We start from the raw sequence: 72,089 nt of genomic DNA, 5'->3' as shown, positions 1-72,089 counted from the left end.
TTGAACTTGCTTTCTGAATGTTACACAAATTGCACACCTTCCCATCCCAGGGTTAGGTTAATGTGGGTTGAAGAAATTAAGGCCAAACGTTAGACGAGGCTCAAAATGGTTTGTGAAGAAATGGAGTGTATGTTCGAATGGTTAATGGAAAGAATGGGTTTCAAAGGTGCCTCAAATCATTGGTATACCTTGTGTTAAGTTCGGAAATTGATTTTTTTTTTTTTTTTGAAAATGATCGAGATGTAAAGAATACTTAATTTATTGATGAAAATGGTGAATAAGCTAACAAAATTATCAAATTATAGAAAGGAAAATCCGTTCTAGACATGAATTAGGGAAAGGGAAACTTATAAAAAGAAGAAATCATGAACTCTCGCGCGAAGGGCTCGCCATGAGCCTTATCTTCATTACTACTTGTCACATCTTACCACCTGGAGGGACGAGAAGTTTGTTGGCATCTACTATGTCTTGAATGGCATCCTTCAAATTCCAGCATTGTTTGGTAGAGTGACCCCTTCCTTGATGGTACTTGCAATAAGCATTGGGATTCCATTGGGGGCTCCTTTCTTCAGGTTTTGGCTCTAGAAATGGCCCAATAGGTATGATCAATCCTTGACCATAGAGGGGATCAAAGACCGCATCATAACTCATCCCTAAAGGAGTGTAAGTTCTCCTTTTCTTGGGCTATGGAGCATCAAAAGCTAACACTTCATTGAGATCAACTTGGCTTATATTGTTGGCTGGTAGTATTTTCGTGCTTAGAAGACGAAGAAGAAGGAAGGTCGTTCTTCTTGTTTTTCCAAGTGTTATTATTGTTACTACCAACAGTCTTTATTAATGTCGATGTCGTATACAGCTTCAAAAGTGTTCAGTGGAAGAAATTTGAGACGTTCCCTATACTTGTGAGTCGGATTTTAGATGAAAAGACAAACTATCTCTCTTTCTTTGGGAGGATCTACCAAGAGTGAAGTTGTTTCCCTCCACCTGTTCAGATAAGCGGTGAAGCCTTCATTCTCTTTCTGTTTGAGAATGGAGAGTTCACGTTTTGAAGTTTTGGTTTGAATGTTACACTTGTAACAATTCATGAAACTGTTAGTGACATCTTAACAAGTTGCAGTACGCTTGACATCTAGGGAATAAAACCATTGTTTGTAAGCATGCTCTTAGGAGAGAGGGAACATAGTAGGGAAGAGTGTTACGTCCAATCCTTTAAGAGTCATGGTTGCAGAGAACGCCTTCAAAATGGAACATTGGATTGTCAGTAGGCTTGAACTTTGGAATATCAGCAGTGGAGGACTTTTCAAGGAGCCTGTCTTTCACATCCAAAGGAGTGGGAGGCTATTCTACATAAGTAAAATCCTCAGAAATCTTACTCATCTGTTCCTTCAATTTGTTAAGGGTAGAAACAGTGACCTTGTTTTGTTCCATGGTAGTGACCTCAGTGGTAAGGGTTTTCATCATTAAAGACATTGCCTCGATGGATTTGATGTTCTCAATATCTTCCTTAGTGGCCATTGGAACAAAATGAAAGTAGTTTGAAGGTAAACGCCTATTAGATCTAAGAGATTGTTGCGGTAATGACTCGAACCATATTAATCTACCCCTACTCCTTAACCAAGTACTGAAATAAAACAATTCACTTATTTTTTTGACTCATTTCTCAAGATAGTAAATGAAGGGGGGAAAATGGACATTTGAAAACATGTGAGAAAAAAAAAAACTCCACTCGTTTTTTTATGATGACGAAAAAAAGGGTACATGAACTTAGTATACGATCATGCACAACATGGTGCATGACTTGAGTCGAAAAATAAAGAAAGTGTGTGGACTATACTTGACCATCAGTGATTAAGTGATGTTATAAGATTTGTGGTATGATCGTATGGCTAGACATATGAACAGTAACCAAAATCACTGACGTGAGGACCAAATTAGCACGAAAGACTAAAAAAAAGTAACCAGACTTATTCCTTAGGCACCGTGACACGGTAAACTGTACCTTGTCGTGGTACAACCTGCCGTGACATGGCACTAACTGTTGTGACACGACATTTCTACCGTGGCGCGGTGATCAATTCTAGGTGTTTTTGTGTTTTTTTTAGTTTTATTTTATTTTAGTGTTTGCTCTAATTACTAAGTGAGTACGGTCCATTGGCATTAGTAAGTCATAAAATAAACCACCATAGAAAAAGAAAAATCATTAAGGTTAAGATCAAAATGATCACGTATATGGCACGTATGCACAATGATGCAAATAAAAGTTCGCAACCTAAGGTCAAGTTCTATGTCCAACTATGTTCAGGTTTATTTGGTGTCCAAAGGGTACCATTGTTAAGAGTTTGGACGCGTTAGCAAGGCAGCCTCCCTTGAGGGTGTATGCCAACGGGCGGCTCCGCGAGTCCGTGATAAAATCAAAATCGATTCCATAGTTTGGGTGGATTTAATAACTCGGATGAACCCTTATTACCATGAGCGTTTTTGGGTCAATAGAGCTTAAATCCCCCTGGGCTAAGATGTATGTAGAACACACACGCACGTTTTTTAAAAAAAATCGAAGGAAGTTGACTGTGATAAGAGAAATAAAGCCACTGTAAAGATTTCTGGACTCTCGAGAAGGCTAGAATGTACCGTGTCACGGTGAAAAACACTGTGTGACGGTGCACTTTGCCGCTCAACACGGCAGGATCTGCCGTGGCGCGGCAGTCAGGTTATCTGACTGGTGCCTTTTTTTTCTTCATTCACGATAGGTTATCCAATTTTTCCAACAGAACAGACCTGAAATACGACGCTAAAACTTCTATGCATATGCAAAGATGCCAATTTAATCACAGGAATAGTTTCAAGAATCTTTCAAGTCTCATCCACTCATCTTAATTAAATACCGATCACTGAAATCGATAAATAACTAAGAATCCTCCCCAGTGGAGTTGCCAAATTGTAGGCGTGGTTTGAAGTGCGCGTACATTAAGCATGTGTGAATATGCTTGGCACTCATAAGAAGTGGGAATTGACATATACGATTAGGGACAACGATTAGGGACAAGGAAAGTAGGGAGCCGCCTACAAGTTTTTAAGGAACTTGTAAACCGTTCACAGATCATTTAAGGCAACCACAAGTAAAGGGACAACGATAGGCAACGACAATTGACCCATAAAGGTTACACCCCATTTATAATCCATGAGATTACTAACTTCATATGGTTTGGAACAACGAAAGGAGGATCGGGGATGATAGTATAAAGTGAGTCATGGAGTCACATTCTCCTGTATTGGCCTCTACTCGATTCTTATAGCGAAAAGTGATTCCTGCTATCTCAAAGGCATGCAAACATAAATTCAATTTGCTCCAAACTATTTTAGTCTAAATTGGTTGAATATTAATGCAGCATATAATTCTAAAATATTGTGATCACTTCAATGAACAACAAGATTAAAAAGGAACCTAAACCGGTTGTCTAAATTATCTTATTAGGTGTGATTTTCAATTACATATTCCCTTTAAACATGCAATATGGTGATCATAAATAATAATAGAATAAGCATTAATATTGGAAGCAATTCAACAATAATAACGTTATTCAAATCAAATAATTATAAAACTAATCATGATACTAGCAATATTAAAATAAAATAAGTAATTAAATTAATTAATTACTCACATTCCGCGCGTTCCTTTAAATTTCTACATCATGAATAAATTGTAAGTAACTTCAATAAAAATATAAATCAAATGGAAATTAAATTAAATTAAAAAGTAGAGTTGATTTGGTCCAAACCCTCAGTTATTTGTACCTTTATCGCCTTGGTTTAAGGACGGAACCTCAGGTCAAGTATGGACTCCTTGGATTGTTTAAGGAAGAAATGATGTAATTATGAATATATGTTTTAGGATTAGAGTGTGAGAGAGAGAAGTGAATGATTTTTGGTGATAATGAGAGGAAGAGAGAATGATTTGGTGCCCTGAACTGCAGAAATGAGGGGTATTGATAGGGAAAATGAGTAGAGGGAACACACGGAACCATGAAAAGATAAAACCCTAATTTTAGGGTGCCGTGACATGGCAGAATATGTCGTGATGCGACAAAATATTCTATGTTGTGGAAAAATAATTCCCCCGAAAAGATAAAATGCGTGTAGGTTTTAAGCGGAGAAGACATGGGAAAATCCCGTGACACGGAACATGTACCGTGACACGGCACAAGGCACCGCGACGCGGCAATGTCCACCGTGGCACGGTACAGTACACCGTGTCACGGTAAAAAAGCGCGTGAAAAAAAATCGGAAATGACATGGAAAAGCACTGTGTCACGGTACTAGCTACCGTGCCACGTCAGAAATTGCCGCAATGCAGCAATTTTGCTATTGCGTGGCAATTCCAGTTTTTTTTTACGCATTTTTAAAACTATGATAAATTTTGATATGTATCTCAAAATAAGGCATATATATATATATCATTGGAAATATTATCAAGTCTACTTTCTAACTCAATTGGAATCAGGTCAAAATCATTTGTATATTTTAAGATATGGGAGTTTTAGTGAAAAAGTGTTGGTTTTGGGCCGATTTTAGTGTTTTGCTCATCTCTTCTTCGTTTCAAATAATAATTGGGCTTATGATATATTTTTGGAAATCTTATTGAAAGGCCTATCCAACCAAATAATAATTGGATCAAAATTATAGGGACAAAAAATTAGTTTCTCTCAGTTTTGTTTTGTGGACACGAAAAGTGGAAAGTAAGCTATAATTTAGGAAAATGGGCCTAGAATTGAGTTGGTTTACCAATTGTATTGAATGGGATAATGATTTAAGAACTCCAAAGATAAGATACTCAACCCGGCCAATAATGACGGTGAAAGGTTGTTCATCATCGGCTTTGGTTTTGGGGAGATTTTTTTAGGTGTCTACAAACGGTCATCAATATTTTATCACCTTCATGGACGACTATAGTAGATATGGATATGTCTACCTTATGTCGAACAAATCTGAATCATTTAAGAAATTCAAGTTGAAAATCTGCTTGGCAAGAAAATCAAAGCCCTACGATCGGATCGAGGAGGTGAATACTTGAGTTAAGAATTCGATGACCATCTGAAAGAACATGGTATACTTTCAGAATTTACACCTCCAAGAACTCCACAATGGAACGGAGTATCCGAAAGGAGAAATCAAAACTTTCTAGACATGGTACGATCAACAATGGGTCTTAGTGATCTTCCTATCTCTTTTTAGGGACACGCTCTTCTAAAAACGACACTAACACTGAATCGTGCTCCGTCAAAAGTTGTAAAGACTCCATATGAATTATGGATGAAGAAAACTCCTTGGTTGTCTTTTTCTCAAGATCTGGGGTTGCAAAGCATATGTTAAAATATTAAATTTTAACAATCTTCAACCTAAATCTGACAAGGTCTTCTTTGTGGACTACCCAAAAGAAACCAAAGGGTATTACTTCTACAACAAATCTGATAACAAAGTGTATGTTGCTCGTGATGGTGTCTTTTTGGAGAAGGAACATCTTTCCAAAATGACAAGTGGGAGGAACATCAAACTTGATGAAGTTCGAGAGGACGAGCAACAAAATCAAATTGACAGTCAAAGTGCTCAAATAACATCTGTTGGCGATAGTCAAAATATGCAAAGCCAAACTTACAATGCAAATACTCAATCCATTACCCTACTATATGTATGTTATAGAGGCCAAAGTCTCAACCTGATAGATATCTTGGTGTCGTATTAACCAAGAATCATAACATCCTAGTAGTGGATGGAGACGAACCGACAACCTACAAACAAGCTATGGAGAGCACTGACTCTGCTAAATGACATGAAGCCACGAGACCTGAAAGGGACTCCATGTTTGAAAATCAAGTATGGGACTTGGTTGATTTACCTGAGGGTTACATACCTATCGGATGTAAATGGATTTTCAAATTGAAAACCGACAAAGATGGAAATGTATTCATTTACAAAGCTAGACTGGTAGAAAAAGGTTACAGAAAAATTCACGGTGTTGATTATGACGAAACCTTTTATCCTGTCACAATGTTTAAGTCCGTCCGGATCATCTGAGCAATTTTTGCATATTACAATTATGAAATATGGAAGATAGACGTCAAAACCACCTTCCTCAATGGAATTTTGGAAGAAACTGTGTATATGACACAGCCTGAAGGTTTTTTCGACTAAAACAATATTGTGAAGGTTTGCAAGCTTAAAAAGTCCATTTATGGGTTAGAGCAAGCAAGCAAAAGTTGGAATCTGCGATTCGATGAAGCCATCAATAAGTTTGGTTTTATCAAGAATCTAGATGAATCTTATGTTTACAAGAAGGTCAGTGGGAGTGACATAGTCTTCCTAGTCTTATATATCGATGACATATTGCTCATTGGAAACAGCATTCCAATGCTAGAGTGCGTAAAGACCTAGCTTGGAAAGTGTTTTTCAATTAAAGACTTGGGAGAGGCACATTACATATTGGGCATCAAAATCTATAGGGATAGATCTAAAAGGATGATTAGATTGAGCCAAAGTTCTTACATTGATAAAGTATTGGCACAATTTAACATGGAGGAGGCCAAGAGAGGTCACCTACCTATGTCAGAGGGCATAAACCTAAGCAAGAAGCAGTGTTCAAAGGCACCTGATGAGCAAGAAAGGATAAATCTGATTCCATATGCTTCTCTTATTAGATCGATCATGTATACCATGATATGTACTAGGCCAGATGTATCGTACTCCTTGAGTGCTACGAGCTGATACCAATTGGACCCAGGAGAGGCGTATTAGACTGCGACCAAGAATAGTACCTGAAAAGGAACAAGGATAAATTCTTGGTATATAGTGGCTCAGGTGAATTAGTTGTTGAAGGTTACATCAACGCAAGCTTCCAAACAGATAGAGACAATTTTAAATCGCATTCAGGATGCGTATTATGTGTAAATGGAGGAGCATTTATTTGGAAGATGCTAAGCAAATCACAACTGCAGATTCTACAACTAAAGCCGAATACTTAGCAGCTGCTGAAGCGGCTAAGGAGGCAGTTTGGATTCGTAAGTTCGTTGGTGAACTTGATGTTGTACCCTCCATCAATTGTCCAATAGCCCTCTATTGTGATAATAATGGAGCTATTGATCAAGCTAGAGAGCCAAGGGAACATCACAAGGTCAAACATGTCAAGCAGCAATTTTACATGATAAGGGAATGGAAGTCAGAGGGTGAAATAAGAATTTGTAAAGTTAGAACAGACGACAATGTAGTCGATCCACCCACTAAACCTTTGCCTCAAGAGAAACATAACAATCACGTTTAGATAATGGGAATTTTGAACATTTTAATGTAAAACACTATGATGAACCATTCAAATTTCGGAGTAACTTAATTTCATGCAATTTATCACCCCGTTTCTATTTAATTGTGGTTTAGGATTAAATATTAAGTCCATTGAATTTTAGTAATATTCAAAATAGGGTATCAAGACCAGTCTTCGATAAAGAAACACCTATTAGGCTAGTGAACATTGAATATTTTAATCGAAAATTATCTTTGTTTAGGGAAAAAATACCCTAGACATGGAGACCAATAAGAGAAGGCCACGTGTCAAGTTCAGGCTGGCCCAAGTGGCCCAATAGCCACCTAACACGTGTCCCCTTCAGATAGCTTCTGAAATGGCGGTCTTTAAGAGCCCAAATCCCAAGAAGCGTCGTAATTTAGCATAGGCCACTAAAATCTAAGTCAAGTGACCAAGATAGGGGCACACCTACCAACGACCCTATAAATAGGGAGATATTTCCCCATTTTAGGGACACATTCAATCATTTATTACACCTACTTTATCTCTCATCAGAGAAACACCTGAGCTTGGAATCTAGGCAGATACCCACCTAAATTTCCGTACTCTTTATTCTCTTTCAGGTTACTAATTTGATCTTCGGAGGCGGAGCTCCAACAACCGGAGTCTCCACTATTTTGCCGGTGCAGCTCAAGTCGGACCAATCTTTGTGACATAACTCTCCCGAGGGACAAAAACACCCAAAACATTTGGCGCCGTCTGTGGGGAGAGTACCTCAAGGATGGTTCAAGAGTCAGTACCACCTCTTGAGCGTCCGGTAGACCAACCGGAAGTCTTTACTGACCAAGAGGACGATGATCCTCAGGTCGAAACCTATATATCCAGTGATGGCTCTCTGATAACCAAGCGCATCCGGCCCAAGGACATTCTGGAGCGGGGTGCCAGCCAGGCGGTTACAAATCGACCCCTTGGACAACCGGAAGGGGAAACCCATACGGCCGGTGGATCTGCTCCAGTCACTCGAGACGAACTCATGAAATTCATGACTGATCACCAAGATCTGGGTTGGCCCAAGTAGAGGTCAGTCGGCAAGGAAGACTCCTCTAGAGAAGAGGAAGTCAGTCATAGATAGGCAGCCAACTCCGCATCCAAAGGAAAAGGCAGCTGGGACCATTGACTGGTCCAAGATTCTTTTGCCTAAGAGGAATACCAACAATACCCGCCGGAGTGAACAGCCGGTGGGAAATAAAAAATCAACTCTTGATGCCCGAGAGATCATCACCCACAAGAGGAATCAACAGTTGTCTAAGTCAGCTTCTACTTCAAGCTTTCTAGACAACTTTAAGATTACATCTGCAGGGAATGTGCAATCCTTGAATGAGAGTCATATAGGCGGTAATACCGTCCATTCAGGCCCTCAGATGATTGGGAATGCACCGTACGTACCGCCTATGGTCTACGGCCCATATTCTCCTCATTTCATGCAGTCGGCCTTCTTCGGGGGTCAGGCGGCATACAACAATGTCCAGCCACTAGACTGGCAGCTTCGTCTGCTCCACCTAGGTGATTAACCTTCTACATTCACCCGGGAAATAACCAAGGCGGCATAGCCGACCAAAGTTAAAAATGTGTTGGTAGGTACTTATGATAGTACCTCCAACTCGGAAGATCACCTCATGGCTTACACCAACCTCATGTATTTACAAGGGTTGGATGATGCCACTTGGTGTCGATCTTTTCCGGCTACATTGAAGGGAATTTCCCAACAATGGTTTGGCAACTTGCCAGCCAGTTCCATCGATAGTTTCAAGAAGCTTGCCTTCTTGTTTGCTTCCAACTTCTCAATGAACATCCCTGCGAAGAAAACAAGTCTTGACTTGAGCACCATTAAGCAGTGAGAGAGAGAAGGAATACGCTCCTACGTCAAGCGGTTCAATCTGACCAGAATTCAGATTCAAGGACTGTCTGACGAAGTAGCTTTTACAGACTTATTTAAGGGTCTGAGAGACGGATAAACCTTTAAGTTCGACCTTGTCAAAAAAGGGGCTTTTACCTTGCAGGTGGCCCTGAGGGAGGCAGAAAGCTTTATTCAAGAAACCGACCTCTGCTCGCTTGGAAGCCATTTGGACTCCAAGAAGTCTGACAGGAAAAAAGACAGCCAGCGTGCTCAGTCGGCGAAGAGTAAAGATGAGACCAAGAAGAGAAAAGAAGTATGGGCGGTGAGTGACCCTGACCAGCCGTCCCAGAAGAAAAAAGAAAGAATTTAAATCGTACGTCCCCAAGTACGAGTTTTATAAGGACTGCAACTCCATCCTCATGGAGATCAAGGACTGGCTGTCTCTAGAGAAGCCGAATCCAATGAAAAGTTCCATTCAATCAAGGAACAAAAATAAATTATGCCAATACCATGAGGAAGTTGGTCATAACACCAACGAGTGCTTCAGCCTTCAACGGGCGTTGGACCGTCTAGCTAAGACGCCCCACCCTGCTAATAGTTCGGAGTAATAAGAAGAACATGGGGCAGTCATCTAAGACCCAGCCTGCTAGTAGTTCAGACACCGATAAGGAGCCGGTCTACACCATAGCAGGCGGGTTCTCATGCGATGGCCCTACCATCAGGGGCACCAAGTGCCATCTTCGAAAGATGGACAATGATGATGATGGTGAGTAGGCGTCATCTAGATCCTCCTTCCCAGATGTTCTGAATACTGAGAAGGACATGGGCACTGTCTGCCATCCGTATGACGATCCGGTCGTCATTGATTGTAAGGTCGCCAACCAGCTAGTTAGACAAATCCTTATTGACACTGGCAGCTGGTTAGACATCATTAGTCTCCGATGCCTGCAAAAGCTGAAATACAATCTCAGCAGCATGCATTCGGTTACCCACCCCTTGGTTGGTTTTGGAGGTGGGATGGTTTACCTAGTCGGTAGGATTGACCTACCTATCCGACTAGGTGAAAAAGGAAAAGGATGACACCTAGTCGTCAAATTCTTGGTCGTTGAGGAACTGACTGCCTATAACATCATCCTAGGCTGTCCAACCCTTAACGAAGCCAAGGCTGGAATCATCCCTTCACTCATGCTCATTAAGTATGAGAGGGATGATGGCTCTGTTGGTTCCTTGAATGGGGACTAAAAGACGGCCCGGGAATGCTACCTCTCAGCCGTCAAAGATATTGTGGCCCCATACGGCCAAGGGCAGGAACCAATAGACCTTAACAATGTCAATGATGCCAGCCCAGCCCCACCAGCAGCCGGGAAGAAAAGAAAGGCTCATCAGCTGGTGGAGGTGAAGAAAGAGAAAAAATAGCAATCACTGACCGGGGAACGGTCAGATGAGCTCCGTCCCTAACCTGCTAGAAAACATATTGATTTACCTCTGGACGACAGCCGTCCAGAGCATACTGTTAAGGTTGGGACGGCTGCTTATGCTAAGCTGGGTGCAGATCTACACCTATTGCTGAATATGCTTCTATGCTTTACACCATGCTTAGCTTTGTGTTTCTACAAGTTTGGGAGAACTACTAGTTACTCCCCACAGATTATGGAACCTAAATGTTATTTGCAGGTGAAGAATAGAGTTTGTTGAGTCTGGGCTGATAGTAGAGTGTTTAGTTCGTCCCCTAGTAGTTTTATCGGCTATCTTTTGATGTTTTTAACTCTCTTGATGAGATAGACGAATTTGAGGTTATTCTACCTCGTTGAAAGTTTTATTTGATCATTTGGGATTTCTTTATTTCTTTATTTTTATTATTTTTATTTTAGTTATTTATTTATTTTGTTTAGTTTTTAGTAACCCTTAGAGTGACATTCCGTCTTGACGTTATTTCCGCTAATGTCTCGCCTTCTATTTTAGACGGGGTGTTACAGTCCGTGTCGGATGCTATAGACACGGTCACCTAGCCTGAGATGGCCTGCTATGGTGACCAGTGCTTTGGCTGCTACGAAGCGGCCATCCAAGCAGGACTACGATTCCCTCTCCATCCGGTCGTGGAGAGGATCTTGGACGGATACCAGCTGGGTATTTGGCAACTAGCCCCCAATTCTTGGGTTAACATTCTAGGCTACGTTGCCGCCTGTGAGATGTTGGAGGTGGAGCCCAGCTTCGAGGCGTTTGCTCACATGCACTATTTGAGCAGGACTCCAAATTCAAGCGGGATCGGCTGGTTTACTCTAACCAGCCATACCCGTTATATGATGACCCTGGGGTAGAAGAATAAATGGAAGGACTGGAGGACAAAGTTTTATACAGTCTCTTCCCTAGATTTCCCAAAAAACAAGCAGTACAACCGCTGGACTCAATATCCGCCCCTCCTAGCTGGGAAGAAAACCCTTCCGCCTGTTCCCAGGCGGGCACAGGAGGAGATTTTTTATCAGGGCCTTTTTATTATGGCTGTCCGAATGAATAACGAGACGGGGGTCAAGGAAATTACCCTCCAAAGTTACATTTCCCGATTTGAGTGGCTCTCGGACGATACGTACTTGGCCACCTGTGGTCTTAGTACAAAGAAGCCAAGAGGTAGCTGGCCGCTTGAATTTATTAGCTTTGTTACCCACATTGTTTCTTTCATTTCATTTCTAAACCTTGTTGTTTGGTGCAGACATAGAAATGGCAAAGCCTGCCCCCTCTTCTCAGCCTTCTATTGCACGAACCTCAAACGAGCGGATGAGCAGCCGCCAAGCGGCACTCCTCAGGTAACAAGCTGTTTAACCTTGAAATTTTTTCAATGAATTACTTCTTGTAATTTATCGTTCTTTGCAGCGTGGCTCATCAAAGCCTGCCCCCTTTTCTCAGCCGGATCCCAAACTGCGCAAGCAGTCGGCAGGCGACATTTCCCAGAGTCGTAGGAAACACGTTGCCACTAAGCCAAAGAAGGGAACGGGCGCCTCTTCCCCTACTCACACTCGATTCAAGCCGGACGCTCAACAAAGAGTGTCGAAGAGTGGCAAGAAGCCACTCACCAATGCTGTCGGCGCGATAGCGAAGCCGCAGGGGGAGAAGGAGGTAATTCATCCAACCATCCGGTCATACTTTTCAAAAAAAAGCAATTGTCTTCAAGAATCTTAACTTATTGTGTCTATATTGGCAGATGCTCCAGCGAGGCCAACTGTCCTTCAGATGGCCAAGCGAATGCTTAGGAAGCTTGATCTTGAGGATAAGGCGACCGTCTAAGGAGTCGGCACCCTTGACCTTGACGCCATACTGGCGCTTCTTTGCGAGGTAAGACTTTATCTTATGAATTGATTGATGTTTTTTGCCGACTGGTTTCTGATGAATTCTTTTGCTTTTGGACGACTGCAATCTATGCTGCGCGTGAGTGGTCTTAAAGGGCTACTCAACGAAAAGACCAAAGAGGTAAAGGCAGCGAACGCTCGGGCCGCCTCTACCCTAGGCAAAGCTCAGCTTGAGATTTCTCAAAATGAGATTCAGACACTTGATATGTTGTATTCCCAGGCGTTGACAAATATACAAGTTCAGCATAACTTGGATGCGGCGAGGCAGCGGGTGAAGTAACTCCACGACGAGGTCAAAGGCCTTAAAGAGAAGCTGGAGCCCCTCTAAGAGGCGGAAACCAAGGCGACTAACTTTGGGGAGACGGCCGAAAGACTCCGAGGGCGGCTGCAAAACCAAGAGAACCAACTCCGGACCAAGTATAGGACCTTGATGGAGGAGGAGAAACAGGCCCTAATCAAACAAATGATGGAAGACAACGAAGCCATCATGCATGTGGCCTGGGCAGCTTTGCAGCCGTCAACCGATTATCAGACTTGGAAGATCCAGTTTGATAAGGCCAATGACGAGTTCAATACCCGACTCCTTAGGGAAGCTCAAGAGGCGGCCAAGTGGGAGGCGGCTTCCAAGGATGCCCCGGAGGAGTCCAGCACATTAGGCGACTCGTCTTATGGGGATGAGGAGGATGATCAGGGGGAGAATGAGGATACAAAGGAGCATGCGCCGGAGGACAGGGCGGATGCCGATGCAAAGAAGCTCCCCTGATCTTTAAGCTTAAGTTCTTTTTCTGCGGTCGATGTCATTTGGTTTCAGTTGCATGAATTGATTGACTTAGAAATTTTTATACTTTAAAGAGTATGAATGGTTTATGATTCAATCAATCACTATGGTGATTTCCCCAAACCAAGCGACAGACGGCCATATGCAGCATGTAAGTTCTTGAATGCATCCGGCCAAAGGCCTCGAGTAGTATAGAAAAACTACCAAGTCTTTTGACTTAGCATATTCATTGAAAACGAATTGGTCCGCCTGCCTTGCCCCATAGCAAGGACAATCGGTAAAGTAGCCTCTAAACATGAAAAGTAGCCGTCTTCCGTCTGTGCTAGAACAGCTGGAAAACTCAATGCTTTTTAGATTTCAAGTTAGATTAAATCAAAAGACTGCGAGCACTGCCTTAGTGCATTCGTTAGGGCCGCTTTTTGTATTTGTAGAGCAATGTGCCACCCAATGGGAGATGATTCTCCTCGACGAATTCGCCTGGATGGACGTCGCCGCTTGTCTGACTCATGTTGGAGTAGACAGTCATACTCTTGTTGGAGCAGACGGTAGTTTGAATAATGCTCATCCGGCCATTGGCCTTGCTTAATGGATAAATAGCCACTAAGTCATTGACTTAGCTTTTAATAAAGAGTGATTAGCTGCTAAGTTATTAACTTGGCTTAATATTTGGTTTTAGGACGACTATTTTGGTGCAGTCGGGTCCTTTCTTGGGCGTCTAATGTTGGGGCAGACGCTCCCTTAATCATGTTATGTTTTAGAGTGTGCTTAGCCGTCTGCATATTGTGCAGGCGGTAGCTCGTAAAATCTTGACGTTGTCCGTCTGCACATTGAGCAAGCGGTGTTCGAACGACATCTTTAGTTAAAATTTAGTCCGTCTGCACGTTGTGCAGGCGGTACTATAGAGGGTAAGTAGGATTCGTCGACACATAGTGCAGGAGGCATCCTTCATTGGTATGAGCATGGTCCTTCTACACTTTGTGCAGTCAGTACTCAAAATAAAGAAAATAATGACAAGTATAAAATGAAGGCAAAATTTCATTAAAAGGTCAAAAAAACTTTTACAAAATTTTAGAAGTAATACTTCTTTAGGTTATCTACATTCCAGGTTCTGGGTAGCCTCCTGCCGTTTGTTGTTTCCAGGCGGTAGGTGCTGCCTCTTACTTCTTCATAGATTCGGTAGGGGCTTCCCAATTTGAGGTTAACTTCCCTTGTTCATTCGCCTTACTGATTGCCTCAATTTTTCTTAACACAAAGTCCCTAACTTTTAAAGGGCGCTTGTCTACCCTTTTGTTGTAAGCTCGAGTCATTCTCAGGCGATAGATCTCATGGCGTAAGGCAGCATTGCCCCTGCGCTCTCGGAGTGAGTCCAATGTCAGACGCATGGCCTCCTAGTTTGTGTCTTTATCATATAGCATAATCCGAAGAGTCAGCTCATAGTGCTCAATGGGCAAGAAAGCTTCTGCCCCATACACCATGAGAAATGGGGTTTCTCAAGTTACCCCTTTTGCTGTTATTCTGATGGCCATAGGACGTGTGGTAATTCATCCGCCCATAGGCCGCCAGCACTTTTAATTTTCTTCTTCATGACGTCTGAGATTAACTTGTTGAAGGCTTTAACTTGGCCATTTCCTTGGGGTCGGCCGACTGATGATGCAAAATAATTGGAGATCCCTTGATCTCCTAGCCAAGTCTTTAGGTGAGGGGTCTCAAATTGAGGACCATTGTCAATAACCATAAACATAGGCACCTCAAAGCGGGTGATGATATTCTTCCAGATGAAGGAGATGACGTCCTTTGTCTTGATGTTTTTTACCGCCTCCGCCTCTACCCATTTGGTAAAGTAGTCCACAGCCACTAAGATGTAACTCCTACCGCCTAGAGCAGTCGTATATGGGCAAAAAATGTCCATGCCCCATTTAGCAAACGACATAGGACTGTGGATTGTTGTAAGGTCGGTGGCCGGACGATGGATTAGCTTGCCAAATTTTTGACATTTGTCACATTTTTTAATCTTCTCCATAGCATCCGCCTCAAGGGTAGGCCAAAAGTAATGCCGCCTAGCCTTGACGGCTAAGGATCTTCCGCTTACATGAGAGGCATAGTATCCGGCATGCAATTCTTTAAGGATTTCTTGCCCCTTTTATGGGGTCACACACTTCAAAAGAGGCTTCAGAAAACCTGCTTTGAAGAGCTCTCCTTGCCTTATCTCAAAGCTTGCAACCCGCATCTTCAGCACGGCCGCCTCCTAAGGTGAGTCTGGGAGGGTGCCGTCTGTTAGATATGCCCAGATGTTATCCATCCAGGTAGAACTTTGGTCGAGTATTCCAATGGGGTCTTCATCAGATATACTTCTTTTTTCCATGACTTCCTAGATGACTGACCGAGGCGTTTCACGGGAGGTGGATGACGTTAGTTTGGACAGAGCATCCGCCTGATTGTTTACCGATCTAGGCACTTGGCTTAAATTGAAGTGTTCAAGTGTCCCAGCTTTAGTCTTGACCGCCTGAAAATATTTGATCATAACCGGATGGGTGGCTTCATAGACACCATTGTACTGGCTTACGACCAATTGCGAGTCAGAGCAGGCGTCAATTCTTGTTGCCCCTGCCACCTTGCACATCCGGATGCCGGCTAGCAGGGCACAATTCTTGTTTACTGATCTAGGCACTTGGCTTAAATTGAAGTGTTCAAGTGTCCCAGCTTTAGTCTTGACCGCCTGAAAATATTTGATCATAACCGGATGGGTGGCTTCATAGACACCATTATACTAGCTTACGACCAATTGCGAGTCAGAGCAGGCTTCAATTCTTGTTGCCCCTGCCGCCTTGCACATCCGGATGCTGGCTAGAAGGGCTTCATACTCGACCTCATTTTTTAGGCCTGGAACTTGAACTGTAGTGTGTATTCATATTTTTCCCCCTCAAGAGACTAACAAATTACACCTGCGCTACAGCCATTCATCGTGGAGCTCCCGTCCACATACACTTTCCAAACCTGATTGATATTGTCCGGCTCAGCCGACCTTGTCATTTCAACAATAAAGTCGGCGAATGCTTGCCCCTTTATTGCCTTCCTTGGTTTCAACTTCTTGACAGCCTTGTAAAGGGCGAGACCAAATTTTTCAACCATGGGGTACCGAAGCCCTGCGTTTCTAAGGATGTGGCTAAAAAAGTAGACTGGGAGCGAGATGTCGTCCCTTTCAGCTAAAAGGACAGCACTGAGGGCATGATCTGAAACGACTAGATACATATAGAGAGCCTCTTTGGGCAAGGGGCTGACCAACCTTGGTAAAGAGTGCAGATGCGTTTTGAGCTTTTGGAAGGCGGCCTCAGCATCATCCCCCGTTCAAATCTAGTCTTCTTCCTGATCGCCTGGAAGAGGTAGAGGCACTTGTCGCCTATCCGACTGAGAAATCTTCCTAGAGCTGGCAAACAACTGGTTAATTTTTGGACTTCCTTCACAGTACGGGGCAAATGCATGTTGATTACCGCCTGTATCTTTTCAGGGTTGGCCTCTATCCCCCTTTGATCGATCAAGAATCCGAGAAACTTCCCAGACTCAACACCAAAGACACACTTCTTAGGATTAAGCATGACCTTGTGCCGCTTGAGTGTGGCAAATGTTTCTCGAGGTACGGTTAGCAAGGTGATCTACATGTTGTTTGGATTTGACTATCATATCATCAATGTACGCCTCTACATTCCTCCCAATTTGATTAATGAAGACTTTATTAATCATGCGTTGGAAAGTAGCAGGCTGTAGACACCCAAACGTGTCTCCCCAAAACCAAACCCAGTGATGAATACCTTTCACGTTATTTGATTATTGAACAAAGCGAAAGTGTGAAAAGTCTAGTGATGAGGATGTTTTTATTAAAATATCTCTTCTTTCTGTTTTTGAAAATATTTCTTTTCTTACCCTATTTTGAAAAACGTGCATTCTAATTTAGTTTGGTCCATGATATGGGTCCAATAATGGTGTATTTGGATGGGGCTTGAAAAGACCTTTTTAACGATGTATTATAAGCCCAATTCCGATGAATAATGAGGAAGTTATGGCCAAAATACTAAACTAGGCCCAAACCGGATTTTACCTACGACCCAATGATCATGTGGAGGGTCCAAAGGTTTAATCCTATTCCTAAACTAATTAGGATTGATTAGAAGCTTATATAAGTTTCTATAAGATTTTAATTATCCTTTTTGAAAAGATAAGATTAAAGAATTTGAGTTAAATAAAAACTTTCCTTTTTCTTAAATCCTAATATATTCGAATTTAAAGATGTTCAAAGAAATTCAGATTTTATTTTCGTGCCTAAAAATATTTATACAAATTTTATATGGTTGGATAGATCTTGAAATTACATTTCCAATGATATATTATAATATTAAATCCGAGTTGTAACGAAAAAGATATGAATGAGATATGAAACTCTATCCAAAACTGACACCGTTCCACTATTTCGGCCATATATTTTTATCTACAAAAACTTTTAATCTGATTCTAATTGGGTTGGAAAAGTAGACTTCAAGAGCTTTCCAACGACATATTATATGTCATATTTGGACTTCTGGATCAAAATATATGATAAAAACAAAATTCGAAAAAACTGTTGTGCATCGAGTTTTGTTTCGATTCGAATTCGGATTCTTTTCTTTATTTTTCGACTCTCTTTTTTCCTATAAATAAAGGTCATATCTCCCCTTTTTCAATTACCGACTCTCAACAAGAAATTCTTGATCCTCTCTCTCTTTCTAAACCAACCCGTTTACAAACACAATTCCTCATACATTAGCACTAGACACACCTAGACGTGAAAGGTTTGATATTTCTGAGGGTTTGGTCCCAAATCTCTCTTTCAATTATTTAATTTAATTGTTTTGATTTTATATTTTTCTTGAATTTACTAACGTGTGTATTTTGTTATTAGAAAGAGATACGAGGCATCCAAGTAAGTGCTTTAATTGTTTACATTGTTATTATGATATAGAAATCATGTCTAGGTTGTTATTATAATTCCTAATGTCATGTTAGGGAGTTTTGATCTTCCTAGTATCATGTTTAGGGAAAAGGTTATAATATCAAATATGCTTATTATGATTCTTGCGATGCTTCCTTTTATTGTTTTTCTTAATATCATGTTAGTATCATGTTAGGGTTAAAGCTTTGATTTTTGATGATTAGTGACATGCTAGGGTTTGTTATTAATCTTGTTAGTATCATGGTTAGGATCTTGCTATTATTATGCTTTAACATGATTATTTTAATTATGATTATAATGATTGTTATTATAATTATGATTATTGTTTTGATTATTATTATGTTGCTTGATATTTATTTTTATTGCTTGATCACTCCTTTTATGCATGTTTAAAGGGAATTTGTACTTGAAATCACGCTTAATAAGATAATTAATAATCTTGTTTAGGGTTAATTTGATTATAATTCAAGTGATCGCCAATAATAGTTTTATTTGTGCATTAATATTCAACCAACATAGATGAAAAGGTTTAGGGTAATCTTATTGATTGCATGTTAGTCAGAAAGCGCACATGAATACGATCAGAATAAAGTAGAGGCCTATTATTAGGGCAGGTTCAATCTCTTTTAGGTTGGATTTGTACCTTCATCCCCGAACTACCAGTCATGGTTCTAGACCTATTGGAATTAACGATCTCTTGGATCGTTAAGGGGTGTAACCTTCACCTCGTGAACGGTTTACAAGTTCCCAAAACTTGTTGGCGACTCTTTTGCTCTATTTTATTTCCCTTTGAACGCCACCATACTTTAATGTATGATCACAGTGGGGTTCAAGATAGGGATAATGCTTGAAATATTCCCTACACAGGCACATTCTTCAAACCAAACGGCATCGCATAATAACAGAATAACCCCTGATCAGTGACGAATGTTGTCTTCTCTTGATCTTTTTTCCATAGAGGAATCTGATGAAAGCATGAATAGGCGTCCATAAAGCTCATCAGGGCATGTCTGGCTGTTGAGTCGACTAGGCTGTCGATCTTTAGAAGTGGATAACTATCCTTCGGACATGCTCTGTTTAAGTCAGTGTAATCTACGCACATGCGCCAGGTACCATTCGGCTTCTTTACAAGCACAACATTTGTAACCCATTCAGGGAAGTTACATAGCCGAATGAACCTAGCGTCTAACAAATTTTTAACTTTGGTGGATGTCGCCTGACTTCTTTCCTCACCATGGTTTCTTTTCTTTTGCCGAATGGGCTTCTTTTCAGGATCCACAGTGAGTTTTTGGACAGCAAGATCAAAGCTAATGCCTGGCATCTCTTCCACTTCAAAGGCAAAGATGTCTTTGAATTCTCTCAGCAGTTGGTGCAAGCTTGCGCCCAACTTAGCAAAAGTCGTCCCCACCTTAAAAGTTCGCTCTGACCGGCTATCGTCTAGAGGAATATCAATGTTTTCACCAGCCGGCTGGGGACGGAGGTCGTCTGACCGCTCCCTGGTCAGTGATTGCTATAGCTTTTCTTTTTTTACCACCACCAGCGGATTAGATTTTCTTTTCTTGGTGGCTGGTGAGGTCGGATGGTCATCCTTGATATCATCATCTATTGGCTCTTTGCCCTGACCAGCTACAGCAGCCTCAGGCTTGACGTCCGAGAGATAGCATTCTCAAGCCATCTTCTGGTCCCCGTTTAGGGAGCCAACACTCCCATCATCCTTCTCATACTTGACAAGCATGAGAGCAGGAATGATGACTGCCTTGCACTCGTTAAGAGTGGGTCGGCCAAGGATAAGATTGTAGGCGGTCAGCTCCTTGAACACAAGGAATCGGATGGTCATGTGCCGACTGCTACCTTTTTGCCCCAGTCGGATGGGCAAATCAATGCGTCCGAATGGATGCACAACTCCTCCCCCAAAGCCCAAAAGGGGATGGGAGACATCCATCATACTATCCGGCCTCACTACTAGAAAACAAGCAGTTTCCGACGGTACTTTTTCGTCGGAAACACCTTGAAATCCGTCGGAAATGGTTGTCGGAAACGGGGTTGTAGGAAAAACCACTATTTTTGTCGGAAATTCCGTCGGAAACACTTTTCCGAAGGATTTTTCCCTCGAAAAGAGGTTTTCAGGTGCCGGAAAAATCCATCGCAAATTCCGACGGATTCATTTTCGTTGGAAAGTTACGACGGATTTTCCGTCGGAAAATTATTTCACGAAACTAAAAAAAAAAACGCCGCGCCACCACCGGCACGGCGTATCCGCCTCTAACCACCACAACCCATTACCCTTACCACGACTTAACCCACCACCACCCACCACCCATAACCCAAACCCAGAAATAAAAAAAAATTTTGCCACGACTTAACCCACCACCACCCACCACCCGAACCCACCCCACTTAACCCTAACCAACCCAGATCTGCAACAACTACCCAAAAATTAACAAAAAAAAAAAACAAAAAAATACAACCACAACCACAACAGCCGAAAACCACCAATACAACCAAAAAAATTAAAAAAAAACAACCAAAAAAAAAAAACCAATACATACCTTAATACGGAGTAGGATGTTAATTTCTCCTCGAATTTGGTTTAATACGGCTAAATTCGGCCATGAAACCTCTAGATCTAGAGATTTCATGGTCGAATTTAACCATATAACCCATTAATATGAAAGAAATAGAGAAAATTAGAGAGGAGAGAGGAAATTCGTGAGGAAAGAAAAGAAACGATGTGAGGAAAGAAGAGGAGAAGAAAGAGAAGTGAGGAGAGAAAAGAAGTGAGGAAAGAAGAGGAAAAGAAAGAGACGCGAGGAAGAGAGGAGAGGAGAGAGAAGCAGAAAAGAGGAGAGGGAAGAAGAAGAGAGGCGGGGTGAGAGGAGAGAGAGAGAACTCAAAAATAAATGAGGGGGGGGGGGGCGCCGAAAATATTCAGGTTTGGGGGGATTTTGTTTTTTTTTTAAAACTTAAAATCCGTCGGAAAGGTATTAAATTCCGTCGGAAAATATAACACCTTCCGACAGATTTTCCGTCGGAATTAAAGAATTTTTCGACAGATTACAATTCCGTCGGAAATTTCCGACGAAAATAAAATCCATCAGAATTTTTGTACTTTCCGACGGATTTTAGTGTCCGTCGGAACCGTTCCGTCGGAAATGACCTGTTTTCTAGTAGTGCCTATATTTGAGGTTGGATAGACATTTGCGGCTAATGATGTCTGAGGAGCTTCCTGTGTCAATCAAGATGCAACCAACCAATTGATTGGCCACTTTACATTCTATGACTACAGGGTCATCATGCGGCCGACGGACTTTGCCTCTGTCCTTTTCGGTGATGATGATTTTAGGGAAGGCGGATGTGCTGGCCTCCTGTCCCTCTTCAACTGAATGGACCATCTTTCTTAGATGGTCCTTTTTGCCCCGGATGGTTGGACCACCACCGGCGAATCCGTCTGCTATCGTATAAACTGGTTCCTCATCCGTTTCAGAGTTGGTAGCAGGCTGGGGAGTCTTTTTGCTCGACTTCCCAAGATTCAATTTTGAAGCCACTTTGGGTATAACATAGGATTTCAGCGCTCCTTTGTCAACCAGACGGTCAAGCGTCCGCTTGAGGCTGAAGCAGTCGTTTGTGTCATGGCCGACATCCTCATGGTAGTGACAGTGCTTGTTCTTGTTCTGATTTTCAACGGAACCTTTCATAGGAGTCGGCTTCTCTAGAGTCAGCCGATCCTTAATCTCCATGAGGATGGAGTAGCTGTTCTTGTGGAACTCGTACCTTGGAAAATACGGCTTTCACTCTTTCTTTTTCTTCTGGGCCGGCTGATCGAAGTTATCAACCACCCAGATCTGTTTTTTCTTTTTGCTCTCTTCTTGTTTTAGAAACGGCTGAGCAACCCGACTCTTCTTCTGTCGGTCAGACTTCTTAGATTCCGATTGTTTATTAGAGGAGCAGAGCTCGGTCACCTGTATATAAGCATCCGCCTCCATTAGGGCTCCTTGGAGGGTGAAGATTTTCTTGCGGACGAGTTCGAACTTGAAAGTCGACCCCTCCTTCAGACCTTTAAAAAAGTCTGTAAAAGCTAATTCGTCAGACAGTCCTTGGATCTGGATTCTCACCAGATTGAACCGCCTAACGTATGATCGCAGCCCCTCTCTATCTCCCTGTTGTACATGGCCTAGATCAAGGCTCGTTTTCTTTGCAGGGATGGTCATAGAGAAGTTAGAAGCAAACAAGAACACAAGTCTCTTGAAGCTGTTTATGCAACCAGCCGGGAGATTACCGAACCACTGCTGGGCTATGCCCTTTAGTGTGGCTGGGAAGCATCGACACCAGGCAATATCATCCAATGTTAACCCTTGTAAGTACATGAGGTGGGTGTATGCCAAGAGGTGGTCTTCTGGGTTGGAGGTACCATCATAGGTTCCAACATGACATTTTTCACCTTGGCCCACTATTCGGCCTCGGCTATTTCCCTGGAGAATGTAGAGGGCTGCTCCCTAAGGTTTTGTAGCCGAAGCTTCACAAAGGCTGATAGTTATATGCCGCCTGTCCTCCGAAGAAGGCGTGCTAGATGTAGTGCAAAGCAGGCGGTCTATATAATGGCTGTGCCATGTACTACGCCGAATTGATCACATGAGGCCCCGACTATACGAGGGGGCCGCTTAAAGGAGTCCCCGGTACTGAAGAGGAGTTCCTCACCGAGGTATTCTGAAAGCTGTCGTAATAAGTCGACGTAGAAGACGACTCCGACAGCTGCTGATTCCTTAGCCGGTCAATGTACTGACGAGCATCTGGAAATGATTTTTTGCTACCATCCGGTAGTACATGCCTAATGGCCTTTCTTGTCACCATTTCAGGGACACGGAGTCTTGACAGATCAAACTGGGGCTGAGCCTTCTCCTTTGGAGTAGGGTGAGGAGTCGGCTGTCGGTCCCGAACTGACTTCTGTTGTCCAGATTTGGCAGGCTTGGTAGCCGACTGTTCCTTTCTAGGAGAAACCGTCTGCTTGTTGATTAGTCCCTTAATTTCACCCTTAAGACTACTCATAAACTTCATGAGCTCATCACGAGTGACTAGGGCTGATCTTGTTGCCTGGGAGGCATCAATCGGCTGCCCCGAGGGCTTACTTGAGGGTCTAGGGGGCCTGTTAGGACCCGTCTGGTTAGTATTGCGCTCCCGTCTGTCTTTGTGACGGAGGCGCTTAGAGACTAGTGACCTGTCTTGGGCCACGTAGGTTTCAACGTCTCCGTCGTCACCTGAGTCATGGTCCGTCTGGACCTCTATTTCTTCCAGAGGCCGAGTGGTCTCTGGAGGCGGCAGAGGTTGTTCTTGGGAAGCCATTATAGAGGTACTCTCCCCACAAAGAAAACGGAGCGCCAAATGGTCGGTGGTCCGCCTCCGAAGATTAAGTTAGTACGGTATTCGGAATAAAACGTGCGGAAATTATGTTATCTGCTCGGATTCCAAGCTCAGGTACTGTCTGTTTCTAGAGAACGACAGCTCTGTAATGATTGCAGTAATTAGTGAAACGTAACGTGTCCCCATAAATGAGGGGAATGTCCCTATTTATAGGGTCTTTGGGAAGTGTGCCCTCCCTAGGGTTTGATGACCTAGGGATTAGAGCACGTCGCTTTGCGGCGCCTCAAAGTTTGGGCCTTGAAGGCCGTCTTTTCAGAAGGAATATCTGAGTGACATGTGTCACACATTTGGAGAGGCCATTTGGGCGCCTCTAGGGCGACACGTGTCGCTCTCTCATTGGTCCACTTGGGGTTATTAAATCTCCCAAGTTAGGAGTATATCCGTTTGACACGTGTCACCATCTGAAGGGTCCAGGTTGGCGCCCCTTCCAGTGACACATGTCAAACTCTGATTGGGCCACTTGGCAGGGTATAAAATACCCAAAACAATATATATGTAGTAAATGAGTAAGAGATAATATTTATCTAGTTATGACAAGGTGTAGAGTATTCCAAAATCTAGAGTGAAATGAAATTTAATAAATTTTGTGAATCAATCTAAGAACATTCAAATTAAAGGTGATAGTCTTCTAGTTATTTATGCAATTAAAGGAATATGGGCAGTATTTTGATAGATTGTGTCCCTGTTCTTTTGAGCTTCTGGGTAGAGCACAACAAATTTCAGCAGAGCAAAGTAGAGCATAACATATTTCATTATTATTATTATTATTATTATTATTACATTATTATAAACATTAAATATTATTATTAAAAATTAATAATTATTACTCCGTATTATTTTTAAATATTAGTTATTATATTAAAATTTTAATTTTCATTATAAAAGATCAATTACTATTATTATTATTATTATTATTACTAATATTATTATTAATAATAATAATAATAATTAATATTATAATTCTTAATTATTTATTAATATTATTATTCAATATTAATTATTATTATAATTATTAAATAATATTTATTTATTATTATTAAATATTAACTATTTATTATAATTATTAAATATTAGTTATTTATTATTATTTTTATCATTAAATATTAATTATTTATTATTATCATTACGAAATATTTATTTGTGATATTATTATTATTATTAAATATTAATATTAATTATTATTATTTCTAAATATTAATTATTTATTATGATTATTATTAAATATTAATTTTTGATAATTTTATTATTATTAAATATTAATTATTTATTATTATTATTATAAAATATTAATTTTATTATTATTATTATATATTAATTAATTATTATTATTAAATATTAATTATTATTATTATAATAATTCAATATTAATTATTATTATTAAATATTAATAATTATTATAATAATTCAATATTAAGTATTATTTTTAAGTAGAGCAGGGCAGGGCAGAGCAGAGCAGAGCAGATTGAAGCAGAGCAGAGTAGATTGATGCATAGCAAAAAAAACTCTTAAAAACGGGGCCTGAGCATGTTATTAAAGATTCTCTCTCTCTCCTCACCTAACTTCATAATTTAAGTATCCAACACATCTATCGTCAGACAAATTGTGCAGCAAATTGGATCGCTAATGTTATGGAAAGTGCCTTTGTTGATGTTGAATCAAACCTTGTCCACTCGCCGCAAGAATCTAGCTTTTTCAAGGATGAGTTCCAAGTGCAGATTTCCAAAGAGAAGAATTTTAGTTTGTCAATTAGGAAAGACCCCGTTCAACCTCTACTAGAGTTCAAAAGTAAGTCGAGGAGGAAAGACTCTTTAGAAGCCAATGACCATTTTTTCAGTCTTCAAAAAAGGAGTACCAGAGAAAGGATTCGGAAGCAAAGAAAGAGTTTGCACACTAACCATGCCTATCCTATCATAAAGTCCAATTTTCATGCAGGTATGAAGAGGAAAGGTGGTACATCAATGAATCTCTCCTGCCATCCAAACAAGAAGCTTAATTTTATTTGCCGTGTTTGTACTTTTAATTTCAATTGTTGTAGTATGTGTATCTCATGTAAGGCTACTCAAAATCTAGCAAGTGCCACTAGAGATGAGTAGTAGTCTTATGTCTTAATTGTTTACTACATTGTCAAAAAAAAAAAAAACAAATCTAATTTGTTAGACAAATTGTGAACAATTCTAAAGATTCTCTCTCTCCTCACCTAGCTTCACAATTTAAGTATCCAACACATCTATCGTTAGACAAATTGTTTAGCAAATTGGATCGCTAATGTAGGACAGTAGTTCCGGATAATATGAATATTAATGTTTGTAACAATTCTAATTTATTTTCAATTCTTTGTTATAAGTATAAGTACCCTGTGCGACTCATGAGGAGGTCCTAATAACTTTCTCTTTCAAAAAAAAAAAAATTCTTAGAATTGTGCAATTTGTGCAAAAAGTGAATCACTACACTCTGGTAAACAAAGTAGCGAATGAACGTAGTGGTCACTGGTCAGTGCCTTAAAATTCACTCAAACCGCCACTCTCATTTGATTCATTTCTCAGTTGCAAATGCAGTATTTTCTCTGCTCATTCAATTTCTATAAAATATCCATTAATGGCGGATTCATCAACCAACTCCCGCAAAGATGGAACTCTAACCTACATCTATCTACTCATTTACATCGCGCTTTCTAGTGGTCAGATCTTCTTCAACAAGGTCTATTTTCTCTCTCCTCTTATCGTTCTTCTTCCTCTTTTAATTGGTAAATTAATTGTTAATGTTTCTTTCAATGTGTGGATCTGCGTATTTCTGTTATTCGATTTCGCTATTGAATTTATTGATGTTCTGAATTTTGATTTTTATTTTCTTTGTTAAACTTGATATGATTTCTGGTATTGCATTTTAGCTTGGAATTCATATGTTAATGTTGGGAAAAGTATTTTGTTGTTGTAGAATTTGAATTGAAAGTGAACGATCGGATTTTTGAGGGTTTTTAGTTTGATAGTAAGAGCCAATTATTAAGGTTTCAATTGGTTTACTTCACATTAGTGAGTTTGCAACATTTGGCTGTTCCGCCGTAATTTAGAAAGCAGCCATTGCCATTTGCAGGGTTTTGGGAGGTCTAGATCTTAACTGGTCCATGATTTTAATTGGTGGGCGGACGATTTGATTCTCTATCGAGATTTTCATTTTTTTATAAATGATTTCGGCAAGTTTGTGGATATTCTTTGGTGAGCTCTTAAGTAATTAGATAAGGAATTTTCCTCCTCTTTCTTTATGCGAATTAATGCTAGGATTTTAATTCACCATTTTAATGAAAGAATGGCAAGAGGAACTAAATAGGGCCATGACAAGAGCCAACCAAACTAACAAGTTAATGAACTTGGACAAAGAATTCAAGAAAATACAAATCATTTTTTTTTTTTGTTTTAAAGCTAATGATCTCAGGCAGCTATAAGGAACACCCCTTTTTTTTTGGGTATATTCCTAGGCATTTGGAACTTAGATTTTTGCAATATTATGATGCAGAACACTCCATTTGAAATACAAATTAACAATTCTGCTTCTACTCTTATAATCTAAATGATTTAATTGGTCAGAAAGATTGTATGGCTCTTCCCAGAAACATCCAATGATTTTCATTCCACCAAACCTGGTGCTTAAATGCTTATAGCATACTCATAGTGTCCCATGTGTTGATGTATGTGGTAATCAATGGGAGAAATAAGCTCCTCCCGTAGTTGCCACACCTGATACATATTATGTCTATGAAGATGATAACATAAGGTGCATATGCATTTTTTTTTGCAAGTGTCCTACTAGTCTCATAGTTTTGTCTTGAGCGAGTGCAACCCTATACTTACTCTCCAACCCGATGGTTATTGCTCTAAGGTTCGTTATTGCTCTGAGTGGCTAAAATTTGCTATGGTACTTCTGGACAAATAAACCCTTGTAAAAGCCATTGCAGTTTCACACATAAAAAGCCCTAGTTGAAGGATCATGAATAAGGCAAATATTGAACAACAGATAAACTAGCTACAAATGAGAGTTGTTTTCACCCTTAGTTTTAAAAAGTGTGCCTGCCTTGCTCCTGGGAGATTGGCTTTAGCTAGGCGAGGCTTAGTCACCTAGGGAAGGCGGGCGCCTCTAAGCGCTTTTGGTAAGGCACGGTTTTGCACCTCAAGGAAAATAACTAAGATTTAAGCTATAAATTGAAGAATGATGAACATTTTTTCAAATTCAGACTACCTTAGGTTTACATATACCATTATTAAATTTATGATGAATCTTTTAAATTAGTATTAAGTACAATCAAAGTAAAAAATAATTTGAAATAAATATATAAATACATGCGCCTTGCATACAAAAGGCGTGCACCTTTGCCTTGTGCGCGCGTGGCTGCATGGACCATTTGCGCCTTGATGCGCCTTGTGCCTTTTAAAACTAAGTTTTCACCTGTGTTGATTTATTTATGCTTTAAGTAGTAATGATTAGAATATGCAAGTGTGCTACACTTCTACATGAGGGAGAAGTAGAGAGATGCGCTATTCAATAATTTATAGCTAAATAGTGATATTTTGTCAACCTTGACAGACTATCGTTCAAACTGTAAGAAGAAAAACTCCGATATCAAGACATTGATTTAGATGGATTATCAACCAAAGCACCAATAGTAAAAGATTCTTTAGAAGTATACTTGTTGAACCAATCAAATATAGAGGAATGCTTGAAGGAATACAATGAGGAAAAAGCAGAGCTACTCTTAAGGGTTACTACCACTACAAATATACTACTAATAACTTCTCCAACAACATGAAGCTACTGTTGCATTACTAATCCTTTATTTATATCAAGCTTTCTCTCACAAAGTACTCTCACATTAATATTTTGTCATGTACCTGCGAGTGCAACCTTCACACAGAAATACTCCTTGCCACACTCTTCGGTGGATTATTAAAATTCTTCGTCTTTACACTTTACTGCTGCCGTTGGTCTTGTCCCTTGCTCTTTTGTTTGTGCCTCCTCTCTTATACCCGGATAGGTGGTTGTTGGTGTGCTTCGACTCGTTCCATAGCAGTAAGTTGGTGTAAAATACATATAAATCTCAGCGACCAAGGCTAAACATGTGAAAGCAACTTAATACACTTTAGATGGAAGTGGAAGCTTCGTTCTTGGCTTCTTCCTTAGTTCTCTTCTGCTAATTTACATTCAATCGTTTTACGACTTACTCTTAAAGAAATCACCACCCTGTTAATGTGAATTAAAAATGAGTGGAAGACATTGCATAAGTCAATATAACATGGTAAATTTGTTGAAGGAAAATTCAAGTACTATATCTTTTCTTAAGATAGGTGAATAAGCCTTAGGTTTTTCTTCACATGCTCTAAAGACCCAATGCCATAATCTTGACCTCTAAGAATTTTGGATATGATATTTCCATATGATATTATGATATTACTTTCTATAGTGGTCAAGGGAAAGTTGGGCTTTCTTTTGTGTTAAAGAAAAAAGAAATCCCTTGACACTAACCTAACTTGTGTGATTTAATAGATCAAACCCTTGAAAGTCCAATCCTTTGACATATCATGTGATGTTGTGTCACGATGTTAGTTAAGGTTTTTGCTAATTATTGGTAGTCATTGTGAAATCATTAAGTTATTGTTCCTTTGATGTAAAAAGAAAAAGGAACTTTATATTCTTGTTGTAATACCCCCTCCCCATATAGACTAACACATTAGCACCTTTGTTTTTACCTATGTGCACCTTTGGGCAATTCCATTTTGAATTTTCTCACACCAAATAGGGCATTGATGAGCTCAAAGGGCTCACCTTAATGGTATAGTTAGTATCTTTTTTGTACACTAAGCGATGAATTTTGGGAGATCTCTCTTTTCTATAATTATTGCTCATTCAAAAATCAGTACACAAATAATGACTAAGGGTCTTACTTCAAAGCATATTTTATCACACGTGGGTAAGAGATTAGAGAGACCTTTTAAAGAAGGGGAATTTTAAAAAGCAGTGTTAGCATGGGACAACGACAAGTCACCGAGTCTTGTTGGTTTTACTTTGACTTTTATGTCAATGGTTGTTGGGTTGTGATTAATTGCTGGCTGTTTGGGCATAATTTAATTTCATTGTTTTTGGTACCTAAAAAGGATTGTTCATTAAGGTTAAAGATTATAGGCCATTTAGTTTGCTGTCTATAGTGCATTCAATATAGCCACCAAAGTGTTGGAAACCTGGTTAGAACAAGTTCTTTCTTATATATCAGCAGTTCCAATGAGCTTTGTAGTGGATAAACAAATTCTTTATGCAGTTGTCATGGATAATAAAGCTATGGATAAGGCTTATTGGCACCGCAACTTCGCAAGTGTTTTGAAGGGCTGGTTTTTCGCGTTATTAAGACCTATGATAGTGTGAATTGGGTCTTTCGTGATAGCGTCTATGAGAACAATGGTTTTGACGTCCGATTTAGCATTTGATGGAGGCATTGCATAAATGTATGTTAATCTAATCCGTTCTTTTTTTGTTATGGTAAATGGTGCTCCTATGGAATGTTTCCTTCATGTAGAGGGTCAATACAGGGAGATCTTTAGACACTTCTCTTTACTTTTGTGGTTGATGTCTTGGGAGATCATTGGGACTATTGGAGAATGGGGTTTTAAGGGGCTTGATCAGAGATTTTAAAGTTAGGAGAGAGGATGTTCAAGTGTCTTACTTGCAATACGTTGATAAAAATATTCCCTTCCTTGAATCTGGTTTTAAGAATTTTAAGATGATGCTTTATCTCCTCAGATTTTTGAGGTGTTATTTGGTTTAAGAATTAAATAATCTAAATGTAGTGTAATAAGAAATTGTGTTGCGAGCTATGCTACTTTAGTGGTGTGTCAATTAAAAAGTTGGTTTATTAGTTATCTTGGGTTGCCCTACTTTATTAGTTGCCAATGATACCCATCTTCCGTTGAGTTAATTCAATATCTTTTCAGCTTATTAAACTTGAATAGCGGAGTCTGAGGTTTTGTCATTTATTAAATGCAGTGGGTTTTGTCGTCAAAGGAAATAAACTTTCCTTACCCTCTTGGATTGACTCTTCTTCACATGGTCTTTTCCTCTGTTTTATGCTTTGTGCTGACAAAGGTTCTAAAGGTACTTTTTGTTCAATTTCTCAGTTTATATTATTGTGATCAATTTTTATTTTTTTTTACCTTTTCAATTCTTATTTTAAAATATCTCTCTCTTTCAGATTTTAAAAGTTGAAGAAGGGATGACCATGGAAGTGTAAGAATAAATTGTACACATTACTGTTTCATTCTTATGTGTCTGCACTTCAGTTTGATTCTTTGATTATACTAACAAAATAATGTTTTTTTTGGTTAAATTAAAAAATCAAAATTTGGCATTGTTAATTCATTTCAAAGTTGAGGTATCTTCTCAAATTAATCTCAAGTTTGAGGTATCTTCTCCAATTTTTTTATTTTTATTTTTTATATCTGTTCTCTTTCTACCCCCCTAACCTTGCCAGTTGTCATGTTGGACATGGGTACTCGAGTATGAGTATACACATGTGTACTCGTGAGAAGAAAGAGTGTACACAGAGGAAGCCAAGCTATCATCAGCTGCAAACTCTATTATTATTAGAAAACGCAAATCCTTTAAATTACAGAAATATAACAAACCTTAAAATCCCCAATTGTCATCACCCATCCTGAAGTTAAATATAGCTCAAAGAAAACCATTTGATGCACGGTATCTGGACTACAGGAAGATTTCATCTCAACCAGATTCACCCTATAAAGTTGTAATTGCCATCAAAGCATTCCGTCCCTGCAACTTCTCAATGACCCCTTAACTCCACAATGTTTGAAGCTATAATCTGTACTGTGTTTGCAGTTCTCGTTCTAAAAAGTGAGGAAGATTTATTATGATTCCTTCCTATTATCTCTATGTTATTTGTTCAAGATGTTTTTCTGAGATCCTTAGCAGGCAAAATTAGCAGAACTTTAAAACATTTATGGTACAGTTGTCAGTGTAAATTTGAATTGTTGCCTAAGTTTGTTTTGAAACAACAAGCCTACATTAATATTATATGGATTTTAGCTACATAACTGATGCAGTAGAAATTATATTGTGAACAGATGTCTTCCCTCATCAATCCTTGATTAGAGTAGGAGTTAAAATTTGTTTGAGTTGGGAGCTAACTTGGTAAATCATGTCAATTATGAATAGATGCTATTTTTATGCTTCAGTTATCATGGAGTGGAAATGCAAGCTCTGTGATAACTGAATGATTACATCATTGCTTATGGCATTCCATCACCTTGATTACTTGAGAAAATAATTCTGTGATTCACATTGAAAAATTACGGTCAAGTTTAATTACTACTTTTTAGTATCTCTCTTAATTTGCTTATTGAAGCTGAAACAAAAGTCGCATTAAATTTATATTGAACTTACTATTTTTTCCCTTCTAAATGAATACACTGTGATCGTTCTTTTTTCCTTATTATACTGTTTTTTAGGTGGCTTTTATGAACAGGATTTGTCAAAATTATAAGTATGCTTTTGTAAGAAACTTCTGTTTGTTGATATCAGTTTATTTTAAAAAAAAAATATATATTGCAACTTTTCATGAACCTACTAGGTTAGACATAGATAACAATTACCCACATTATTTGTTTAGGATTTTAAGAATGTTAGGCTTGTAGATCAGAAAACTTGAGATGATTGTGCTTGACTTCTAATTTATTTCAACATCAGGGTGATGGCCTTCAAATTGTTGTGATAACTTAAGATCAGTATTTAAATTATTATATATATTTAACATGTGGGTTTAGTGACTAGCATCTTGTGTCACGCCTTTGCCATATCTACATAGACTACATTAATCTTGTGTCTCCTTTGATAGGATCCATGTTTCGTTTGAAATATGGTCAGGTTATGCAATATTAATTATCTGAAGATGCCTTGTTACAGATATATCACGTCAGTCATTCCTATTGGTGCAATGTTTGCAATGACCCTTTGGTTGGGGAATACAGCATACCTGTACATATCAGTTGCTTTTGCGCAAATGTTGAAGGCCATTAGTAAGTCTGACATCTTTTAATTGTGAACCCTATTAGCTTGCTTTTATCACTGTTATATGTATCAGTACCATCTTGCACATAATGACTAGTATATTGTCTTAAAGCCATGGCCTGTAAAATTTGTTATCTGTTTGGATTGCTTTCACTAGTCAATAGATTCAGTGCTTGCTCATGAACACATCTTTGTATTCACATGCATATGTGCACATGTGCTATTGCATACACTTCGTACTAAATATGTTTAGGGTAAGTAACAATCGTGGATATTTGATTCAAATTATACGAAAGTACTTCTGTACGTCGCAGAGCTTGGAATGGGAGAAGGGGTGGGTGGGGTAGGGAGGAGGGTATAAATGTTACGAAGTAAGAAGGCTTAAGCATGCTTTGGTCTTGGCGGCAGTTTGATTGTGATCTTTTTTAACTTATTACAAGTCTTATGAGTGGAAATATGATGCAGAATTTAATCATCCTCTGTAACCATTCACCCCCCCTCCTTCCCCCAACTGTCCAACCCAAGGGGAAAAGGGAATTTTGTTGGGGAAATTGATTTACCGGGTCACAAAAATGACATGAAATTGAACAAATCAACACTTCGAGGCCTGAACGAAATCAGTTTCCCAAAGTAATATTTCGACCCTGAATTTACACACCGGGTATCACGAAATTACTAGGAGATACAACGAAGACAATCACAACAGTGTGTAGTATGCTTGTGATTTAATGTAACCAAACTTATGAAAATTATGATGATGATAATTAACATAAACAAGCAAAATTAGGAAAAAGAGAAATGAATCTCACGAAAAGGAACTCACCCCATTTTCCTTTTACATCATCATATGATTTAATTACATATTTATAGAAGCAATATTACTCAGCCAAAAGTCACGATGTGACTGACAAATAACCAACCAAAATTCAAGAAGTAACCGTTAAACTCAACCAAGTCTGACTCGAACCCTGCCGGGCCGTCGACCGCCCAACCGGGCCATTCTTGTTGACGCAAAACAGAACCTCTCGCGCCCTGCCGGGCGGTGGACCCAATTTCCAGAAAGTGGTATCGCGCCCTGTAGGGCTGTGAAACCCAGATCCGGGCAGCTCAAGAGCAGCCTTCTTTGCCTTTTCTCAATTGATTTTCCCTTTAAACCAAGGTTATTAGCTTCTAATTATTTTTCTTTACTTAATCAAAATACCTCACCTATATTAGCACCTTCACCTATATTAACATTGATTAAGCAAAGCAAACATGAATATTGTCTCATACACTAAATTATTCAACAAATTTTCCTATATGGTTTGTGATATTGATAGTGATTCATACGTGACTAATGCAGTGCCAGTAGCTGTTTTCATCCTTGGAGTGGCTGCTGGGCTTGAGGTCATGAGCTGTAGAATGCTTTTGATTATGTCAGTCATAAGCCTTGGTGTTATAGTTGCTTCTTATGGTGAAATAAGTATCAGCTGGGTTGGTGTTGTTTACCAAATGGGAGGTGTAGTTGGAGAGGCCCTCAGGCTCATCTTTATGGAGATATTTGTTAAAAGGAAGGGTTTGAAGCTGAATCCTATATCCATCATGTACTACGTCAGTCCCTGCAGGTAATTTTCTTATCTATCCATTGTCCTATGTTTGTTACATTTTTAAATTTATTATTACCTTTTTATTTTATTTTATTTTTATTTCCTGGCAGTGCTCTCTGCCTTTTCATTCCATGGCTATTTTTGGAGAAGCCAATAATGGATGCAAATGGATTATGGAATTTTCCACCTCTTGTTCTCATACTCAACTGCCTTTGTACTTTTGCCCTCAATCTCTCAGTTTTCCTTGTCATCTCGCATACTAGTGCGCTCACGATTCGTGTTGCTGGGGTGGTGAAGGATTGGGTTGTTGTGCTAATGTCTGCCCTGATTTTTGCTGATACAAAATTGACACTAATCAATTTGTTTGGCTATGGAATAGGTAGAGTCTTAATTCCTCAGTCTTATTACTCTAGTTTTAAGTAGCATACATGAGAGGTGGTTCAATCTGTTAAGTTTTTTGAAGCCTTTCCCAAAATGAGCATATAACAATGCTAAGAGTTTTTTGTGCAGCCATTGCTGGTGTTGTAGGATATAACAATCATAAATTGAAAAAAGAAGCTTCACAAGGAACTTTGAAAGAGGCACAACCTGAGGAATTAATACCTATGGTTTCTTCATCCTCTAACAAATAGCTATGAGTTGCTTGGTAAGTGATTTATGCTTATGTTATTACTAGACTTGCCGAACAAAGAAAAGGCCAAAATTGTCAAAGTTGGGTCTTACTTTGAGAAGCATTATTCAGTTCCATGTAATTGGTCCTGTTTTTATTTTGAAATTCCTCGACTTTACTATCTAATTCCTAAACAATGAGTAACTTACAATTGCAACTTTGCTTACAAATGTCTGTCATACATATTCAACTTAGTATTATAATCCAAATGATCAATATATTTTAAATATGTATAAAGTTTTATTTTATTTCTGGGTGTATTATGTGGTGATTTTCTGTATATAAATTTACATGCGGACATGCCTTGTATTATTTCATGGTTTATTTAATGTTTGGAGCATGATACATGCACTGATACAACTTTTGGCAATGAAAACATTAGGATATGCAGAGACAGTATACAAATCTGTAGAAAACTACTAACAACAAAAGGAAAAATAATAATTATACAAGTATATAGACAATTGAATTCCAATATTGAACCTGCTACTACTGATGTTACAGGTTAATACAACAGATATTGTATTCAAATGATAAATTTGTCACACTTCCCACAAACTTTCATTATTCTTGTGTTAATGTGGATTAAGGAATGATCTATATGCATTAGGTCAATTATGTTTTGTTCTCCTGCTAGCCTCTGGTACAGAGTATAATCAAATTCTCTGTTGGGTGAAAAAAATTATAGGAGCCAGATCTATGGCTTGCTTTTCTGTTTCCTGCTAGTGTCTAAGATTTTTTTTCCTTGTTCCATTGGAGCGCACATCTTATTTTGTACAACATAAATCTAACATTTTAATCAGTTGCTGCCATTAATTAGCCTCTTAAAACTGCAGGTACCACTCTTCAGAAATACTAAGATTGTCGCAATGAAACTTACTCTTGATGCATTAACTGCATATAGCTTATCGTTTCTGGTAATACCCACACAAAAACTATCAACTGTGGTATGAGCTGTGGAACACATGCGATGTTCAGATCTATTTCTATCACACGAAGACCGCAGCATGATCCCTTGTTTTAGAATGATACATTTGCCTTGGGTTTCGAAGGGCATGATTCTACTGTGGAATCGTGATCATCTTATTTGATTTTTCCTTACCAGTGACTAATAATTATTGAAGTCATCAATGAATACATTGCTGTATAGAGTCTTGGAATTCAAGCTTTGTAATAGAAGACTAGTCAGGCAGTGGAGCAGTGGCATACACCATGATAGAGCGACTCTTATATTATAAGTTATATATACAAAATGATGCCTAAAAAAATGTCACATTCCTAAATATTATTACTCTCCGTCCCACGAAGTCGAGGCTGTTTTTATTTATTTATTTATTTTTTTCCCGGAATTAAGGAATTGGAAATTCCAATGACCAGAGTACATTTTGTGGTATTTTTGTAGCATGTATAAGTTTGTACTTTATCACTTCCTCGGTTTTTTTAAAGTGTTACATATAGCAAGTACATTATATCTCTTCTATTTTTAAGAGGTTTTCATGGTCTCTACTCAAATCAATTTTTTAAATATATTCTTTTCTCCCACATCATTTACATTTTACTAAATTGAAAATCTGTCAAAACAGACCTTTTTAAGGTGACCTCTTGTAAAAAAGTCCTTAATAATTTTTAAAAGTTGCAAATTAGAACCTTAAATAAAAAAATTGCATAAATTTTTGTATGTGGTTGGCCACAGCATGTAGCCAGCCACAATTTTTATTATATTTTTTTTTAAAAAATACAACTCTTCTCTATCCTCTTTTCTTAGCTTCTTCTCCAAGCCAAATCATATATCACCAACAACTATATCTCTAGTTCACCCATTTTCCTCTTTTTTTTTTCCTCCTTTTTTTTTCCTCCTCTTTTCTTACCTTCTTCTTCAAGCCAAACCACACATCACCAACAACCACATCTCTACTCCACCCATATTCTCTCTCCTCTTTGCCAAATTACTGCAATTAAAGCTCGAAATTGTAGAAATTGGGCATCAAATTGCTATGAAAAATTGTGATTAATTATCCTTAAGATCATCAACAACATTTGAAGTAGTGAAATCGATGAGAACCAAAGAAATGTGAGCTCGTTTTCTTCGTGAAATCTTAGATCGAACATTTTTCGTAAAAAACTGTAGGGTGTTACTAGTTTGGTCAGGGGTTACATGTAGGGTGTTACTTGTTTGGTGGAGGTGTTACTGGTTTGGTCAGGGGTTATTTGTAGGATGTTACTGGTTTGGTCAGGGGTTATTTGTAGGATGTTGCTGGTTTTGGTCAAGGTTACTTGTAGGGTGTTACTTGTTTGTTAGGGGTTAGTTGTAGGGTGTTATTGGTTTGGTATGGGGCCTACAAGCAACCCTTGAATAAGTAACAAGTAACCCTTGAATAAGTAATTCATACGAGTAACCTTTGAAGTAACTCATATAAGTAACCCCTGAATAAGTAATTCATATAAGTAACCCTTGAATAAAGAACTCATACAAGTAACCCTTGGTTTTAATTAACCCATACAAGTAACCCCTGAAAAAAATTAAAAACACAAGTAACTTCTGAAAATACAAGTAACTCCTGTATAAGTAATCCATACAAGTAACCCTTGAAAAAAAAATACAAGTAACCCATAAACAATACGAGTAACCCTAATAAAACCAGTAACTCCTGAAAAATACTAGTAACCCTGACAAAACCAGTAACCCCTGAAAAAATACAAGTAACCCTGACAAAACCAGTAATCCCGTTATGCGCGTGAATAGTAACCCCGTTATGCGAGCGTCTGAATATGTTATTCTTACTGACTTGGCAGCAGGCCACACCACTGCACCAAAAAAGCACTGAAATTTTTATTTATCTATTTTTTAACGCAAATAGGATCATAATATTATATCACATGATAGGAATGATGATGATTAAAATCATCAAAGCATACAGGATAGTTAGAGAGCTTTGCAGCTTCTCATAGTTACCTGAACAAAAGATATAGTCTGAGTGCAAACACATACAACTCAGAGCTATTCGAAAGAAAGTACAACCTAACGCATTAAGAAAGTTTTCAAAGAAAACTAAAGAAGATCTAAGTAGCAGCAACAATAAGGAAGCAAAAGTTGTTGCCAAGGACATAGCTGCAAGGATTAGGCTGGGTGAACTTCTGGAATTTCAGATGCATAAATATGAAAAATTTCAGCAGGAGGGTAGCTGAAAGGAACTCTTTCTCCCACTTTGATCTTAGTTCTTCCCATAGTAGCAAGTCTGTCAGCCACAAAGTTTCATTCTCTGCTTGCATGAAAGATGGTTACTGTCCAATCCCTCTGCAGAAGAGAAGCAACATCTCTTATCACATTACCCAGGTCACTGTCTTCATACAGCTTAGGGTCCTTCAGCTTCTTTGTCAAGGCATCAGCATCAATTTCAAGTTCCAGGAACTTGATTTTCTTATCCCAAGCTGTCAATAAGCCTTATCTTATAGCCAATAGCTCTGCTGAAGCTGCTGTTAGAGCATTGAATTTCATTGCAAAACCAATAATCCAGAGACCTTTTTCACATCTGATCACACCACCACCTCCTGCATTATCAACATTTATCCAAGAACCATATGTGTTTAACTTGTGGTAGCCCTTATGAGGAGGAGCCCACATCCTAGAAACTTGATTGCTAGAAGAGCAAGGTCGATCCAAAGTTGCCTGATTTAATTTCAAGCATAGATAATAATCAACAATGAACTTATTAAAAGTAGATTGGACAAAATTCATTTTTTGCTCAAAAATAGCAATATTTCTAGTGTGCCTAATATGCCATATACAAAATGCAAAAATAGTTTTCCAGGTTGAAGAGTTTGAGAAATTAAAAGCTAACCAATCCGAAAGATTTGTATTGTATAAACGATTTAAATCGATTTTTAAATAGGTGAATTTGGAAAAGAGTAAGGACCATAGAGCTGAAGTATTGGGGCAGTCTCTGAAAATGTGGATAGTATCTTCCATAGGATTTTCACATCTCATGCACATAGGATCAAAAAAAGCTATCTTCTTTTTCAGATTAGAACTCACAGGAAGAATGTCCCTCACTAAATTCCAAAGAAGCATTTTGTATTTATAAGGAACTTTTGTTTTCCACATATTCTTCCAAGAAAAATCAGAAAGGAAAAAAGAGTTTGTTATAAAATAGAGAGAAATATAAGAGAGATTGATAGAGAATATATCTGTTCATATTATTCCATATGATAGGGGTATATATATATACATAGAATATTATAAGTAGGCTTTGCTTAGATAAGAATAAACCCTAGATCTAGAATATTCTGGAAACATACAAAGAGGATAATGGATATCCACACAATATTTTCATAACAGAGTTAAGATTATTAGGAGGGAGGGTTGAATTATAGGCTGATTTAATAGTGAAAGACCCCCCTTTTTTTTTTAATCAAGAGTCCATTGCAACCTGTCAGGAACTTTAGCAATTTTAGGGAGAGGGGAGGCTCAAATAAGGGAGCAAATACTAGGAGGAATAATATTTTTAACATTGTCAAGATACCACTCATTGTTCCTAATAATATTATAAACCCTCCAATGACCTCGAGAGTTAGGAATGTGAATATTAGGGATGAGATATAAAGGGTAGTCACAAATCCAATGATGGTACCATAGAGAGGTTTCCTCACCATCTCCTATGTTGATTCTAATTCCTTTTTTTTTAAGAATATCTCAACCAGCTAGAATGTCTTTCCAAATGATTGAATCAGTGGATTTAGGGTTATAATCCATGAAATTAGAGTAGGTGAGATACTTGTTTTCATAATTTTAACCCATAACTTATTAGGTTGAGTTAATATTTTCCAACCTAATTTAGCCATAAATGACATGTTCCATCTTTGAAGATCTCTAATACCTAGACCCCCTTTTCCCATAGGATCACAAACCACTTTCCAACTAGTACGAGAAATGTATCTAGTTCTATCAACTCTGTTCCATAAGAATTTTTTACATTTTTTTAGAAGATCATTGAGGACATTCTTAGGAATAACATTTGTTTGCATGACATACACAGGATAAGAATTCAAAACAGATTTTATTAGATCAGAGTACATCTTCCAGCCATATTTAGAAACTTAGCTTGCCAACCTTTAATCTTAGAACAAGTTTTATCAAGCAAAGAAAAATAATCCATTTTGTTTAAACGTTTGTGGGAAATTATTATACCCAAATACTTACCAAAATTAGAAGTATTGGTTATGTTACAAAAATCACATATGGATTTCCTAACATTGTAGTTCATTTTCCTTGGAAAGACAACAGAAGATTTTTGGATGTTAATAGATAATCCTGAAATGCATTTAAAATTATCAAGAACATCCATCATAACTTTTATATTATCACATGATGCTTTCCCAAAAAGGAAAATATCATCTGCATAAAAAAGGTGAGAAATATTGACATTTTTAGCAATTTTTAAAGGTTTCTATGAGCCATCATTTATTTTGTCTTGAATCATACACGAAAGACGATCAAGGCATAAAAAAAATATAGGGGGAGAGAGGATCACCTTGTCTTATTCCTCTTGATGGGGAAAAAGAGTCAGTGATTTCTCCATTCCAAAAAGGGATATCTTTGGGGTGCAAATACAACTAAGGATAAGGTTGACAATATTAGAAGGAATTTTAATACTAAGAAGAGTATCCTTAATAAAATCCCATTCTAAGCTGTCAAAGGCCTTAGAGAGGTCAATTTTAAGGCCATAAGATTTGCTTTTTTAGAAGCCTTGTTAAAATGGTGAGCTACTTCTTTTATAATGATAATATTTTCTTCGATAGATCTATTAGGAATGAAATTAGACTGAAAAGGACTAATGAGCTCATTCATTATAGGTTTTAATCTATTAGAAATACATTTAGTAATTAGTTTGTAAAGGGAATTACAAAGACCTATGGGTCTAAAATCTTTCATAGTCATAGGACAATCAGTTTTAGGAATAAGGGAGATAAAGGAATCATTGATAGAAATAGGAATAGAGCCATTGATAAAACAGTCAGAAATGAAAGAAGTTATGGATGGTCCAATAGCAGACCAATGTTTTTGCAGAAAAATGGGTTGGATCCCATTTGGTCCTGGAGATTTGATGGGATCCATTTGATTTAAAACAAATTTAATCCCATCAGAAGATGGAGGAGAAGCAAAATCAGGGCAAGAACAGGAAGAAATAAACTTGGGGTAATGATAAGAAACCATAAGATTAGAACCAGTATCATTAATTTAAAAACATTAATATAATAATCTCTTGCCATAACTTTCAAAATATTTAAATCAGTAATCCAAACTCCATCATTATTTTGCAAAGTTAAAATTTTTCCCCTAGCCTTTTTAATATTAGCAAGAAGGTGGAAATACTTAGTATTGCAATCAGCATTTTTCCTCCAATCTAAACCCGCTTTTTGAGCATATATGATTCTTTCTAAGTTATAAATATGGTTTAATTGAAAAAGCAAATCCTTTTCCAAATTCACAATAAAATAGGAAAAGTTTTTAGAAAGAGCAATTTGGATCCCATCAATTCTAGCAATCAATCTTTTTTTCTATTAGTAATGTTTCCAAAGACATCATGATTCCATCTTGTTATATTATGTAAAAACTCATCCCTGCCCTTAACAAAGTCTAAAGCATGATTATCCCAATTTTTAACAAAAAAGTCATGAAAATCAAGGTGTTCAAGCCACGCAGCTTTACATATAAAAGGGTAAGGCCCTCCTTTTCTAGTATCAAAAACGAAATTAATATAGGAGAATGATCAGAGTAGGTACAAGCTAAGTGAGATACCTGAGTGTTTGGATAGGTATTCAGCCAGTTCGGATTTCCTAGAGCCCTGTCCAATCGTTCTTGAATAAGATCAAGCCCCTCTCTCGCATTATGCCACGTGAATGGGTTACCAGAGAATCCTAAATCCACCAAACATGCAACTTCAGCAAGTTTTTTCAAGTCTGAACACTGAGATTGCCTGAACTTCAAGCCTCCTGATTTTTCAAAAGGATTAGTAACCTCGTTTAAATCCCCTAAAAACAACCAAGGGGTATTATCAGGAGGAAGGGAGGCTTGTAATTCGTTCCAAAGACGGTGTCTTTCAGCAGGAGAGGAAGGAGCATGAACTGCTGCAAGGAGAACCTCTTTACTGTCAGGACTGAACTTAAAAAGAGCGTGAAAATAGTTCCTTGTATGACCCTCAACATAGTCGATCAACTGGACATTGTTGTTATACATGAGCCAAATGCCACCCCTAAGCCCATTTGGTTTGATGAATTCAAATTTATCAAAACCAAGGAGTTTGGAAACCCTTGTATAGCGAGTACCATCACTTTTAGTTTCGAGGATAATGAAAATGCTCAGTTTATGAGCAACAATAACATCCCATGCATGTGGGATAAACTCATTTCTGAATGCACCCCTTACATTCCACATGACAATTTTCATATTTAAATCAGGAAATTCCGAAGGAGGGAAACCATTACAGAACAGGGGATCAAATTTATCCCAATCCGACCAAGTCATCTGTCGGTCCATCAATACAATGTCGTGAATCTTCAGAGGGAGAACCATTAAATTTAGTTCCCTGATCGTGTTAAGCGTCTCCCAAAAGTTGACTTCTACTTGAAGACCCAACACTCCTTTTTTGATCATGAATATTTTCATATGGTGATTTGGGTTTTCTAGATCTTGTTCTATGTTTTCCGATGAGAGATGGATTATTTAGGGGTTAAGAGGAGGTGGGATTAGCACGTGATTCTGGTAATTTGACCAAGCAACTTGTTGTTGAAACTAAGGACAAAGGGTTTGATGATTGGGAGTTGGAGGATTCAGAATGGGTTGGGGGATTGGTTGGGAAATTTGATTTTCCATCATCTTGGAAATTTGTAGAAAAGTGTTGTACATCAATTTAATCTTGGCTGGGTTGGGAGGCGTCTCGATCGACGACCATAGCAGTGGCGTCGTCAGAGGGTTGGTTGGAGGTGGTAATGGAGGGGTTTGAACTAAATTTTCGATGTGAGATGGAGTCATTCGATTGTTGTACGGAAATTGATTCGACAGAGGGGGTGGATGCGGGAATGGGGTGAACGACATCCTCATCAAAAGAGGTTGTGCCAGAGTGACAAGGGGTCTGCTGTTGGCTATCGGTGATGGAATTGAAAGGGGAAATGATGACAGGGATTGTTGTCGTGGTGCTGTGTTCCGATTGATTCTTATCGAACGCCGAGGTGGGCGAATTGGGGTTAACTTGGTTTTGTTTTTCTCCATTGTTGGTGTTTTTTCTGTGTTTAAATTGTTCTGTGAGATTGAAGTCTGTGAAATTGGGTTTAAAATAGGGGAAGTCAAAGAGTTAGCTTGGATTTCCATTGTTTATGCCGAGTTGCTCATTGTCAAATGGAAAAAAGGGTCTTTTGAGGGAGAAGATGGAGAAATAGGGGAAGCGTGTGTAGAGGAAAAGGTGACTGAAGAAGATTTGGGTTTTTCAGGTTCTTTTTCAAGATTATTCTCATCATTGCTTCCCATAAAAAAATATTTAAATCTTGATTGGCTGGGAGTGGGGTAGTGGGATCTAAAATAGCAAAGGAGTTTTTTGTTGATGAAGTTGAATGATCATTGTGAAAAGGGGACTTTGTTATCTTTGTGATAGAACTAGGCTTAGAAGATAGAATGGGTTGAGAATTTTGCTTGGGCTTTAAACCAACATTAGTAGTTAAGCTATTTTTTTTGGTTTGGGTTTTGTTTTGTGTATTTTTTTTTCTTGTTGGAAACTATTGTCCAAGGACCATATTCAGAACTTGAGTGGGAAGCAATGACCCTTGAAACTAGGGAGTTGGAGGTGGATGGGGTATCTAACAAGTTTCCATCAATTTTAGACGGTGGGTTTGGTAAAATACTTTTACCTCTATTATTGGTGTCAATATTTTCAACATCCACTTTTTGTAGGCTACATTTTTCTTTGGTGTGGCCTATTTTTCCACATAAAAAGCATAAACATTGAATATTTTCATATTCAATAGCTTGCCAAGAATTACCTACCCAAACATTTGTGACTAAGGAAGCAGTAAGATCAATATCTAGGCATACCCTCGCATACCTTGCTGTAGTTAGATGATCTGTAGCATAATCAACTCGCAGTGGATTCCCAGCTAATTTTTCTATTTCAAAAATAGCATCCTTATTATAGTATTCAACTGGAAATTTCGGAAATCTGATCCAAACAGTCATCCTATCGAAATGATTCATGGATGGTCCAAAATTTGGCTTCCACTTTGTAATCATTAAGTAGTGATCAAGGATGAACCAAGGACCCCCAAGAAGAGCCCGTTCATAATCATCTATGATTGAGTACCTTACCAAGATCAATAACTTCTAGAGTACCTTTAGGCCTCAACGTAGCCCTAACTCGTTGAGTGATAAAAGATGGGCGAATAGAAATACCTAAGCACTTTTCCCATTAAGGTTAATTTCCATGGTTGCCTTAACTTTTCTAAAGTTTCCTTTGCAAAAGACACACCTTTGGTAGGATCTGGAGGAGAAAAGACTTCATCCTCCCAATCATTAGAGGTGATAACAATTTTCCTTGCTTCGAAAAACAATTGAGAAGAGGCCTGAACCGCTTGTCTAAAGGATTGCTTATTCTGAATCTCAGTAAGTAAGGTATTAACCTTTGTATTAGTATTATGATCAACCATATTGGTATCCATAATACTAAGAGTATCAGGATTGGTAACTAAAGTACCATCTGAACCATGTGAATCAACTAACATGTTGGATTCACACATATTTGAGGTATCACTTGTAGTCATGGTGATACTTGTTTTTTCAGCCATAAGAACGATCAAAGAAAACCTACGAAACAAACTAAGAACTAAGAAAGAGAGGGAGAGAACAAGACAGGGCTAAAGAGAACTCGAACACTGAAAACCTGTAAAAGAAAAAACAATTTGAGGGGAAAGCAATCTAAAACTCTAACAAAGGTTCCTAAGGCCACCTTGCCTAAGCAAGGAGGATAACCCTTGATGACCCTCGAGAGAGTAAGAGAAAGCTAGAGAGAGAAGTAATTTCTTCGATGAGTAGGTTATATTGATGCTAAATTCTTTGATGCTAAAACTATTAGTTTTAAAAAAAAAATTGTTATGAACAAGACCTTTTGCTCTCTTTCAACTTTTAATTGACAATTTTTTTTTCATTGAAAAACACTTGCTAAGCACGTGATTTGATTATTACCTATTTACCAAGATTTTTGTCATTTCTCCTCCCTAATATTTATGCCTATCATCCTAAAACCACCCCACCACTAAAACCAATTGTAGTAATTTCTGTTTGGTGGTGGGGGATAGTAGGATGATTGGTGGAAATCTAGTGGTGGGATGATGATCAGTGGCTAGTGGGAATTAAAACGAGGCAAAAACTGAAATCACGAGAATTCAACGCTAGAAAAACCAAGTCAAAGGTCACAATCCAGCTAAAGGTTAAGTAAATTCTTTCTGGTTAAAGCATTAGAAGTAGGAAGGCCTATGTCAGAAGGAGGATCATTAGAAGTAGGAAGGCCAAGAAATCCGCCCTGACAGGCTAAAGTCGTATCACCTAATCAAAAGTATTACCTAAATCCTCTAACTAATGTAGATAGGGAAGTAGGGTCGAATCCACAGGGAAACAAATCTTTCTATTCCTAATTAATTAATATAAACTAGATTATCAAGTAACCAAAATTATTGTTATTAAAAAGGAACTAAACTAAGGAGATTAAGAGTAGGGAGAAAATCAATAATAAGTAAGCTTAGGGTCACAGGTTCACCAATAATTAATAATGCGGGATAAAACATAACATCCAATAATAAACATTGCACATATAACATGATTAACAGGCTCTCGCAATTTATTAATCAACATAAATCTAACAGGCTCTCTCAATTTACTAGATCTAAGTTTCTATTGAAAATAGCCTTTAATATCAAATTAACATCTACTCGATTCATCAATTCAATATTGCTGTACTTTTACAAGAAAATCACATCTGCTCGATTCATAATCTGGTTGTAAAGCGTTAAAACAATTCAATAAGAAATTATCATGCAATATCAAAATAAACGATAATAAATTATCCCTTCATATTAATTATGGATTCCCCATAAACCCTATAAAGAAAACTACTCAGACATAATTAAAACTAAACTAATCAAAGCAATTAAACAAGACATGATGAAAGAAATAAAGTAAATAGTTGAGATTATTATGTGATATATTTGATTATTATGTCATATGTATATGGACATTTAGTGTTTTAAATATGTTCATACATTTTATGTTTTTTTGTATTTTATCATAATATTAATTAGTGTCCATGTTGTTTATGAACATTATTTTTTATATAAATGTACATATATTAATTTATATTTTGTTCAAATTTCAATTAATATATGATCAGTTCTGTTATACAGGATGTTGGATAAATACAACTGTGAAAATGTTGATTGGTTATGTGATTTGTATAAAATAAAAGAAATGTGGTGTCTTTCTTACTCTAAGAAGTATTGGTCTGGTGGTGTTTTGTCCTCTCAACGTAGTGAAACTACTAATAAGTCAGTTTCACAACGTCTTAATAAGACCCAAGGTTTATGTGATTTTTATCATTTTTTCTTGATGTCATTTTAGTGAAGAAGTAAGGAAGGTGGCTAAGATTATAATACTTTGAGGGGTAATAGGCAACTAGCATTTGCTAATATTGTTATATTAGTTCATGCAAGATCAATGTACACTATTCAAGCTTATGTTCTTTTTGAAGAAGAGTTCATTAAGGGGACTGCTTATGATCATGTTGATAATGGTTTGTGTTTTCCAGAATATTCATATCTTCTTTGGAGACCTGGGAAGGATATGATTAAGCATGAAGTTGTTTTCAATATAGAAACACATGCAGTTTGTTGCACATGCATGTACTTTAGTGAGACTGGTTTACTTTATTTGTTCTCCTTCTCTTCGAGTTTATTATTTGCATTGTGTGCATAATATTTCACAAGAGTATATAATGAAATGATGGACAAAGGCTTCCATGTGTAGTCATGGTATTGAAGAACCTACTTTGAGGACAAATATTATGTCTACTAGTGTTTGGAGGTCACAAACACATAGAAAGTTTGTTAAGTTGATAACAAGTCGTCGGAGTTCTTTGAATGCAAGGGCAGAGGTATAGTGTTATTTCAGTCTTTTAAAAGAAAAGGTTGAGAGCATATCAAGTGCAATTGATTTTAGTGAACCTGTTGAAGAGGTTGAAATTGTTGATCTTGAGATCAAGAATCCTCCAAAAGCTAGGCCTAAAGGTGAGAGGAATGTAAGGCCTAAGAGTACCTTGAAGAAACAGTGAAACAAGGCAAAGGGTAATTGGAAGAGGAAAAAGTCAACGTACACTCCTTACAAAAGGGCTATAGGGCAAGCAGTTGTACAGGTATATGATCATTTAATATTTCAGTATTGAACATTTGCGTTTTATGAAATGAACATACATATATTTTCTTATAGAAACTTGATGAGAATGGGTGTGCTGTTACCTATGCTAATTCTATTAGTGATCCCACTAAATTGATTGTTTTGAGAAATAAACAGTCTCGGGTAAATTTAAATGTAAAAAAAAATATTTATATTTTATATATTAGTGATTTTTAATTGTTTAAAAATATAGGTTGGATTGAATTTAGTTGTTTTAGAAGAAATTCCTTCTAGTTCTAAGGAATCGGATCAGAGTTTTTCTAATGATTTTGATCAGGTGTGTTTGTTTGCTATTAATTATAAATTTATTCTATTTTTATGCATATATTGTGTATATAATATATTATTTAATTTTTGTAGGGTTCTAGTAAAAGCACTGTTCAATCCAGCATATCTGTTGATGTTGATATTTCATCTCTTGCTAAGGTTTTTTTTCCTTATATGTTTATATAAGTGTTTGTAACTGATCATATATTGTTTTAATAATGATCAATTTAATTTTTTTTTCAGGCGAAGGATTTAAAAGTTGTTGAAGGTGTTTCTGCTGTTCAATCTCGTTCCAAAGTTGGTGCAAATAAAGGTGCTGCTGGTGTTAAAACTTACTCTCAAGTTAATTTAGGAGTTCGAATTCATACTAGTGTTCAACCTACGGTTCCTAGGATTGTTCAAACTGCACCTCAGAATTGTTCAAACTTTAATCCAAAAATGTTCAAATTCAATTCTAGAAATGTTCATTCAACAAATGTTCAAGGTATTCCTCCTACAGTTCAAAAAAATTATCAAGGTTCTTGTATTCAAAATGTTCAAGTTATTTCTCCCACGGTTCAAAGAAATGATCAAGGTGCTCGTGTTCAACCTAGTGTGTCAACAAAATCTCCTGCTTGTATTCAACCTACAGTTTCTAGGATTGTTCAAACTGCACCCCAGAATTTTTCACAATTCAATCCAGAAATGTTCAAATCTAATTCAAGAAATGTTCATTCGACAAATGATCAAGGTTCTCATGTTAAAAATGTTCAAGTTATTCCTCCAACAGTTCAAAGAAATGATCAAGGTGCTCGTGTTCCAAATGTTCAATCTAAAAATGTTCAATTAGGTTCTGGAAAAATTTCTTCAAAGTATGACAAGTTGTTAGCCTTTTTTGATACAACTGCAACTAAACGTTTGGATAATAAAGATAAATAGGTTAGTATATTAGATCATTATAAATGTGGATTTCACTTCTTTTTTGTAATGGTGGTTTAAGTAATATTTTGTAATGTTGAATTTTTGGTTTATTGTTTTAAAGACATAAAAATTTTCTGCCTATTTCATATAGTTCTATTTAACTCTATTTTATATATTTTGTAATGTTGAACTTTATAATAGAATTTTATATGTTTTTAAAATTCAACATTCATAAATGATTATATAGTCATTTGTATATGAACAAAAGTAATGATCAATTAGAATTTTATATGTTTTTAAAATTCAACAATTATAAATGATTATATAGTCATTTGTATATGAACAAAGTAAAGAACAATTAAAACTTTATATTATAATTTCATATGTTTTTAAAATTTAACATTTATAAATGATTTTTTAGTCATTTGTATATGAACAAAAGTAAAGAACAATTATCCATTTTATAAAACTTATAAATTTTTTCATTCATAGATTAAAATGAAATATCAACAATAAATTTTTAACAAAATCATAAGTCTATTTCTTAAAAAGAAAATAAAACATCTATAAGTCTATATATAAATATGAACATATACATATTTGTAAATGAACATATGATACTACTCCTTTGCAAACTTTCTTGCTTTCCTTGTATTTATTCTTGATTTAGAGTTTTCTTCAAACAACATCAATTCTGCTGTGTATTGGATCCTTAGCTTCCTAATTTGGTTTAGCTGTTGAAGAAAATGAATTATCAAATTTTAATTTTTAAACACTGTTTTATAAATGAACATTATATCTTATATTATTGAACATTTATCATACTTACATTGTTTGGTTTTAAATCACAAATCCAACTCTCATTAGGATCAGCAGTGAAGGTTTCCATATGCTTCATAATGTAAACTCCACATTTTGTATGATCATCGTTGCTACGCCATTTCATCTTTTCCAAAACAACTGTATAGTATTCAATTCTATTTGCATCTTCATATCCAAGGTGTTTCATGTATTCTGACAATCCTTTTAACTGATAATATCAAGAGAAAAAATTGTTGAATTGTTGGTTTTGTAATGAAGTCATGAACATTTAATAACATATAGTTGATCATGTATCTAAGTATAATTGAACATATTATCTCACCATAAATTTTGGTTGTTCTCATATTTTGCTTGGACTGAGACATGTTGTAGCAGTTTACTATAGTCTATTATATGAATTTTGTCTTCTATATGATTAACGCACAATAGAAAAAAATGTTGAGAAATTGATACAGGGATGAAGACCTAAACAAATAATAAAATAATTTAACATTTGTATATGATTATCATGGATACCTATTTGTATCCAACAATGCTAAAATTTTATTCCCCTTCAGCTCGTAGTTCATTATTTCTATGAAGGATTCAATTCTTTTCTCCCCTTTTTGACAAACTCTATTTGTACACATAATGTGCTGTTGAAATAGACACAAACACATACAAAATTAATGAAATTTTAGCAATTGTAAATCATATAAAACAACACCTATTTAAAAAAGAAGAAAAAGTAACATGAAGCATTGTTGAGAAGTAAATCTTGTTTCTTGGCTTTTTATGATTAAGAAACCTTGCCCATTCATCTATCACGCAATTTGTCACTTAAACATCATCTCCAAGTGTTAATTTCTTGTCTATTGATGTGATTCAACCCATCATAATATAAAAGTGCACTACAATATGAACATTTAGTCATATAAAGGTGAACATATTTTCAAAGAACATATTTAACCCTAAATAAAATTAGTAAAAGTAAATACCTTTCATCTTTTCCACCTAGTGCAAAGTCTACTGCAACTTGGTTCATGGTTTTCTCATCTTTGAATAGATTCTTGTATTTGATCATGTAAGGAGATCGAAAAGCAAGAGGAATTGTTTGCTTTCCACGTTGTGGTCTAGTTGTACATTAAATAAAGTAGTGAAATTAAGAACATTATTTCTTATATAAATGGACATTTATATGTATATAAAAATATATAAAATTGTACCTTTCAACTTTTTGCTTTCCAGTGTTTTTATCCTTTTCTGCAACATGACTTTTTCTTTTCATCATTATTTGACATATTAAATAAGAAAAATAAACATTTAGTAATCTAAAAATGTTTATTAATAATTTTGAACATTAGTTTTATGTATGTACTTTTTTGTTACTTTTTGAGGATGTTGTATCAGTCTCCTTGAGTTCACTGAAATGTCAAACAGTGTCAGTACATATAAATAAAATGATAAGTCATATTATACGTTATGTGCGTTTTCAATTCATAAAATGAAAGATATTTATATAATTAACATAAAACACACGTTCATAATACATATTCAACAAAATATTGAACAAACATACAATAGTTTATGAAATATCAGTTTGAAGTTACAACACAATAGTTACATGAGTTAAATTATTCCATCTAGATAATTTATCCTTACTAATTACATAACCCTAATAGTAAGACATGTCTTCAAGTTTTTACCCCTCCACTTTTTCAACATTCTTTGTTTTTTCAAAAACATCTTCCTTGTCTTGTTCTGCTTCTCCGACTGGATCATTACTTTTTCCACCAATATCTGACCTAGTGTCAGCATCAACTTTTAAACCAGATCTTGCATCTAAGAAGAAATAAAATTAGATATGAATATTATTTATTTGTAAATGTACATTTGACTCTATATAATTGAACATTCTACCAATTCTAGGCAATTCTTCAATATTTTCTTCTGAAGCTGCTGAAGTTTACCCATATCCATTTCTTCAGCTATATTATAAATCATCATTATGGATATATATAAAGTTAATAGTATATACACATAATAATTAGAAATGAAGATTTATTTTTCACTTGTGTGCATTTTTTATTATATAAATGCACATTTTACCATTTGTTGAAGTTGTTGGTGGTTCAATTATATTACCAAGTGTGGAAGTGTTGGGTCATGTTCCTGTTTTTAAAAATTAACAATTTAAAACAATTTAGACCTTAATTTGAGAATTTTTCATATAAAAATTAGAATAGTGTCTTTGAGTTAGAATTTACCATTGGCTGGAGAAGGTGGAGTCAACCCCAAGCTCAAAGCTTTTCTGATGTCATATTCTTGTTCTTTTTCCTTTCCCTTTTTGGTCATTTGCTTCTCAGAAATTTGCTTCTCAGTCATTTGCTTCTCAGTTGTTTTCTTTTCAGATGCTTACATCAGGTCCTTCTCATGTTGATCAAGTGCATTCAGGAAACATCACTGCTAAAGAATTCTTCATCTTGGCTTAGAATCTTTCCTAACACTTCATAAACTTTTTTGACCAAGTCATTTCTAGGAAAGATGTCCTTTGCCTTCACCAATTTTGTAGAAAGCTTTGACAGGTTTGAACAAGTTGTCTTTACTAGGGTTACAAAATCATCCATGAAAACCTAGATTATAAGAATGAATATTCAGAATTATGCAGATGAACATTTAAGATCATACAAATGAACATTTATGTTAACAATTTTGATCATTTTATAACTTGAGCACTTTCTTCAACTTTTGCAGTAATCCTTGGTAGAATTTTTCCTCTCCCAAATCCCAAATCAAATTCAGTCTTCATCCTTTCAAGAACCATGTCTCTTTTCCATGCAGAAATAATAAGAAATGTTCTTGGAGGCCTTTTGTCTAACCTTTGAACCCTATCAAAATAAAGCAGCTACAAGAACAAAGAAAACAAGGAACATTAACAATATAATAAATGAGCATTTATCTAAATATGAATGAACATGTTGTATCTAAGAATTTACCATCAGAAATTGCAGTGGGCCTTTGTAGAAGCCCTTACCTTACTGCTTTCTCTAATATACATGACTTCTGATAAGTGAGTCAAATACATACTGACACCAATTAAAATTCTTTATTTTTTCTTTGTCCATCATAGATAAAAGAAACTTGAAATGGCATTGATTGTTTGATTTGCATTTCATCATGCAGTTCACAGCCATTGCCAAAAAGTTAGTTATGAAATGTTCACTTGGTGGTATTTTGTTGATGAATTTTTCATGTATGTATCCATTCACAATCTGTAAACATAATGAACAAAACGTTTACAATTTTGATCAGACTTTCTCCAAGATTTTCCTAACCAAGATTTTCTCCATTTCTTCAGAAATTCTGCATACTCGTCACTAGCTTTATCAGACTTTGCCTCGACAATTGGAATTTATCCTGTAGGCCACTACCCTTTCATCCTCTACCTCAATTTCTATTTTTTCATTTCTTTGGCAATTCAAAAGTTTGGCTACTTTCTTCAAAACTTCCCAATATCCAATTACAGAACCTTTGATCAAGTTGAGGTAAACTGATGTCAAGAAGTGATCCTAACCCTATATCAACAACTTGTTGTTTTTGCTCAGCTGTCATTTTATCTATCCATTGCATGAACTTGACATGTTCTCTTTTTAATGCTTTCTCTTCCTCAAATTCCTCTTCCTGTATTTCCTCAACTTCCTCAGTTTCCATTGCTTCAACTATTTTAGTTTTCATTTTACTTTTCCGCTACCTTTGCTCTTTCCTTGATCATACACTACCAACTTTTGCTCCCCCTTTTCAGCCTTTGCCTTCACTAACTTCTGTGCCTTCCCCTTTTTTGCCTGTTTCTTCTTTGGATTTATTTCCTCCTCCTTCTCCTCCTCCTCCAACTCATCATCTTCCTCACTGACAGGCTTTGCTTCAACTTTATATATTGACTCTTCACTATCATCTCCACTGTCAGTTGAACTTTCATCAGTAGGATCTTGAGATGGTTCATCAGATGGTACTTCTTGTATTTTTTTTTCCTCTTCCCAACATTTTTCTTGGCAGGGCTGACAACTGAAAATTGAAATTTATATGAAAATCATCTCCATATGATTTTTAATGTATTGAAAATGAACAGTAAGCAAATTACAAAATGAATTTTTTTTTTATAAATGATAATACTATATATGGAAATTGAACATTTATAATATATCATTATATACCTGTTTTTCTTTTGCCAACAACCTTAGAAGTTTTCTTCACTTCTTTTACAGTTTTCTTTTTTCCACCTATATAATGAAATAGAAAATTAATAATACATTACTACATATGATCATTCTATATATTAAAATTGAACATTTACCCTTTTTGCCTTGTACAACTTTTTCAGCAGGAGCACCTGGCATTATTTTAAGAGGTGCCGCAACATATTCAGCAGGAGCACCTGCCCTTTTTTTTATTAGATTAAGTGCTACAGATGGTGAATCAGCTTCCTTTTGAATAGAAGATGTCCTTGTAGACATTCTTCTTTTCTGACCTTTTTTCGCGGTTTCTTCAGCAGGCTTAACAACCTCCTTCTGGCCTCCCTTTTTAGATTCATCCAACAGAGCATCTATTTTGTTTTTAAATTTTATGTTAGTAAAGTTAAAAATGTAATATTTATTATTAAATAGAAAAGTATTACCTTTTTTAAAAAAAAAAAAAACAAAACAGAAAAGTATTACCTTTACCTTGGCTTCTTGTAACTCTACCACTTGACACAACAGGGCTTTTATTTTTGTTTTTCCTTGCAACCATTTTGTATCTTGATTTCCTTTTGGTTGACTATTCACTCTTTTGAGATGAGGCAGTTGTTTCCTCACTTAATTTTGTGAAATCTTTATCCACATCTTCATCTAGCATATGAGTTTCATCCTCAATTTCAACATAATCAGATGTCATTTGTGATGCATATTAAATGATCAAATATAAAACATTAAATAAACATTTATGTAAATAGGATGACAAATGTTTAATATATACAATATAAATGAACATTTCAGATAATGAATATTACTTTTTTTAGGCTTTCATTTGCAGTTGTATATTTCATTTCTTTAGGCTTTGTTATGTCTTGCTTTTGTCCATCTATATAAAATTAATTAGTGGAAAATATTAATCTTCTTGAACATTTCATATTATGCAAATCAAAAATGACAATTTATGTAATGAATATGTACATTTTTCAATATTTACCTTTCAGATTTGTTGTCTTTGGAAAGACATCTTCCATAGTTTTCTCTTTAGGGCTTTTCTCTTTTTCAGGCCCTTTTTTTCCTCTTGTCCTTCTATGTAAATTTAATCAGTCAAAATTGAAATTTATTAATCTTATTGAACATTCAATATTATTCAGATCCAATATGAACATTTTATGTAATAAAAATGTACATTTTAAAATTTTTACCTTTCAAATTTGTTGTCTTTGGAAACACATCTTCCACAGTTTTCTTTTTAGGGCTTTTCTCCTTTTCAGGCCCTTTTTTCCCCTCTTGTCCTTCTATGAAAATTTAATCAGTTAAAATTGATATTTATTTATCTTATTGAACATTCAATATTATGCAGATCCAATATGAACATTTTATGTAACAAAAATGTACATTTTAAAATTTTTACCTTTCAGCTCTATTTCCATAGTTTTCTCTTCTACTGGCCCTTTTTCTTTCTGTTTTGCTTCACCTTCAAAAGTAATAGTATTGTTAAAATTGATATTAATTATTAACCAAAAATATTCAATAAATTTGAACATTTACCTCTCTTGATTTCCTTGCTTGCCTTTTCCATTCTTTTGAGATTTTTCATAATTTTGATTATCGATTCTTTGTACTTCCTGTAAATGTATGATACTGTTATATAATTTTGAAATATCTATATTATTTTATTATATTAATTTACTTATTCAAATTTGAACATACTTTGGGTTTCTCTCTATGTCTAAATTTATTTGTTGCATCTTGTCCTTTAAGGTTATTATTTTTTATTTATTTTTTTTCCTTGCACGATTCTTTTAATCATCATCGTTGGGTTTTCTGATAATTCATTTAAAACATGTTTGAATTTACAATTTTGATTAAATAAATTAAAAATGAACACAAAGTCCATAGAAAATGAACATTTAACTTATCTTACTTTTAGCCAGGTGTAGTCACCCTTTTGTGTCTACCAAAACCAAACCCGGTGATGAGTACCTTTCGCATCGAATCATAATAGAATGAAGTGAAAGTGTAGAAAGTCTAGTGTTACGGATAGTTTTAATTTCTTTTCTCTTCTTTCTGTTTTTGAAAATCTATTTTAAGAAAACAACCAATCCAATTTGGTTTGGTCCATAGCAAGGGTCCAATAATGGTGTAGTTGGATGGGGCTTGAAAAGAGCTTTCCAACGATATATTATAAGCCCAATTCTGATGAATAACGAAGAAGTTATGACCAAATTACTAAACTAGGCCGATTTTATACTTATATGCGGCCCAATGATCTAGAGGAGGGCCTAATATGGATTTATCATTCCTAATGCAATTAGAATTGATTTTAGTCTTCTAAATTCTTCTAGATGGTTCTTTTCATTCCTAATTCAATTAGCATTGATAAATTGACTTTGGTTGACTTTTTAGAGTTTTAAGCAGAATAAAAAAGTGTTTTTAAGGAAAATACAATTTTGCCCCTCTTTACGGCTAAATTTTATCAGAATTAAGAAAAGACGTGAAAATAATTGTTAGCGCCTGACGACAGGGATTAGCGCCTGTCACTAATGCTTGGCGCCTAGCACTAGCCTTAGCGCCTGGCGCTAATGTTCAGCGTCTGGCGCTAACCTGTTTTATCCTCGTCGAAACTTTGATTTGTTTTTCTATCCGTTTGGTTGATTTTCTCTATAAATAGCCTCTTGAAATTCTGTTTTCAATCATTAATTCTATCTAATTCTCATCAACAATCACCAAATATCATATATTCTCCAGTTTTCTTATTCTCTCTAGGTTTTAAGAATTCTTCTCTCTCTAACTTTCTATACAAAATTCCGCATTCACAAGATCTAGAAACACCTAGCCAAATTCGAAGTTGCCTTCGCCCTACACGTGAAAGGTTTTAATTTCAGAGGGTTTGGTCCCAAATCTCTCTTTCAATTATTTAATTTAATTGTTTGTTTTATATTTTCCTTGAAGTTACTAACGTGTGTATTTTGTTATTAGAAAGAGGTACGAGGCATCCAAGTAAGTGCTTTAATGGTTTTAATGATATTATGATATAGAAATCATGTCTAGTTGTTATTATGATTCCTAGTGTCATGTTAGGGTGTTTTGATCTTCCTAGTATCATGTTTAGGGTAACATTAATATCAAATATGAAAATTGCGATGCTTCCTATATTCTTTCCTAATATTCACGTTAGTATCATGTTAGGGCTAAAGCTTTGATTTTTTAATGTTTAGTGACATGCTAGGGTTTATTATTAATCTTGTTAGTATCATGCCTAGAATCTTGCTATTATTATGCTTTAACATGATTATTTTAATTATTATGATTGTTATTTAAATTATGATTATAATTATTATTATTATGATTATTATGTTGCTTGATTATATTTATTATTTATTGCTTGATCACGCTTTTTGTGCATGTTTAAAGGGAATTGGTTTTTATAATCACGCTTAATAAGATAATTAATAATCTTGTTTAGGGTTAATTTGATTATAATTTAAGTGATCGCCAATAATAGTTTTGTTTGTGCATTAATATTCAACCAACATAGATAAACAGCTTTAGGGTAAACCTATTGATTGCATGTTGGTCAGAAAGCGCACATGAATACGATCAGAATAAAGTAGAGGTCTATTATTAGGGCAGGTTCAATCTCTTTTAGGTTGGATTTGTACGTTCATCCGCAAACTACCAGTCATGGTTCAAGACCTATTGGAGTTGATGATATCCTGGATCGTTAAGGGGTGTAACCTTCACCCTGTGAACGATTTACAAGTTCCTAAAACTTGTTAGCGACTCTTTTGCTCTATCTTCTTTCCCTTTGGACCCCACCATACTTTAGTGTATGATCACAGTGGGGCTTAAGCTAGGGATAATGCTTGAAATATTTACTACAGTTTTTGGCGACTCCACTGGGAGGATTTCTATTTTAATTCCTAAAATTTATTTTGGCAATGATTTGGAATGAGTGGATGAGACTCGAAAAGTTCTAAGTATTTCATGTGCGTAATTTGTATTAACATTATTGTCATATGCATAAAAAAGATCTCATTGGAAAGACCATCCGTAATGAGTTAAAATATAGGAACTAGCGTCAGGGAACAAAGTTTAGCGCCAATTATTTGACTTTAGCGCCAGACGACAGCTTCTGTCGCCAGGCGCTAAAGCCAAATTATGGCGCTGGCCTCTGTTTGCTGGCGCCAAGTTCTTCCAATACCGAGCCAGAAATATGCGTTCTAATTTCGACCAGTTTTTAGCAATGTTTGCTCGATCCTACTTCCTGATTGAGTTTTCTCACTTTTCTGAAACCCATATGTGTTCTACATATGGACATAACCCTCTGGGAATTCATGCTCCATCTACCTGATTGAACGCTCTGAGCATCAAAGGGTACGTCCGAGAATGTTGAATTCACCAAACCATGGAAGAGAGTTTTTTTTAAACTTGCGGTTTCCCATCCATTCGCGCCAACCCTTCACGGTTAGGCTTCCGTGCGGTGCATTAGGACAATTAACCATGGACCCTCTTTTGACTAACCTATATCCCGAACTTTAGAGAGCTAGAGCCATGGTTAGGTTGCAAACTCATTGCATCATGTTGTGACTACTTGACTAATTGTGCATTATTGGTTGTGCATACTCTATGTGTTTTTCCTAACCGTTCGTTTGACTTGTGTTAAGATTAAATAAACTGATTTATGACTAAAAGAAATTTGCCTAATTAATTAATTAATTTGAGTAATTAAAGTCTAATAATTTAATCAGAGTTGACTTAGTACGACTTTAGGCATACCCTATAGAGTAATGATACCGAAAGCAGTTCCAGATCGACGTTCCAGCAATGGTGCCAAGATTAAAACTGCAGCGCCACTCTGTGGAGCGTAGTGCCTAGCGAGAGTCCTGTCGTTTGGCGCTACACTGCAAAGAGAGGTGCCAGTCTTGTTGTTTTGGCGACAGTTCGGTTTATTGCTCGAGTCATCACCTTATGTCTAATTGAACAGTTTGCTAGTCAATTTGGTTAATTTTTACTGGTAATTATACCGTGTCAAGTCATTAATCGAGTCTAAGCACTAAGTCCCATGGTCTTACACAAGAGTCAAAGCATGTCACTTACACTCACCATATAAAGCACACACTAATGCATACTTTGACCATGTCTAAGGGAATCTTGTATGCGCGTATTTTCCGTCATTTTTTTAGGGGGGTAAGTCGGATATTAATCCTCCAATTAAACCACTTGTTTGAACCCTATAATTAATTCCCAAAAATGTACACCTTATTTTTGCCAAAAATATGCACCCTAATATGCACCCTATTTTTTCTTTTTAAAAAAAACGTAAATTCAGAGTCATTTTAAGTCAAGTCATAAAAACAAAAATGGTTTAATTTACAGCATGTGGTCAAAAAAGGAAGGGCGTTTGATCAAAGACAACCTTTTTATTCAAGTTCAACTTTTAAACAAACCAATCGCTCGTAATAGGAAAGCTAAGACAATAATGGCAACTCAAGAGGAAGTTAATGAGCTCAGGAAACAATTAATTATTGTGACTGAGGCGTTAAAGGTTTTAACCCTCAAAATCGATGATCCTGTGAAGCAACAACATATGCACCTCATGCAAGAAAGTCTGAGCAAACTGTCTAGTGACTATAAGTTTCAAGGAATTAGCTCACAAGGGGTCTCAGTGGACAAGGATCTTCTTCCGCAGAAGTTCAGTGCCAACGACATCCCAAAATTCAAAGCGACTGACAACCCTCACTTTCACCTAAGAGCCTTCGAAACAATAATGAGCATCAAGGGTATTGAAAAAAAGGTGTTTCCCTCTTTGTTCTCGCTATCTCTTGAAACCGTTTGCCAACAATGGTTCTTCTCCCTTGAAAAAGAAAGAACCTCTACTTAGGAGTCTATAGTAAATGCTTTCATTGATAGATTCAAGTGCAACATTCAAGTTGAAACTGACTATAGGGAACTTGAAATCTTCAAGCAGAAGGAGAATGAAGTTTTCACCTCTTTCTTCAACAGATGGAGAGAAACCTCTACTAAGATGATTAAAGTACCAAGTGAAAAAGAATCTGTGAGGTTTTTCATCAAAAACCTTCAAGAGAAGTACTCCAAGCATCTCAAATAATAGAATAATCTCCATACCTTCAAGGCCGTCTATGACATTGGAATCAATATTGAAGACGATCTGGCTAAGCTGAAATATGCTAATAGTAACTCCAACATTGGCTGGAAAGTCAAGAAGAACGACAATCCTTCTTCTTCCAAAACCACCCACTCAAACAATGTTAGTACCTTAAACTTAAGTGAAGTCCTTGCTATGAATAATCAAGGACAAAAGAAACCATTTAGGAGGAACTTTAGTCCTATAGGTATGAGTTATGACACCGCATTTGATCGATTAAATGAAAAAGGTGTTATAACTCCTATTGAACCATTTGGGGACCTACCGGTCGAGAAGAGGACAACTAATAGGAACCCCAATGCACATTGCAAATATCACCAAGGTAGGGGCCATCTTACCGAAAATTGTTGGAAACTTAAGGAAGCTATCCAAGATTTAATCGATAACAACAAACTGCCATTGCATCCTTCCAGTAAGAAGCCGAGCATTGATAATGCACCTCTCGCTCACTCCTTGGCTATCTCTGATGAGAAAAACGAGGTTGATCCCTCATCTCTCATCAAACCTATTGAAGAAATCCACGCTGTTGAAGAAGAGGAGGAGATCTTTTTCGATGCCATGGATGACTTTCCTGAACTAGCAAGTAAAGAGGATATAAATTTGCTTACATTATCCATGTTGAAGGGATCAAACTTGCTGCGTGAAGCTCTCGAAGTTGCGAAGAAACAATTAGAAGAGCTTCACAAAAAATGTGACAAAGTCCCATCCACGAAGAAGAAACCCTTCTCTCTACAAGTAATTGACAGACCCAAGAAGAGTAATAGACTCTATACTTCAATTGAAATTTCATATGCTAAAATGTTCAACATGCTCTCCGAGAGTGGAAAGGTCAAACCTCTTAAACCAAGACCATTTGAATCGCTAAAAAGGACAGATAGGTTCTACTGTCAATGCCATCAATCAGGGGGTCACATTATTAAAAACTGTTTTAAATTTAAAGATTTAATTCAGAAAATGATTGATGACAATAAATTAGTCCAAATTCCACAAGAGGAAGACATAAGCATTAATGGAGTTTGGGACAGTGATGAAGAAGATGTCTACTTAAAAGACACAGAAGGACCTCCACCTTTAGTGTCATATGCCATGGATGACTTCTGGGTTGAAGAAGATTCATCTATAGACGTCCTCACAAGATCTGGGAGGATGCAACCTCCTATTTCGACACAACCTATACCGACTACGCAGCAAGTTCCCATACCTATCATAGAAGACAATGATATTGTCAAACAGTTCAAGAAAACCAAGGTTGAAATGAATGTATGGAAGCTTCTAGCAACATCTCGAGAGCATAGGTTGGCAGTGAATACCTTGGATAAAATAGGGATAGATTCTGACACCACTTCTGAGGGGTTGGCTAACTTCCTTACGAGTGATCTCCCTAGCCCTATCAACATGATCACCTTTTTCGACAAGGATTTACCTCTAGAAGGTGACAAGCATTATAAGGCACTAAACCTCACAGTAGTTTGCAAGAGAATGAACGTCCCTATGACTCTTGTAGACAATGGATCGGACATTAATGTCTGTTCACTCAGAATTGCGAGGATGCTAGGCACAAGGGATGAAGACTTAACCCCGTCAACACAAGGAATAAGAGCTTATGATAACACTCGTCGTCAAGCTCTTGTCAAAATTACTATGAATATAACGGCGGGAGCGATAGAACATGCTACTATTTCAAGTAGTAGATATTAAGGCTTCATTCAATTTATTGTTGGGACGCCCTTGGCTTCATGACCTAAATGTCGTCCCTTCATCTCTCCATCAACAGGTAAAAGGCCATAGTTGGAGGAATTCCCATTATGATCGATGCTTCACCCATGAGGATTAAGACTATAGAAAATCCAATAATTGATGTGGAGCACGATGAAGATGATGAAGACTTGTGGGGCTTTAATGAAGAGGTCTCATTAATCGTGGAGGATGAAAGGACCCCTCTCTGCCACGACCCCCACTCCAATATGATAGTGAACGCTATTATGAAGAAACAAGAACATTTTCCTGGGATGACTCTAGGAAAGAAGAAAGGAATAGCAAAATCGCTGGAATCACCTGGCCTCCCTAAATTAGAAACTTTCGGACTTGGTTTCGAACCGTCTCGGGAAGATCTCAAGCGAGCCCAGGAAAAGTCAAAGGCACGTAGGAATGCTCGCATCCAAAATAAAGCAATCCCAATGGATCATTATCCTCTTACTCTCAATGGACAATTCATAAAAGAAGGAGAGGACTATCCATGCTACGAATTTCCCGAACCTTTTTTCGTAAATGGCATAAGGCAACCGGTATTCGAAATTTTCCTAGATTGCTATTTTCTAGATGAAATCCTAACTCCTATCAAGGAGAAAGCACCCCAATGCTTTGACTATAATGTCATGGGATTACTATTTGGGCGAGAAAAAGATGAGCCGGCGTACATAGAAGATAACTCCTAGCTCATCCAAACGGTCCTACAAAGTGAAATCTTTGATCCCTCGAGGCTCATCACTCCAGAGGAAGGATCACTACAAGGGTGGCGCAAGACAGTCAAGGTGACTACTCCAAGCGGAAGGAGAATCTCCATTACGACAGGGCAAGGACCGATGTTCGAAGTGTCGTCTGAGTCAAAGTTGGAGTTAGAGTCTTTTCATGTAGAGTCATCTAAGTCTTTAGTTATAGCACCCCCTTCTTATATCTCTTCCCCTAGGATAGTTAGCAATCAAGTCCCTGAGGATATATCTCTTTTCGATGTAATGATTTCTGAGTTTAATAATATGTCTTCTTCCTCTTACTCCTCGTGCTTTTCTTTGACCCAAGATGACGAGCATTGCTTAACTAACAATGAAAATGACAAAGAACTTATTAAAGCAATGGAAACACTTGAAAAGAAAACACCGATAATTGAGGAAACTGAGACGGTTGATATCTCAAATGATTCAACCAATAAAAGAGAAGTTAAAATCGGATTAACACTTAATGAACAAGAAAGAACCGATTTAATCAATCTACTTAAAGAATTCATCGATGGATTCACTTGGTCATATGAAGATATGCCAAGCATTAATAGAGAAATAGCTCAACACACCATACCACTAATTCCAGGAGTGTATCCTGTAAAACAAAAGTTGCGTCGAATGAAACCCGACGTAGCTCTTAAAATAAAAGAAGAAGTTCAAAAACAAATAACTGCAGGTTTTATCAAGGTATTTAAATACCCCGAATGGATCGTCAACGTCGTCCCGATACCGAAAAAGGATGAAAGGGTAAGAATGTGTGTCGACTATCGAGATCTAAATAAGGCAAGTCCAAAGGACGACTTCCCTTTACCACACATCGATATTCTGGTAGATAATACAGTGAATCATGCACTTCTCTCGTTCATGGATGTATACGCAGGGTACAATCAAATTCTCATGGCATAGACATGGAGAAAACAACCTTCATAACACCATAGGATACATACTGCTACACGGTAATGCTATTCGGGTTGAAAAACGCGGATGCTAGTTACCAACGAGCAGCGACTGCCTTGCTCCATGACATGATGCACAAAGAAGTTGAAGTATATGTGGACGATATGATTGTGAAGTCAAAAGATCGCCCAGGCCATCAAATAGCCTTGAGAAAATTCTTCAAAAGGCTAAGAAAATAGAACATGAGGTTGAATCTATCCAAGTGTTCTTTTGGAGTCACCTCAGGCAAGCTTTTGGGTTATGTCATAAGCTCTAGAGGAATAGAGATAGACCCAACCAAGATCAAGGAAATCATGTCAATGCCACCGCCCAAAACCGAGAAACAAATTCGAGGATTTATTGGCCGGTTGCAATACATAAGCAGGTTCATATCAAAATTGACAACAATATGTGAACCAATATTTAAAAAGCTTAAAAAGAATGTACCAGTAATATGGGATGACGAGTGTCAAAAAGCTTTTGAAAATATCAAAGCCTATCTCGCAAATCCTCCCGTATTGGCACCAGCACTTCCAGGAATACCTCTTAGGTTGTACTTAACAGTCACCAAAGAAACAATGGGAGCCATGCTAGCACAAGAAGTAGAAGGCAAAGAAAATGCAATCTACTATCTAAGTAAAAATATGCTCGAGTTTGAAGTACGCTATACACCACTTGAGAAATAGTGCCTCGCATTAGTGTGGGCCACAACCAAGTTAAGACATTACATGCTCGTGCATACAGTCATTGTAGTTTCCCGATTAGATCCAATCAAGTATTTATTCGAGAAGTCTACACTCAATGGGCGCATATCAAGATGGATAGTCAACTTAGCCCAGTTCGATGTAAGATTCATGCCTCAAAAAGCTATCAAAGGATCTGTGGTTTCATATTTTCTAGCGGACTTTCCAATAGAAGATTCAACGCCAATACACGACAATGAATTTCCAGACGAAGACTTGATGGTCACGAAAGATGATACTTGAACCTTATATTTCGATGGAGCCTCAAACCAAAAAGGATGTGGCGTTGGAGTACTACTAGTATCACCTAAAGAAGAGCATGTTCCAATCTCCATAAAGCTAGATTTCGACGTTACCAACAACGCTGCTGAATACGAAGCATGCGTGGTAGGCCTTGAAACAGCTTTGGCATTGGGAGTGAAGAAATTACGAATATTCGGGGACTCTTCATAGAACATCAATCAGATCTCTAAGAGATGGAAAGTAAGGAGCGAAAGTCTAGCCCCTTACCAAACTTATCTGGAAACTCTCACCAATCAGTTAGAGAAGGTGGAATACACGTATCTACCTAGAGAAGAAAATCAATTTGTTGATGCCTTAGCAAGACTAGCCTCAATGGTTAGGATTCCCATGGAAATCGAGCAAATGCCTCCAACTATAGAAAAAAGGCATAAATCGGCTTATATTCAAGCTATATAAGATGATGAAGTGATCCAAGATGAAAAGAAGAACTGTGGTATACGGATATACTTAACTATGTCACCAAAGGAGAATACCCTTCCCATGCTGACAAAAGAGAAAAACGAGCATTAAGACTCTTGGCTTCCCAATACCTACTCATAAACAACGAGTTACACAAAAGGGTACCTAAGGGTCGAGCTCTCTTATGTGTAGGAAAAAAGGATGCTCAAACATCAATGAGGATAGTTCACGAAGGCATTTGTAAAACTCACGTGAATGTCAAGATGCTAGTAAAAAAGATAATGAGAGAAGGATACTATTGGACTACCATGAATAGGGATTGTCATCAATACGTAAAAAGATTCCCTAAGTGCCAAATTTACGCCAATTACAACATGTTCCTCCATCCCTACTCTACACCTACACTTCGCCATGGCCATTCTCTACATGGGGAATTAACATTATTGGTAAAATCACTCCCCCAGGAACGGGAGGTCACGAATATATCCTAGTAGCAATTGATTACTTAACAAAGTGGGTCGAAGCACAATCATATGCTAAACTCACTGCAAAACATGTAGCACTCTTTATCGAAAGAAATATTATTTGTCTATATGGAGTCCCACATGGCATCCAACACCATCATTCTTCTCCTTATAGACCTCAGGCAAACGGAGAAGTCGAAGCAGCTAATAAAAAATTAAAGACTATCATCAAGAAAATGACAGAAAATTACAAAGATTGGCCTGACAAACTCCACTTTGCATTGTGGGGTTATCGCACGTCAATTCGCACATTAACAGGAAACACGCCATTTTCCTTGGTTTATGGAATGGATGTCGTACAACCTGTAGAGCTAGAGATACCATCTCTACGCATTACATTAGAAAGAAAACTTGATGAAGTTGAATGGACTAAGGCGAGATATGAGGAGCTAATTCTACTTGATGAAAAACGACTAGAAGCTCTACATCATACTCAATGCTAGCAAACTCGTATGGCTAGACATTTTAATAAGAAGGTCAAGACAATAAACATCAAAGTAGGAGACTTGGTGTTAAAAGCATTAAGGAAGAATGTTTTACATCCAAGGGGGAAATTTGGGCCTAATTGGTCTAGACCCTATATTGTCAAAACAATCCTATCAGGAGGTGCTGCAAAATTAACTGATATGGATGGCAATGAATTCTCGAATATGACAAATCTTGACCAACTTAAAAAGTACTACCCATAATTACTTGAGTAGGATACTCAAGAGAGCTACGTTTGGCCTGATTCCTTAAGAAAGGGTACGTAGGCAACCCTTTACGGGTGCGGCCACTTTACTTTTTTGCAAACCTTGCATCCAGACTTACGAATAAATTCGACAGAAACTCAACGAAACATCGGCGTCACAGAAAGAGTTCCGTCGCTAGACGATTAACTCTAGCACCAGACGACATTGTCCGTCGCCTAACGCCAGATTGACGCAGCATGCGTCAGTCGTAAAAGAGTAGCGCTATTTTTTTGGGAGTACCTGGGAATATTTCGTTGATTTTTGGAAAATTTTCGACTTCCGTACTCGAAAAAATTTCTGGAAAATTAAATTTTCAGTTTTCATTGCTTTAATAAATTAAATTTAAAGAAGATGATTTAATTAAAAAAGTTCCAATTTCGTTAATAAAATAAACTAACAATTACATTATTGATGGAATTTAAATAAAGCTTAAACAAATTAACTTTAAATTTAAAATTAAGTCTAAGAATTGAAAGTTAAGCAATGCTTTAATCTTTTTTTCTCTTTCTTTGCTCTCTTTCAATTTTTGTCTATATCCTCTTCATCATCCATAACTTTAGCTAGTAGGCATCCTTTAGAGGACCTACATTCAATTTTGGAGTAAATAGTTTCTCCCTTAGCTAGGACTCCATGTTTCTTTCTACCCAAGTGTTCTTCTCTGAAGTGTCAGCTTTTCTCTTCCCTTTATCCTTCGTAGAGCTTTTCTTCCTAGGCATTGTAGGTGTTTTGAACTCAACCTTTTCACCCAAGCGTTCCTTAACGGGAATCACTTTGTCACCTAGACGACTCTTCACATCAGTTTTAATCTGATTTTTCTTCATGTCCTTTGAAGGTTTCTTTAGAAGCCACTTCTTCACATCATTGGGCAAGGAAGGAGGAACCTTTTGGGTAATCATTTCCCATAAAGGTCTAGCACTCCAATAAGCATCAAATTTGTCTACTTCTTGAGAGACGGGAAATTCATAGGGACGACAAAGATCCCCGGAAGGAATTGTTTGAAGTAGGTTGTACTGTCTTTTTACCCTACAGGGATAATAAAAAGTCATCCTGGATAAACTTGGAAGACGGCACAAGGGTTGCTTGTCGACACCAACCATATTTTCTATTTTCCACTAAGGGATAACCCACTTGATGGTAAAGTTGCAAGAGCCCAAGACCTTCTTCCATTCATGGCGCACCATCTTAGAGAAGTGTGTCTTCCTTTTCATAAAGCAATTTAGAGTGTATTTTTCAACGTTGTCGGGAGAACTAATTAATTCTAGTCTTTCCATTAGCCACATCTGTAAAAAATTCAATGCAAATAAATTAATATTACTAAACAAAAATATGTTTTTGAAATTTTTAATTAAAAATATTATTTTTCTACCTGTAATAAAATTGGAGAGCCCCGAAAAGGTGCTTTTGGATTTTTTTTCCAATTCATCAAGACTAAGCATAGTCTCTCCAACGATTAATGGCATTGGATTTCTCCCATATTCAATCTGCTCCAAAACAGTTGATATGATTGCTTGATCCTCATTAGTTCTACCACTAGTGAGAAGATATTGGTTAAGCATGCAAAAAAGAAAAGTCCTTATTCTATAAACATGAAAAGACTCAGAATAAGGTCTATTAAAATAATGGCGAGCAAATTCTTTCAAATTAACTATGCTACCATCTATTATATTTGTTAGATCTTTGTCTTTTAAATTAAAGAAGCGCTCAAAATCCTTATAATAAAATACATTTATTCTAGGGATTACTACAAGATCTAATGCAGGGAAGCCTAAGATAGCACCGAATTCTTCCGACAAAGGGCTAATTTCATCATACCCTAGTCTAAAACAATGAGTATCCGCATCCCAATATTCTAAGGCTTTATGAATAAAGTCTACATCAAGATCTACCCCATTGACACCATAAATACCCCCCCATATGAAAAAGTCTAATTCCTTTCTCTCCTTGGCAGTTAGAGACCGACACCATACATGAGTGAAGTTGGTAAAACTCTTAGAAACTAAAGACATGATTATTATTTTTTCAAAAGCTAAGATTATATTTAATCAGTTGAATTATGAAGAAAATCGGCTGAGCAGGGGGCTATTTATACACAAAATCGGCACATTTTCAATCCGGAAAGGATTTGGAGTCAGCACTCATCAGCTCCAGACGCCAGATCCTGGCGCCAAACGCTAAGAGTTAGATTCTGGCGCTAACCCAAAACGCTTGGCGCCAGATGGCGCTGACGTGTCTTATCATACGAGCTTTCCAAAAACCGCATTTTTTTGCCTGATTCGAGTCTGAACAATGACTTTACGATCTTTTATTCTTTTTATACCCTTTTTTCTTAACTAATATATCAATTATATTTTTTGGAATTTATTTAGACTTAATTTTAAGTTTTTTGTAAATCCATTTTTTTTATTTTTTTCATTTTTTCTTTTGGGGGAGAAAGTCGGATAACCTCCATCAATAATAAAAACGACGGAATTTTTGCGCAAAATTATTAATTATCACAATTCTTTGCACACACTAACATTCACATAAAAATAAATAAATGTTAAATAAATAAACTCATAGTGGTATGTATATACAAATATGTCTAATAAATGAGTCTAATAAAGGCAAAGTTCTATACAAAGTCAAAAAAAAAAAAAAAAACACAGGAATAAACTACGGCGCCGAAGGACGTACGCCCATCATGTCATGAAACTGCGCAGTATGAGCAGTAACCTCTCCACCATCTCCAGCTCCAGTCTCCTCGGGAGGTGGAAAACTCAGCTTAGGACCCGTCCACCCAAGATCAACCTAAGGCTGAGGCTGCGGAGGCTGCTGCGATGACGAGCCGACCTCGTACATCCCACCACCTCTAAGAGCCGAGGTAGCCTCTCCCTGGCCTACCGGCGCAGCGTGTGTACCCTCAGATAAGAGCCCAAGCCCTCCACCGCCTCGGTCCGGGAAGCCTCAGAACGACCACCCCGACCGCCAGAACAAGTACGACAACATCTCGAGCTAGACCTCGCCGGGTCTCTCCGCACCTCAGGTCTAGTCCGGGTACGAGAAGGAATAGGCTGACCCTGCAAAAAGAAACTAAGTCGAAACAATCAAAATAGAAGCAGTAATGGAAAAATAAGAAAGGAAACTACCTCCTGAACGGCGTCGTCGCGACGACACGTAGCCACATTCCTCATCCGAACGAGCTGGGTCCGGAAGGCATCTATAAACCGTGCCATCGCCGTGACCACCTCGCGCGAGAACTATCAAGGAAATAAAGTCAGTAATGATGCATAACATATATGGACAAAAATTGCAAATAAATAAAGCTTACCCGAGTCTGGTGTCGAGGAATCGACCGCTCCATGAAGCGCTCATCCTCAGGAGCCGGAGGAATCATCTCCTCGATCGGCCCGTATGTCTCTTGATAATGGATGGACATACGAGGTGGTACGAACTCAGTAGGTCCAACCTGACAAAAGCAAATCAAAATAAGTGAAATATTACTTGGGGGCTACTTAACGAAAAGTAAAAAATGAAAATCATACCGCCACCTCCTCAGCCGGTACAGGGACTTGAGCTAACAACGGCAGCAGCTCCTCCTCATAGCATCGCCGAGGGATCGTATAAGATCGCCAAGGGACACCATCTCTCTCTGACATGTTCACTAACCTCGCACCATTAAACATATGACGTGGTGGAGGAACAGGAACGACGAAGGTGTCTGTGGAATGCTGAATAGCAACCCTCTCTCCAAGATATGCAACTGCTCCATATGTCCCTAAGAAATAGCGACACTCAGCGGTATACTGCGCAGCTACCCAGGGACAACCAAGCCGATCCACGGCCAGTACTGTAACGCCTATTAGATAAGAATCCACCAAAGGTAATACGAAAGTGTTCAACTATACAAAGAACCATACCGAGATGATCTGATCTAGGACATAAGCAATAGACATCCCAGCACGGCGGCCTCCCTAACAGGCACTCACTGGAAACCTGTGCGGCGACGGTCTCGCTGGGGCAACTGAGGGAAAATACTCGTAGAACCAGATCTATAAAAGGCAAAAAGTATCAACAAGTGCTAACCAAAGCTTAGAGCTAAACTTTATGGGAGATAAAGTATACCTCTACTACTCTCTAAAAGCCGGACAGAGCGACGTTCCTCGTGAAGGACTGGTGTCGATATGAGTCTCGTAACGCTCGAACAAATTCAGCATATGCCAAGCTGGCCCAGTCATAAGTCCCGATCAAGTGTAGATCACGGACCGCAGGTAGGTAGTAAAGTAGCATTCTACTACCCTTGTTAGGGGAAAACATCCCTGACAACAAGATAAGCACAAAGATGCGCACCCGTTGCTCTCGGGTGGTCGCATCATCCTCAAAAGTCGCTGCCAGAGTCGAACGGCGAATACCCTTGGCACTGAACTGAGTCGACTATACCTCAGCACGAGCTGGAACAGCAATCGGACCTAATAGCTCCTCAACCTCAAGAGAAAAGACGATGATCTCGTTGTCGAATGGCAGCGCAGTAGAACTAAACTCCAGTCCCGTAATAAGACTGAAGTCGGTCGGGGTGACCATCATCTCACCCTAGGGGAAGTGGAAAGTGTTGGTGGTGTCCCAAAAGAACTCCACCAGGGCATGAGCCACGTGTTGACCCCCGCTAGAGGCAATCATGGCCTCCGAGGTCTCAAACAGTGCAGTCAACTAGCAAGACTCCCAGAGAAGTCTCACCTCTCCATCGACACCGATATACATCTTGTACAGGTCGCCTAGGGTATCGCAGCCTGAGCCGTGGTTGCGCGTCCTACCAACCGTGATCCCACGTCGCACCCTCTCAGATTTATGGTGGACAGGGAGAAGTACAGAGTCCTCTCATCCCACTCAGGGAGGGGACCAAGAGAAGTGGATGGGTCGGCGTCCTCCTCTACGGGCTCATGCTCCCGTCATGCGTCTCGGGACCGTGAACCCGAACCTCGTTGTCTAGTCATGCTACATTATGCAAAATCATTATAAATTAAGTTTCTATAGTATCTAAGGTTTGCCTAACCACATGATACTATGTTCGCAAAAAAACTGAGTACGTAGTACAAAAACAGAGCACAATTTCGAATTGAGCATACACGACATTTTTCAAGCATCCAAAAATTTTCTTGCAATACTATGGTAATTATTGTGACAAATTGGACAAGAATTGCTAGCAAGAACACCAAGAACAAGCCACATTGTATTCCTGACCTTAAGAGGTCCAACAATGGTGATTTTTTTGTTTCTTCACCAAATTGAATCAAAGAAGTCTCAAATTATTCCCAAGGCAATATATAAACATAAACAAGCAATTTTACGGCATCAAATTTGACAAACAAAGTGAATTAAGCAATTTAAGTTTCGAATTTTCAAGAAATTCGTGAACAAACATGTGCAAAATTTATCAAAACCGGAGTGAGTTTGGAGAAAACTTACATAGATCGGGAAAATGGATGAAATAAGCTTTGATTTGCAATAAATTTAAGCAAATTCGGTTGAGAAACGAGCGAGAACGAATGAATTGAGTTCACCGGCGATTTCTCGAGCAAAAATGAGCAGCAGTAGCGAAAATGACGAAGAAAGGGGTATATATGGAAATCCCGACTCTAGCGCCAAGTGACAGGCCTTGGCGCCAGACGATAAGGTTAGCGCCTGGCGCTAGAATCATATATGTGGCGCCAACAGAATTTTAGCAACGACAGAATGTTCAGTAACTCAATGCGATTATTTCGACCTCTTACAACATTTTAGGTTCCTTGGTACGCCAATTATCCCCTCTAAGAAATTTGACATGATTTAGTAATCGGCTTGATTACAATTGCATAAAGTGATCGACTTGATGAATGATCGTCTCACTTAGCTTAAAGCGCCTAAGCATTGGCTCATCGCAAAGCACCGACATAATGGTTCATACAGCAAAGTCACCGACATACTTGTTCATATTTCAGAAGGCACTGACATACAGGTTCAAAAGCAGCAAAAGCGCAGACGTACTGGCATAGCGGAAGCAAATTTCAAGCGAGCTTTTAAAGATCGACAAGCGTGGGTCTTCGATAATTTTCCTCGGAATATCATCGCAACAAATG

General features: G+C 37.5%; 3 protein-coding genes across 3 annotated transcripts; 1 reads left to right on the top strand and 2 right to left on the bottom strand.

Moving 5' to 3' along the window:
• Positions 1 to 26,078: 26,078 nt before the first annotated feature.
• Positions 26,079 to 36,402, top strand: LOC110729220 (probable sugar phosphate/phosphate translocator At3g14410). Its single transcript, XM_021908930.1, has 8 exons — positions 26,079 to 26,397; positions 30,724 to 30,831; positions 30,929 to 30,963; positions 32,659 to 32,771; positions 34,106 to 34,367; positions 34,460 to 34,728; positions 34,860 to 34,995; positions 35,856 to 36,402. The coding sequence occupies exons 1-7, from the start codon at positions 26,296 to 26,298 to the stop codon at positions 34,979 to 34,981; spliced, it is 1,011 nt and encodes a 336-aa protein (XP_021764622.1). The 5' UTR covers positions 26,079 to 26,295; the 3' UTR covers positions 34,982 to 34,995; positions 35,856 to 36,402.
• A 1,458-nt stretch (positions 36,403 to 37,860) lies between these two features.
• On the bottom strand, positions 37,861 to 43,703 carry LOC110729219. The gene is made up of 2 exons (XM_021908928.1): positions 41,816 to 43,703; positions 37,861 to 38,686 (listed from the first exon to the last, which is right to left on the bottom strand). The coding sequence occupies exons 1-2, from the start codon at positions 42,680 to 42,682 to the stop codon at positions 38,462 to 38,464; spliced, it is 1,092 nt and encodes a 363-aa protein (XP_021764620.1). The 5' UTR covers positions 42,683 to 43,703; the 3' UTR covers positions 37,861 to 38,461.
• A 9,499-nt stretch (positions 43,704 to 53,202) lies between these two features.
• On the bottom strand, positions 53,203 to 54,256 carry LOC110729275 (nucleolin-like). The gene is made up of 4 exons (XM_021909004.1): positions 54,184 to 54,256; positions 53,823 to 54,071; positions 53,683 to 53,748; positions 53,203 to 53,516 (listed from the first exon to the last, which is right to left on the bottom strand). The coding sequence occupies exons 1-4, from the start codon at positions 54,254 to 54,256 to the stop codon at positions 53,203 to 53,205; spliced, it is 702 nt and encodes a 233-aa protein (XP_021764696.1).
• Between the last annotated feature and the right edge of the window lie 17,833 nt (positions 54,257 to 72,089).

The sequence above is a fragment of the Chenopodium quinoa genome, unplaced genomic scaffold (genome assembly GCF_001683475.1).
Source record: "Chenopodium quinoa cultivar QQ74 unplaced genomic scaffold, ASM168347v1, whole genome shotgun sequence".
NCBI lineage: Eukaryota > Viridiplantae > Streptophyta > Magnoliopsida > Caryophyllales > Amaranthaceae > Chenopodium > Chenopodium quinoa.
The sequence above is the reverse complement of the archived record's forward strand: the minus strand, read 5'-3'. Positions and strand labels throughout refer to the sequence as shown.

Bases quoted from the DNA above. Each gene is read 5' to 3' on its own strand.
- LOC110729220 (XM_021908930.1), top strand. From the start codon at position 26,296: ATGGCGGATTCATCAACCAACTCCCGCAAAGATGGAACTCTAACCTAC. The intron at 32,772-34,105 runs GTAAGTCTGACA...TGACTAATGCAG, and splicing joins GCAAATGTTGAAGGCCATTA to TGCCAGTAGCTGTTTTCATC. The intron at 34,729-34,859 runs GTAGAGTCTTAA...TTTTTTGTGCAG, and splicing joins TTTGTTTGGCTATGGAATAG to CCATTGCTGGTGTTGTAGGA.
- LOC110729219 (XM_021908928.1), bottom strand. From the start codon at position 42,682: ATGAAAATATTCATGATCAAAAAAGGAGTGTTGGGTCTTCAAGTAGAA. The intron at 38,687-41,815 runs GTATCTCACTTA...AAATTAAATCAG, and splicing joins ATACCTATCCAAACACTCAG to GCAACTTTGGATCGACCTTG.
- LOC110729275 (XM_021909004.1), bottom strand. From the start codon at position 54,256: ATGGTTGCAAGGAAAAACAAAAATAAAAGCCCTGTTGTGTCAAGTGGT. The intron at 53,749-53,822 runs GTAAATGTTCAA...TTCATTATATAG, and splicing joins AGTTGTACAAGGCAAAAAGG to GTGGAAAAAAGAAAACTGTA. The intron at 53,517-53,682 runs GTATATAATGAT...AGCCCTGCCAAG, and splicing joins TGTTGGCAAAAGAAAAACAG to AAAAATGTTGGGAAGAGGAA.